The following is a 55,676-nucleotide window of genomic DNA, read 5'->3' on the forward strand; positions in this document are numbered from 1 at the left end:
CCCCCCTCTGCCCCCTTCTTCCCTCTCCCATCACTTGTTCAGGAGGGAGCTAGCTGCAACATTAGGAGCAGCCTTGCAGAGGGCAACTGAGGCCTCCTGCCAACAGCCACATGGGTGAGCTTAGAGGTTGGTCCTCCAGCCTCATCACCTTCCAGTCAACACCTTAACTCAGCTCGTAAAAGAGCCTGAGTAGAACCATCCAGTTAAACTGCTCCTGTATTTCTGACCTTCAGAAATTTTACAACAGCTGTGTGTTGCCTTATTAAGCATTGAGATACTTTGTTCCAGGGCAATAGATAATGAATACACCAGCTGTTTCCTATGACCTATACCCAGAATCCATCGATAATTGAGATCATGATGGTCTCAGGCACTGACCTTAGTGCCTTATACATGCACTTTCTTCCAATCCTCATAGTATCTCCTGGAGGAGGATGCCAACCCCAAATTACAGATGGAGAAACAGAAAGATCCACTAAGCCCTTCACAGCCACAGATCTGGTACGTGATGATAACACATTCATTTGTTTAAGACAGGAGAGAAGATGAAGAAACAAACAGTTTAAGAGCAGATGGCTACATTTTTACTTTTTTTTTTTTACAGTTGGCCAAGAGGCACATGAAAAGATGTTCAACATCGCTAATCATTAGAGAAATGCGAATCCAAACTACAATGAGGGGACCTCCCTGGCGGTCCAGTGGTTAAGACTCCGCACTTCCAATGCAGGGGGTGCGGATTTGAACCCTGGTCGGGGAGCTAAGATCCCACAAGCTGTGAGGCATAGCCAAAAATAAATAAATAAAAATTTAAAAAAAGCTGCAATGAGCTACCATCTCATACCAGTCAGAACGGCCATCATCAAAAAATCTAGAAACAATAAATGCTGGAGAGGCTGTGGAGAAAAGGGAACCCTCCTACATTGTTGGTGGCAGTATAAATTGGTACAGCCACTATGGAGAACAGTGTGGAGTTTCCTTAAGAAACTAAAAATAGAGCTACCATATGATCCAGCAATCCCATTCCTGGGCATATATCCAGAGAAAACCATAACCTGAAAGAATACATGCCCCCCAGTGTTCACTGTAGCACTGTTTCTGATAGCCAAGACATGAAGCAACTTAAATGTCCATCAACAGAGGAATGGGTAAAGAAGATGTGCTACATATATACAATGGAATATTAATTACTCAGCCATAAAAAAGAACGAAATAATGCAATTTGCAGTAACATGCATGGGCTGGAGATTATCATACTGAGTGAAGTAAGTCAGACAGAGAAAGACAAATACCATATGATATTGCTTATATGCGGAATCTAAAAGAAATGATACAAATGAACTGATTTACAAAACAGAAACAGACTCACAGACTTAGAGAATGAACTTATGGTTACGGGGTTGGGGGGAAGAGTGGGGAGGAGGGGTAGATTGGGAGTCTGGGATTGATATGTACACACTATACTTAAAATAGATAACCAACAAAGACCTACTGTAAAAAACAAACAAATATTTTTAAAATGCAAAAAAAAAAAAAAAAGAGCAGACAGTAGAATCCAGGTTTATTTTCTCATTTCACACGCAGGAGTCGTGGTTTGTCAGCCACATGAAGGAAACTATAAATCCCCAGGAGGGCTTCCCTGGTGGCGCAGTGGTTAAGAAGCCACCTGCCAATGCAAGGGACACGGGTTCGAGCCCTGGTCCGGGAAGATCCCACACGCCGCGGAGCAACCAAGCCCGTGCGCCACAACTACTGAGCCTGCGCTCTAGAGCCCGCGAGCCACAACTACCGAAGCCCACACGCCTAGAGCCCGTGCTCCGCAACAAGAGAAGCCACTGCAATGAGAAGCCCGCGCACCGCAGCGAAGAGTAGCCCCCGCTCGCAGCAACTAGAGAAAGCCCGTGCGCAGCGACGAAGACCCAATGCCGCCAAAAATAAATAAATAAAATAAAAAATTTATTAAAATAAAAATGCCCAGGAAAGGAACAAAGGTCGTTAGCAACATCTGCCGACAGCATTTGGGGTCCAGAATCTCACTGCTGCTGAGGAGGTTTCCTAGGGCTGTGCATCCCGCACAGGGAACCCAGCGGAGACTTACAGAGAGACCTCAGATCCCCACTTCCTCTTCCTGACGGCCTCACGCAGGTGGAGGATGCCCCCGAACCCGATGTCGTTCTTGCTCAAGTCCAGGTATCTCAGAGTTTGGTTGTTGAGGAGCACAGAAGCCATGGCCTGGCAGCAGCTGGAGGTGAACAGGCACTTGTCCAGCCTGTGGGAGAGAAACAGGCAGCAGAAAAGTCACCACATCCCTCCCCTGAGAGCTGAGCCAGCCTAGCTGCTCACAGCCTGGAAATCACACTCTGACCGGAATGAGTCATTTCATTCCAAGGAGCTTATTTTTCTTTTCAAAAATGTTATTTTATTTTGGAGTATAGTTGATTAACAATGTTGTGTTAGTTTCAGACATACAGCAAAGGGATTCAGTTGTACATACACATGTACCTATTCTTTTTCAAATTCTTTTCCCATTTAGGTTATTACAGAATATTAAGCAGAGTTCTCTGTGCTATACAGTAAGTCCTTGTTGATTATTTTAAATATAGTAGTAGGACTTCCCTGGTGGCACAGTGGTTAGGAACCCACCTGCCAATGCAGGGGACAGTGGTTCGATCCCTGGTCAGGGAAGATCCCACATGCTGTGGAGCAACAAAGCCCGTGCACCACAACTACTGAGCCTGCTCGCCTAGAGCCCATGCTCCGCAACAAGAAAAGCCACCACAATGAGAAGCCTGCACACTGGAACAAAGAGTAGCCCCCGCTTGCCGCAACTAGAGAAAGCCCGCGAGCAGCAATGAAGACCCAACACAGCCAAAAATAAATAATTTAAAAAAAAAAAACCCAAGACTAACTTTCTGGAGTAAAAGAATTGTGACCTCCAGAACTCCCTTCGAGTAATTATCAACAAAAATGAAATCCATTATCAGGACTAATCCTAGAAATTAAGGATGTAACATAATGTGATTTAAATGCTCTAGACTTATGTGATATCACTTATTTGTGCAATATTTATATATCACTTATATGTGCAATATTAAAAAGAACACAAATGAGTATATTATATATGCAAAATAAAAGTGAGGCAGGAGATAGATGGGTTCAAGGCTAGACATTTACAACTGGCCTCCTGTTTACACTTCCTTGGGTGAGAAGAAGGTGGGTTCCAGGCCAGACATTCATTACCAGCCCCCTGTTTACATTTCCTGAAGCAAGAGACAAATGGACTCCAGGACTACATATTTATGACCGGACTCCTGTCTATATTTCAAGATCTGCACCTCGATATAAAAACCAGTAACAGAAATAGGGTAAATAACTAGACACTGGACATTTTTATGGCAGGGACAGAGTGGGACAAGCCCTGTTGAAAGATCAAGAGGTTACGTATTTCCCATCCTTGGGGCAAGGGAGACATTGCACATGTGCAGAAAGGCTCCTTGGGGGTCAAAAAGGAGGGGCACCACCCCATAACATGTGATGCTAAGGCCCTCCCATAGGCCTCTGGGCTGAAATCCATCTTGGAAAAAAGTTGCACACGCAAGTTGGGGAAGGTCCTAGGGAAGGTCAGGTGTGGAAAAAGAAATCAGATAACTGGCCAAAGGTAAACAAAGACCCAGAAGAACTGCCGTTTATGAATGACTTAACCTCCTCATTGGGAAGGACACCCACACCCTTGCTCTCTGGGTGTGCGTCTCTGCCCTGCTTCTATCTTAACTAAGCAAACCGTTTCTGTGTGCTCTCCCACTTGTTGTTGTGCTATGTCTCTAATAATAAACTTTGTACCTGTTTTACAGGTTTCTTTTTTTGCCTCCGTGAGAAATGCATTTTTCACTGGGGCAAGAGCCAGCGGGTGTGGTGGCTGGGATTCCTGGTTTTCATCCAGGCTCCCCAGGTTCAATCCTTGGGCAGGGAATTAAGATCTCGCTTCACGCCACGCTCACTGCTGCCTCTCCTAGATCAGAAGCAGTCTCAGAGACATAGAAAACAAACTGGTGGTTACCAAAGGGGAGAGGGAAGAGAGGAGGGACAAATTAGGTGTACTGGATTAAGAGATACAAACTATTATGTATAAAATAGATAAGCAACAAGAACATATCGTACAGCATAGGGGATTGTAACCATTATCTTATAATAATGTTTAATGGGGGTATAATCTATCAAAATACAGAATCACTATGCTGTACACCTAAAACTAATATAATATTATAAATCAACTATACTTCAGTAAAGAATAAAAGCTAACATTTCTGAGTGAAAAAAGTGATCTAGACTTAGAACCCAGATCATACCAATAGTGAACAGAAAATGCAGGTAGGAAAGAGGCAAAAAAAAGTTGTACATGTATAACTGAATCACTTTGCTGTACATCTGAAACTAACACAACATTGTTAATCAACTATACGCCAATAAAAAAAAAACTCAAAAAAAAGTATCAACCTTTGTCATCAGAGATGTCTATAAATCTTTTCTAAATATTTAGGGTAACCACTAAAACAATTAAAAATAGGATGAATTCTTTCAAATCACTTGGCTAGTATGCATGTTAGCATAGAGACCTTTAGGAGAAGGAAAAAACATACACACAAAAAAGATTCCCTAAGAATAAACATTGATTTTGGAAGACTCACCATCTAAGGTATTAGTCTAAGATTAACAAATTCTTCTTTATCTTTCATTGAATGGAAGAATTTAACAATGGTCCTTAAACTCTAACATTCACAGGAATCATGGGAGGTGTTTGTGAAGCACAGACTGGGGTGTCCCCCACCCTCAGGGCACCACAAGATCCAGCAACCCCACTTCTGGGAATGGACCCAAAGGAATCGAAACCAGGGTATGGAAGAGATGCCTGCACCCTCATGTTCATAGCAGCACTATTCACAATAGCCAAGACACGGAAGCAACCTCTATTCCCATCGACAGATGAATGGATAAAGAAGATGTGGCACATACGTACAATGGAATACTACTCAGCCGATAAAAAGAATGAAATTCTGTTTGTGACAACATGGGTGGACCTTGAGGGCATTATGCTCAGTGACATAAACCAGACACAGAGAGACAAATGATGCAAGAATTTGCCTTTCTAACAACTTCCCTGATGAAAAGGTTCCTAGTCTGAGGACTGTACTTTGAGAACCACTGCTCTGAAGTTTCCAAGTCCTCCAACCAAATGGAGGGAACACCCCAGAAGTGCAAAACACACTCCCACATTCTACCCCAAGAGAATTTTACAGACACTCGGTCTCAAAGAAGGAAACGGGGACAACTTACTCAAGAATCTGTAGGCCAGAGTCAGGGTTCATCAGGGCCTGACAGAGTAGGATAAGCCCGTCGTCCTTCAGGCTGTTAAAACCAAGGTCCAGACTTCTCAGGTTTTTATTTTTATCAAGAGCAGAAGCCATATCCGGACAGCACTCAGAGGTCAAGGCACAATTTCTCAGCCTGCAGAGAAACACCAACCAAAACACCCTTAGCTTTCTTTCCCACCTTTTTTTTTTTTTTTGGTATAACAGCTTTATCAAGATATAATTAACGTGCCATATAGTTCACCCATTGGGAGTGTACACACCATTGGTTTTCAGTATATTTACAAAGTTGCACAACATTTACCATGATTCTAGACCATTTTCATCACCCCAAAAAGGAAAATGGTGTACCTTTTAGCAGTCATTCCCAATTTCTTCCCCCACCCACCCCAGCTCTAGCAACCACTAATCTGATTTCTCTTCCTGTCAATTTGCCTCTTCTAGACATTTATTATAAATAGAATCATACTATATGTGGTCTTTTGTGATTGGCTTCTTTCATTTAGCATAATATTTTTAAGATTCATCCACTTGGCATGTATTAATATATAGTTTGTTGCTTTTTATGGTTGAATAATATTCCATCATATGGAGAGACCACACTTTATCCATTCATCAGCTTTTGGACACTTGGATTGTTTCCCACTTTTTTGTTACTACAAATAATGCTGCTATGGAAATCCGTGTACAATTTTTTGTGCAGATTTTGTTTTTATTTCTCTTGCATGTATACCAAGGAGTAGAACTGCTGACTCATGTTACGTTTCTGTTTAACCTTTTGAGGAGATACCCGTCTGTCTTCCGAAGCAGCTGCACAATTTCCTGCTTCTTTTTGGGATCCTGAAAGCTTCAATGGGTTCAGGGGATATTGCGTGTCAGTTCGGCATTTCTGGTTTTACCAGCCAGCAAATTTCTTTACGGTTTAAGACAGTCTGAGTTTAATTTCTGTCAATGACAGCCAATGTGCCCTGATACCTAGGGGAAGTCATTTAAAGAATTCAGGATAGAGTGAGATAAACACCAAACAGGATATCACTTAGTATGTATGCTGGTCCATATCACTGAGGTTGATACACGACTCACGTCTGAGCAGAAAGCCAGGTCACATTACATTATTCTGATCTCAGAGGTATAACACTCACTCCCAAACTCTAGGAGTTAGAGGAATGCATTGGATCAGAGGTTCCCAAACTTTCTCCATTTATGCCCTCCTTAGCATCTCACTTTTTTCACATCATCCCTGTACTTCATTAAATTTTGCTCTGTGGAATTCCCTGGGGGTCCACGGGTTAGGACTCCAGGCTTTCACTGCCGCGGGCCTGGGGTTCAATCCCTGGTCAGGGAACTAAGATCCCACAAGCCGTACAGCATGGCCAAAAAAAAAAAAAATCTGTTAAAAAACATTCTTGCAATGCACTTGCTCTCGTGATCACAATTGCTAAAGACAGAACTTTGCAAAGATATGACATCATTGAAAGGAAAGTAGCACAACCTGATGTTAGAACAGAACTACCTCAAGCTAATAGTTCTTGCGGCGATGATGTCAGTATCTCTTACATTTAAAATATCCTGCAGCGCCTCTGTGAGTTCACCCCTGGGTACCTCGGCACACAGTTTGAGAACTCTGCCGCTAGATAATTTATCTCTGAAACTGAAATCATAACCACCTTCCTCTTCATTATGCTTTCTTCCAGTATCAGCACAATGCCTAATATGCAGTAGGCGCTTAAAAAGTATGTTGCATAAATGGACACACATATCACAGTTGCTCTCCATTGCCCTATTCTACTCCAGGAAGTTCCCAAAAGAGGACATTTGGGGACTTACACCAGCCTCTGCAGAGGATACTGAGAGCATTGCAAGGCATTCCAAAGCTGTTTCGCCCCATCGTCCTTCAAGGCATTTTTTGCCAAGCTCAAATGGGTCAGATTCTTGTTACTCGCAAGAGAAGAGATAAGACTTTTGCAGGAAAGTGACGTGAGGTCACAATTCTCCAACCTGTGGGACAGACACACACAGACAGGGTGCAATTTAAGTCATGCCTGTGACAGGATTTTCCTTGTCTCGTGCTGAGAGATGAAGATTTCAATCAGGGCTTTCCTTCTAAATGCAAACGCCTCATCCTACTCCTGTTACCAGCTCTTAGGGCTTCTCAGATTTAAGGGGGAGGATAGAACTTTGATGTGAGAAGCAATTGGGAATCAGGAAAACAGTTACAGAGCGGGATGAAGAGGGAAGAGAAAGGGACCAGCAATGACTAAACAGTAAATAACATATATGGAGGTGACCTGGGAAGAGACACCATCTCACAAGGTAAAGAAAGATAGAAACACGCACTGAAGACAGAAGCGGGCACTCGTATTAGAGAAACTAGGATGTATAGGAAGGTCCTGAAAACGTTTTCATGTGTGGTGAGGGAAGTGCAAACGTAAACAAGAAAGTATCTAATGTTGTAATAACTTTGTATGGTGACAGATGATAACTAGACTTATCATGGAGATCATTTTGTAACGTAGAAAAATATCAGGTCGTACACCTGAAACTCATATAATATTGTAAGTCAATTATACTTCAATTAAAAAATAATAAAGTGGTACTTGAGTCATAAATAAACAATAACATGTTATTTTCTGCTCAACAGATTGGCAAAAGCAGTAACAGTAACAAGAGTCGGATGAGAATTTGGAGTTGGGGGAACTTTCATACACACCGTTGGTGGGACTGCAAATTGGTACCAACTGTCTGGAAACAAGCCTGGTAGAACTGAAGATGAATGCTCTCCATGACGTGACAATTCTCCTAGCGTGTGTCGGTGTGTCAGTGCGTGTGTGTGTGTGTGTGTGTTAATAGCTCAACCCTCGGTGGCAAGTAAGATGGACACCTAAATTGTTGCACATTTATACAAATGTTATCATTCAGCACCAAAGAGGAACAGCCTACAGAAACTACAAAACACTGATGAAGACTAAAATGTCGGTTGATTGGAAAAAGCACACATGCTCAATGCGGCCACTTATGTGAAATTCAAAGCACTGCAAAACTGTGCTCTGTTTAAGGATCCATGTACAGTATTATCAGTGTAAATACAAATAAGGAGCCTGATCAACCCAATTCAAGACGGCTATGGGGGCGTGGGGGTCATGGACTTGGGGATCGATATGATCAGTGGGGAAGGAAAATAGTACGGTTAAGGTTCTATTTCAAAAACTGGATGATGGATACATCAGGCTCACTATAGTTATATATTCTAGGATATTAGGTGCAAATATGTACTTTTATGTAGTTCTGTCTCTCTGTCTCTGTCTGTCTCTCTCTCAGCTCAAGCCTTCATTGCCCCATCTATGTCATTAACGATCACGACTTAATTTTGCTCCATTATACACACATTCCCCCATTTCTGTTTTTCTCCTAGAAACACTCAATCTACCAAACAACTGGGCAACAGCATGACAACCACAAAAAGACTTACGACAGCTTCTCCAGTTGGGCCACTGGCAGGTGGTGACATGGCTCAAACCTCTCCAGGGAGCTACGTTTCAGCATTAGAGTCTTCAGGTGAACATTGTTTTTGAGATTCCTGGCGAGATCAGCCCAATTTCTCGGGCTGAAAGGGCAATCTTCCAACCTACAGAAGCCACGCAAAAACACTGAACCTTAGCTCCTGGGGAAAATGGTACCCACATGGCCACCTAGACCTCACCTACTATCTCACATCCTTGTTCTTCACCCAAGAGTGACTGGAGGGGTGATTTCCATCTTGCCTGAGTGAACCCGCATCAAATTCAGCGTCTGAATTGCAAATAATCAATAGAAAATAATACACACTCAGGGCCATGACAAATTGGCATGGGCTGTCAGGCTTTAATTCCAAACCAGGGACTTGATTCTGCCCCTGAAACACAACTTCTTTTAAACATTTATTGGCCAAACCATTTTCAGGATAAAGAATGAGATTCAGTTAAACTATGGCCCGTGGACCAAATTTGCATTACCACCTGGTCCTGTACGGCCCGTGAACTGAGTAATCTAAAATTTTTCTAAAATTTGGGCTTCTCTGGTGGCGCAGTGGTTGGGAGTCTGCCTGCTGATGCAGGGGACACAGGTTTGTGCCCCGGTCCGGGAAGATCCCACATGCCGCGGAGCGGCTGGGCCCGTGAGCCATGGCCGCTGAGCCTGCGCATCCGGAGCCTGTGCTCCGCAACGGGAGAGGCCACAACAGTGAGAGGCCCGCGTACCGCAAAAAAAAAAAAATTCAAATTTATTTTTGGCTGTGTTGGGTCTTTGTTGCTGCACATGGGCTTTCTCTAGCCGCAGCGAGAGGGGGTTACTCTTTGTTGCAGTGCGCGGGTTTCTCATTGCAGTGGCTTCTCTTGTTGTGGAGCATAGGTTCTAAGGTGCACGGGCTCAGTAGTTGTGGCGCACGGGCTTAGTTGCTCCGTGACATGTGGGATCTTCCCGGACCAGGGCTTGAACTCATGGCCCCTGCATTGGCAGGCGGATTCTTAAGCACTGCACCACCAGGGAAATCCCTAAAATTTTTTTTAATAGTTAAAGAATATTTTGTGACACATGAAAATTAAATGAAATTCAAATTGCAGTGTTCATACATAAAATCACTAGTAAATTATATAATTATTACAGTTATTAATAACACAATTGATACTTAATAAATCATTAAAGTTATTGATGAACTCTAGGAATACATAATTATTAATCATAATCAAGTTTTATTGGAACACGACCATGCCTATTCATTTGCATATTGGCAATGGATATTTTAGCTCTCTGTCACCACTATTTAATTCAGATGTTATAGCAGAGTTGAACAGTCGTGACAGAGACTGTACGTCTTGCAAAGTTGAAAATATTCCTTACCCGGCCCTTCATAGAGAAGGTTTGCTGAACACTGACACCGATAATAATATAGTAAGAAAAATTAGGAAGTAATGAGTTTTAACTATTACCTTTGTTTTTTAATATAATTTATTCGATACTAAGTTTATGTGAGTTAGTTTTTTAATAATGCTGTCTAACAACCTTCACCAAATTCCTGAACGTTTAACAATCAGCTCTTGCAAGCCAGGGTGGGCTGGCCCAAGCTCACCCCTAAGGCTAAGGTTTCTCTATCTCAGACACACATGGGACATCAAATTGTAGTTTTCAAGCTGAGTGAAACTTAGAACCAGAGGATAGAATGGTGGTTGCAGGGGCTGGGGTGGGGGAAATGATGGTCAAAGGGCACAAACTTCCAGTTATAAGATGAATAACTTCTGGAGACCTAATGTACATCATGGTGACGATGGTTAACAAGACTGTAGTGTATACTTGACGTTTGCTAAGAGAGTTGATCTCAAGTGTTCAGATGGTGGCTTTGTGAGGTGGCACATGGGTTATGTAGCCTGACTGTGGCAATCATTTCACAGTGCATACATACATGAAATTGTCACCTTAAAAAATATCTGAGTGAACAGCCATAAAAAATAATGAAATATTGCCATTCGCGGCAACATGGATAGACCCAGAGATTATCATACTGAGTGAAGTGATTTAACGACAAATATTTTGATATCACTTATATTGGAATCTAAAACATAACATAAATAAATGTATTTATGAAAGAGAAACAAACTCACAGACATAGAAAATAAACTTATGGTTACCAAAGGGGAAAGGGGTGGGGAGAGGGATAAATTAGGAGTTTGGGATTAACAGATATACACCATTATATATAAAATATATAAACAATAAGGGTTTACTGTATAGCACAGGGAACTATATTCAATATCTCACAATAACCTATAATGGATGAGCATCTGCAAAAATATATGTGTAACACAACAATGTAAAGCAATTATGCTCCAATAAAGATGTTAAAAATATATATATGTAGGGCTTCCCTGGTGGCCCAGCGCTTAAGAATCCTGCCTGCCAATGCAGGGGGCACAGGTTAGAGCCCTGGTCTGGGAAGATCCCACATGCCGCAGAGCAACTAAGCCTGTGAGCCACAACTACTGAGCCGGCGCTCTAGAGCCTGCGAGCCACAACTACTGAAGTTGTAGCCCGCACGCCTAGAGCCCGTGCTCTGCAACAAGAGCAGCCACCGCAATGAGAAGCCCGCGCACTGCAACAAACACCCAACTCAGCCAAAAATAAATAAATAAATTTATTAAAAAATATATATATATGTATAACTGAATCACTTTGCTGTACACCCGAAACTAACACAATATTGTAAATCAACTATGCTTTGATAAAAGAAAAAAGCTGAGTGAAACTGACAACTGATTACAGTAAGATGTCAGGCAGGCTGAGCATGTAACCCCCCACCTCTGAACGGACTGCCCGGGTACCAGGGTTCTCTCTCCATCCCTCCCAGTCTCACCTCAGACACTGTAGAAAACACTGGGGGTGTTTCAAGGCATTGCACAGAAACTCCATGACCTGGCATCTCACTTCCGTGTCTTGTATTTCCAAGTATCTCAGGTACTGGTTTTCCACCAAAACCCTGATTAAGTCTTCATTCAACACGAGGGGGCTCACGTGTCTAAAGCTGCAGAGGTAAGCAGTGTCCGGTTATCATAGGCTCGCATCAGCCCACCAGCTCTTTTTTCTTGAACAGCTTTATTGAGGTATAATCGACACACCAAAAAAAGTGCATCTATCATATACCTAATGCACCCAACTTCATGAGTTTGGATGTGTTCATACACCCATGAAACCATCACCACAATCAAGGTGGCTAATTAGTTTTTTTCCCCTCCAGCTTTGTTGAGATGATACAGATAACAGTGTATCGGTTTAGTGTACATCGCTTGTTGATTGGATGCACTTACATATTGCAAAATGACCACCACTTGAGCATCAGCTAACCGCCTCCATCTGGCCACATACTTACCATTTCTTTTTTGGGGTGAGAACATTGAAGATCTATTTTCTTAGCAGCTTTCAAGTATACCATACAGTATTGTTAACTATAGTCACCATGCTGTGCATTAGATCCCCACAAAGTATTCAATGTTTAACTGGGAGTTTATAGTACTTTTTTTTTTTTTTTTTTTTGCAGTACGCGGGCCTCTCACTGTTGTGGCCTCTCCCGTTGCGGAGCACAGGCTCCTGATGCGCAGGCTCAGAGGCCATGGTTCACGGGCCCAGCCGCTTTGCAGAATGTGGGATCTTCCTGGACCGGGGCACGAACCTGTGTCCCCTGCATCGGCAGGCGGACTCTCAACCACTGCGCCATCAGGGAAGCCCTATAGTACATTTTGACCAACATTTCTCCATTTGCTAGTTAGTTCTTCTTCGTTCAATCAGTCCATAAATGCGTGAGGCCCCTTTCTGTGCAGCCCAAGGCTCCAAACTGGATTCTCTTCTCAGCTCAGCCTCCTAGTTGGACGACCTTACGTGAGTCACTTAATCTCCCCAAGATTCATTTCACATCCTCGAGAGAGCTCATGACATTTTCCACTTAGGATGGTCGTGAGAATTAACACTAGTGATGCCTGTAAGAGGTTCTGCATAGGACTTGATGTAGAAAGGAAGGCACTCAAAAAAGGGGAGCTAGGGACTTCCCGGGTGGTCCAGGGATTAAGACTGCGCCTTCCAATGCAGCGGGTGTGGGTTCGACCTCTGGTCCGGGAGCTAAGATTCCCACATGGCTTGTGGCCAGAAAAGCAAAACATAAAACAAAAGCAATAGTGTAACAAATTGAATAAAAATTTTTTAAAAATTGGTCCACATCAAAAAAAAGTCTTTTTAAAACAATGGGAGTTAATGATAATCTTTATAATAACAGGAGAGAAAATAGGTCAGATACTGGTCAAGTGGGCTATTTCAAGGAATTTTGATGAAGTATTGAGTTTCTGGGTTTTAAAAAACATAGGGAGAGGGTGTATAAGGTAATAGCTAAGAGAACTGATTCCGGAGTTTAAATCTGTATTCCAATTACGTACCAGCTGTGTAACCTCATGCCCTAGCTTCCTCATGAAATACCTACTTCTTTAGGATGGCTGTGAGTTTTAAGAGCACTGAAATGTAATGCTGGACCTAAGACAGCCCAGCAGAGGGTGAGCGCTACATAAATGTCTGTACATTTTTTGCTATTGAAGGTAATGTTGCAGTGATGGTCTCAACCATTCCTCCGAGTACGTGCATATGTATTTACCTTGGGTGGATTTAAAAAAGTGGACCTTGGGGTCAAGGTGTACATGCATTTTTCATTTCGTAGAGCCTGCCAAACGGCAGCTGGATCTGGCTCACCTTCCCTCTTTCATGGAAATCTTGACCTGTGACACGCAGGGGCCTGCTAAGTGTGTGTGGTGTGGTGATGGAGGAGGAGAGCCTCAGACCACCTGAGATGGGGAGCGTTCCCCAAAGCTTACCAGCTGTGTGATCTCAGACAAGTCACTTAACCTCTCTGGTTCTCCCTTTAAAAAAATCAGGATAACAGTACTTACCCCAAAGGAATGCAGTGGTACACCATACTAAGTACCTACTTAGCACATCACCATTCAGGCAGTAAAAACAACTAGGAGTTTTAGTTTTTTGAGGAACCTCCATGCCGTTTTCCACAGTGGCCGCCAATTCATGTTTTCACCAACAGTGCACAGGGGTTCTCTTTTCTCTGCATCCTCACCAACACTTATTATCTCTCGTGTTTTCGACGACAGGTGTGAGGTGATATGTCATGGTGGTTTTCATCTGCATTCCTCTAATGTTTAGTGATGTTGAGCCTCTTTTCATGAGCCTGTTGGCCATCTGTACGTCTTCTTTAGAAAAACGACCTCACTTACAGGTGGAATCTAAAACATAACGAAACTCATAGAAAAAGAGATCAGATTTATGGTTGTCAGAGGCGGGGGTGGGGGAATTGAGCGAAGGTGGTCAGAAGGTACAAGCTTCCAATTATAAGACAAATAAGTGCTGGGGTGACTGTAGTTAACCATGCTGTGTGGTAGATTTGAAAGATGCTAAGAGAGTAGACCATTCAATCACTAGGAAAGAACATTTTGGTAACTGTACGAGGTGATGGATGGTAACTAAACTTACTGTGCTCGTCATTTTGCAATATATGTATGTCAAGTCATTAGGCTGTAACACTTGAACCTACAGTGTTATATGTCAGTTATATCTCAGTAAGACTAGGAAAAAAACCTATGGACGTGGATGCCTTGAGCACATCTAGCGTGAGCAGAGAGGGAAACAGACTGTTTCCATGGAATTCCTTCCAACTAGGATTTGTTTCATACTCACATCAGTTTTTGCAGTTTACAGTGTGGATGTTTCAGTGCTGTAGAAAGGACCTTCACTGAATCAGGGTCCATAGTACTGTTTGTCACAGCCAGGACTTCCAAACTCTCATGTGTCCTAAACACAGAGCAGAAGTCTTGCCACCAGAGATAACACCTATCACCGCCCTCTGGTCTGTGTGGGAGAAAAAGAGAAAAGGGCTCATCGTTAGAGATTAAGCTTGAGAAAACCTACTAGCAAACCCGGGGCTTCCTTATGATCACAGACCCCTTTGTGCCTTTCAAAAGATGCCCTCATTTAAGAAGATGCCCAGCAGAACTGTTACAGGATTTTTCATTTCATTCCAGGAAGACTCGTGGCCTCACTTATATGGTCCTAAGACTTAGGGAGAAAAGGAGTTGCTTTTTAATCACTTAGGATTTATATGAGGGCAGAGATTAGGATGCAAAATATAATCCATATTCTTACTCTGTGCTTATGAAATTGTTACTAAAAAGAAAAAACTCTATATAGGAACAGAATAAGGGAAAATTATTCTTTCTTTTTGGGGGGGTGGGGGAGGGGCACGGTGAACCAGAATCCAAAATCCAGAGAAAGATCTGCACGTAGTGTCTTTGGCTCTGGGAACACCTCGAATTTTCTCCTTCATTCTTCCCCATCATAGGAAGTCTCGTTGGACAGCACTTCCTTAGAGACTAAGAGGCTTATGATATACAGAATTGGGGTGATAGATGAAACAGAGTCCCCACATACATGGGAAGGAGGGTGTGCAGCATAGAGGCAAGGTAGGTGAACCACTCATCTTGTTTTTTTCCAGGATTCTCCCAGTTTTAGCATGGAAATCGGCACCCCAGGAACACCTTCTGTTTGTTTTTGTTTTTTTTTAAACATCTTTATTGGAGTATAATTGCTTTACAGTGGTGTGTTAGCTGCTGCTGTATAATAAAGTGAATCAGCTATTCATATACATATATCCCCATATCTCCTCCCTCTTGCGTCTCCCTCCCATTCTCCCTATCCCACCCCTCTAGGTGGTCACAAAGCACCGAGCTGATCTCTCTGTGCTATGCGGCTGCGTCCTACTTGCTACCTATTTTACGTTGTGTTCTGTTTTTAAGACTGAAAGTTCCATGTGCAAGGGATCCCCTCAAGACGGAGGTGGTCGCCCTAGATGCCCAGGAGATGGTAGGCAAGGTCCCCGATAGGACCGTGAATCTACCAAGGCAGAGATGGGCGCACTTACCCAGAGGCAGGAAGGGGATCCGGGCAGAGCCTGCTCGCTCTGGTGATGATCAGGGTGATCGTCAGCTCTAACTCCTGCAAACGTCGACAGAACTTGAGGCAAAAGGCAGACACTTGCACATCTTTACTTCTGCTGATGACCAAAGCAGCTTTACGATAGTTGTTTAGGATCTGACTCACAAATACCTCCTCCCGGATTTCATGCAGACAGTGGAACAGCTGTGGGACCCCGTGGTGCGGGGTTGGTGGGTCACATTCATGTGGCCCGGCTGCGACTTTCAGCAATTTCTTCTTGTTGCCCAAGGACACCTTGCATCCGAACACCCGCTCCACGGCTAGAGCGCACGTGTCATTTAAAAGGCCAAATAAAAAAAGAGCCATCTGGGCGAGATGGTTTCTCTTTATTCCGGGATGTGCTATCAGACGTAGGACATGGAACCGGTCCAACACATGGAAATTTCTGAGTCTTCGTGGGAAGCAGAGAACATACAACAAGGCAGCAAAAAATTCCTGGAAGCTCAAGTGGGCAAAGGCGTAAAGGTCTCTGTTGCCCACCACCCTTCGAAAAATATTCGCGCTGAGAAAAGTCTCGACGTCTGTTTCATCCAGTCTGGCCAGGTTGAGATCTCTCTTATTAAACACCCATCTCCTTTCCCACATACCCTCTGCGGCCAAGGAGCACAGACCTTTCAATTGTTCTTGGTGAGTCGTATTGAAAAGGTCTCTAACCCTGGTTGGAAACAAGCTGGAAAGAAAGTAGACGAATACAGCTGTGGCGTTTGGAAATGTGTGCAGGAGATTTGCTCCTCTCTCCATCTGCTGTTTCAGACAAGAACATACCATCCAGCAGATGACAGGGACCTGGCACATGGAGAAGAGAATCGTGTTTCCCATGACAAAACTCAAGGCTTCATCAGCTTCGCTCTTGTTTCTGAAGTATGTCCTGAAATACCTGGATCTCTCAGGCACACTAAACCCTGTAAGGGTAATCAGAGACGGGCATTTCAGAAAGGGATTCAAGTTCTTCCAAGAGGTGAACCTCAGGAAGATGATTAGCGTGGCCCCGGGGAGCATTCTTTTGCTCAGCAAACTGGTCAGGAGGACAGACCAGGGCACCTTCTGGCTCCAGTCTTCACTCAGGTCCTCTGGTCTATCTATGAGGGTTGAGGTTAGTTCCTCAAAACCATCAAAGAAGAGCAGAAGCTGGTCTGCTTTGGATATGATCTTGGACGCCAGAGCCCGAGACCCGGACAACTTGCGTGCAATGAGCTCAGCGAAGCTCTGCTCGTCCAACTGGTCCATCTCCTGGCAATGGAAGTAGAAAGCGTTCCAGAGCTTGTGGGCATAGAACTTGTTTTCTGCCCATTCTAACATCACTTTTTTGGCCAGGCTTGTTTTTCCAACCCCGGCGACCCCCTGAAGAACCACAGTCTTGGGCTGTCTTCCTTGAGGTTTTCTGGGAAGAAGTAGACAGGGTAAGAATGTCTCTTCTCTGTGTAGGTCTTGGTAAAAGAAGTCCATGTGGTTCCCAGGCCAAGCGGTGCTGTTCCGTAGGGTCGAATATTCATTCATCAAGTGTAGTCTGTACTCCCGTAATTTATCTGGATGAATGAGAAGGGAGAGATACGGGGTACAGCATCAGTTGTTTGTGAGAACTAACTGAACAACCAGAAAACGAGGCTTGACGTCTACATCCAGCTCCAGGACACAGTGCATCAATCACGCACGTTTCCGGAGAGCAGTGCATCAATTAAGAAGCTGCAAGGAACAGAACAGACAACTTGAAGTGGCTTAGACAAAGCAAGAGCTGCTCTTTACATAAGAAGTGGGGGGCGGTTATAAAGTTCTTGAAATTGGTTCAGTGACCCCATAGCTTCTATTGGCACCGCAGTTCTTTTGGTCCCTTCTTCCTATTTCTTAATTCTCAGAAGATGGCTGGGGTAGCTTTACCTATGTTATTTGTATTTTTTAAATTAAAAAATATATTTTTAAAATTTTATTTTGGCTGCGTCACACGGCTTGTGGGATCTTAGCTTCCCCAACCAGGGATGGAACCTGGGCCCTCAGCAGTGAAAGCGCTGAGTCCTAATCACTGGACCCCCAGGGAGTTCCCTAGAATCGATGGTCCAGGATAATGGAGTAGGGGAAGGAGGGATGGATTAAGATAGCTGCTGTGTTTGCCTATCTACTGACCATTCCTAGCCTGGCAACAGCACCCTAAATTTTTTGGAGAACTGCCCCCTTCGCACTCTCCGACCGTTACTTTGGACTGTGGCTGGACTTACCATCAAGCTGTCTCATAAGCACATAAGCCAGTGTCCACCCGCCAGAGCATTTCACCACATTATTCATCGAGGAGCTCATGGTCTCAGTTCATTCAGGGGAGTGAGCTCCAGGACTTGTGTTGGAAAAATGAGAAATAAGCACTCTGTTTTCCTGCTGGTGTTGCTAAGGGCAGCTGGTGGCAGAAACGGCCAGTGTGCAGAGGAGGGACCACTCAAGACTGAATCCAATGGAAGGAGGGAGAGAAGTGATGTCTCAAGGATGTAGCCTGAGCCCCTGCATCCAGCTGGGTCAGTGGCTGGACTTCCCGCTTAGGTGAGTGCACAGCAGCTCTCTTTTCTGAAGTTCTGATTCACAGAAGGGACACTAGACATACGCATTTACAACCTGCCTTGCCTTGGGGACTGGGCTTCTCATCCCCACCCATAGCCTGTTTTCCACCAGAATCTGCACAGGGCCAGCACGTACCAGCCTCATCTTCCTCCAAGTTCATTTGTGTTTCTCTTGGGTTCAAGGCCTCTGGTTCCAAGTTAGGTAAAATGTCTGGAACAGACAAACAAAGAGCCCCTCATTGGAATGATAAGGTGGACAGAACAGGGAGAGCAGCAGGAGGTGACGGGACCTTTTAAGATAGCAGCAGCCACGTCATTCACGAGTCTCATTCTCTCACCACCTTAGTTCAGGGAGAAGAAGATGACCTAGACCTCCCATCTCGGTGTTAGGAAGTGTGAAAAGGGTGGTGTGTCAGAAGATCCTGAGGAGGGTGTTTAATAACATATAAATGTACAGCCCAGCCAAACACTGCACTCACACACACACACATATGTAAAACACATAAACACTTTAATATACATGCATGTGCATTTAGGAAGCAACCTAAATGTCCATCGACAGATGAATGGGTAAAAAAGATGTGGTACATACATACAATGGAATAGTACTCAGCTCTAAGAAAGAATGAAATAATGCCATTTGCAGCAACATGGATGGAATTAGAGATATGTGGAAACCAGAAAATGATACAAATGAACTTATTTACAAAACAGGAATAGACCCACACACACAGAAAGCAAACTTATGGTTACCAAAGGGAAAAGGTATGAGGACGGATAAATTGGGAGATTGGGATCAACATACACACACTACTATATATAAAATAGATAACTAATAAGGACCTACTGTATAGCACAGGGAACTCTATTCAGTACTCTGTAATGGTCTATATGGGAAAAGAATCTAAAAGAGAGTGGATATATGTATATGTATAACTGATTCACTTTGCTGTACTAACACCTGAAACTGAAACTAACACTACACGGTAAATCAACTATACTCCAATAAAAATTTAAAAAATAATAAAATAAACAACAATATCCTACTGTATAGCACAGGGAACTCTACTCAATATTTTGTAATAAGCTATAATGGAAAAGAATCTGAAAAAGAATATATATATACATATATATACATATATACGAATCACTGTGCTGTACACCTGAAACTAACCCAACAGTGTAAATCAACTATACTTCAATGAAAAAGGGAGCCAATTTCCAAATTAAAAAATAAAACCAAATTAAAAAATAAACGCTTTAATATCCATGTATGTATTGCTATATGTGTATATAGCTATGTATATGCATATTTAGATGTATAAGAAAATAGAGTGTACCTACATAGGAGAGGCTAGTGAAGCGCTTAGGTCTGCAGCACCCAAGCCCAACCACATCTTGTATACCAGATTCTCACTCACCATTCAGCTCCATCTGTACCCGAAGGCACAGTTCTGCCTGGTCCATCTTGGCGAAGATGTCGTGAGTCACCTCCCAAGCGAGGCGTCCAGGGAAGGACTCGATTAGGAGGTGAACCACCTCCGCCCACCGGGCTGTCTTCAGCTGGTCCCAGCTGATCTGGAGAGAGCCAGGTCTGGGGCTCTCTTCCACTAAAAGCTGCTTGAACCTCTGGAGATTCTCCTTGCTTAAATAGACCATGTACAGCATGACTCCGTCTTAGAAAGGGAAGGCGGAGGAGGAAGAGGATGGGAAGAAAGAAGGCGAGTGAGCGGAGGAAGGGGGGGGAGAAGGAGGTGAGGAAGAGCGGGAGGAAGAGTCAGAATCCCAGCTCACGTCACTCATCTTTACCCGAGGCCGAGAGCCTCAGCGCCAGCGATAAAGAGGACCGGTTGGAAGAGAGAAGAGACGCGACCTGGGGAGACATGAAGTTATAGGAACGTGAGAACACCACCCCAGGGGACAGATTTATGTAATCCATACCTGATGGAGCATACCATGTGCTGGATATCCTCTTCCCCTCCCTTCCTCCAAGATTCTCTGGCCTGCGGAAAGACCTGGGAGCCCCTCCACTATTGGGGCTCAGTGTTTAGACTCAAAACCACTTTGTAGTTTTTAATTCTCTATGCCACTTATTAGCAAGGTGACTTTGGGGAAATTGCAGAGCCTCTTTGCGCCTCTTTTCTCATCTCTGGTACCAGGATCTTATCCTATGTGCTCTTGGGGTTGTGAGGATTCTCAAAGAGATACACCCACAAGTACATTTAAGACAGTGCCTGGTTGATCATAGCTAACAATGACTCGGGGCTTCCTTCTATTGTGTGTAAAAAGTGGAATGTGGAGGAGAAAAGAATGAATTCACTAGGGGGGGTGGGGCTTTCGCCTTGGTCTACCTACTACTCCTATCCTATTGCTTCTCTGAGTTATCTTTTTTATTATTATCATCTGTTAATTCTCATCTCCATCACCCGAGAACTTCCTGGATACTTAAGTCATCATGTATTGGGCACTGACTCAAAGTTTTATCTCCTTCAATTCACTGCAGTGAATTTGGAGAATTGCAAGCTCCCTGTGGATGACGACCACCTCTGAAGTAGCCTCGCTACTTAACCTTCACCTCCACTCTTGATTCTGTTATTCTGATATTGGAGCAAAAAGAAAAAGTCTACCTTAAGAGAAAAGAAAGGTCTCAAATAAACAACCTAACTTTACACCTCAAAGAACTGGAAAAAGAACGAACTTAGCTCAACTGGACCTGGTGACTCAAGTATCTGGTGTAGTAACTGTAAGAAAGTGATGTGGAAAAATAGGAGGTAGAAGAGAGGAAAACAACACCACCACTCACCGCTGAAGGGAATGAGGCTTCCTGTCTCCTTCCTGTCACAAACATCTCCCAAGGCAGAAAGAAAAAGCACTTGGTCTGCCCCACTTTCCACCTTAATAGGCCCTGGGGTTCTGGGCAACGTGCATCCTCCCTTCCCATTGGCTGGGGCTGCTGCGTTATCGTTCTTCTTCATGGCACAGATTTGAAAGCATTTAGCATCCTCGGTCAGAGGAATTGGGCTACAAGGCTTATTCTCACAGGTGCTTCCAGTTTGTGAAGGAGCTGGTCTCCTACCTCTTAGATTCAGAAGAACAAACAACTTTAGAAAATTACAGGATTGGAGTGTTCCCCAAACTCACAGAGGGCTAACACTGCTGTCAGCCCAAAGGTGCTGCATCCAACGGAAAACATCTAGAGCAATTAATTGGATGATCTCGTTCACATGAGCATCTTCCCTATTTGGAATGTAATCTTACTAAGCAAAAGGAGGGTTTCTGTATCACGGGGACCTAATGTGGGTCCCAAAGCAATAGACCCTGTCGAAGGAGACTCAGAGACAGAGCAGGTAGGAAAATGACACACACACACACACACACACACACACAGAGACATATATATAAACACATATATTGGTAGTAGATTTCCTTGCCGTCTTTTGGGTTTTCTGAAATGTAATCAAGTCATCTGCACATATAGTTTTACCTGTTCCTTTCCAATTCTTATGCCTTTCTCTAATTGCTGATTTAAATTTAAAATTAGTTACAATTGTCAACTTCCTGGATCCCCAGAGCTTATTAAGTTGGAAGGTGGGGCAGACCAAGTGCATTTTCCTTCTGCTTTGGGAGATGTTTCTGACAGGAGCCAGGAAGCCTAATTCCCTCCAGGGGTGAGTTAAATTAGTTAAAATTGTAGTTAAAATTGCTAATTTAATTGGCTAAAACCTCTAACAGGACGTTAGTTAGTGGTGGCCATGAGACCATCTGTCTCGTTCCTGACTTCAGTATAAAAGCCTCCGTGTTATGATGGAACGGTTTCACAGGTGGTTTTCCTGGCATTGGGAGAAGAAATGGTCCCTAGATGCGGTTGCCTCTGTGGTTTTCAGGCCTCAAGGACACTTTTTAAAATTTTTATTGTAGTTGATGTACAATGCTGTGTTAATTTCCACTGTATGGCAAAGTGATTCAGTTATACATATATATACATTCTTTTTAATATTCTTTTCCATGATGGTTTATCCCAGGAAATTGAATATAGTTCCCTGTGCTATACAGTAGGACCTTGTTGTTTATCCATTCAATATATAATAGTCTGCATCTGCTAACCCCAAACGCCCAATCCTTCCCTCCCCCACCTCACCTCCCCATTGGCAACCACTAGTCTGTTCTCTGTATCTGAGGCCTCAGGCACTCTTGATTCCTCTAGTCGTTCATTGTTCTACAAGATGGTAGGAGAGGTATTCACATCCGTGGCCTTCGGCTGAAGTGGAAGATTCCATTTACATCAGATGGGTTTTTAATTAGAAACCCATCGCTGCCTCTCCTCTCCCAGGTGGGGATGATTTACACCTAAAAGAGAAGGACTCAGCAATTACCTGTAGCAGCTGAGTTTTGACCTATGCGGGGATAGGCTGCAATGGAGGGGGCGGGACGCCCAGAGACAGATCTGATAGGAGCTGAAGGGACCCGAGGGCCAATCACAGGCTGGGGAGGGCGTGGAGTTGACTTCATCTTTGAGGTTCCCTGCAAAGGGCATCTGGAAACTTGTATGAGATTAGAGGCCTGATGGGTAAGTGATGTCTCCTTTCTCTGGGGCTTCAAACTTTCCTGTCCTTTGGTTTTTTTTTCTTTTTTAAAAGAACAGCTTTATTGTGATTGATTTAAAGTAGTGGGGTGGGTAGAAACAACCAGCTTTTTTGAGGTATAATTAATATATGAAAAAAACACTGCTCGTATTTAACACACGTAACTTGATGAGTTTGGACACAGGCATACACCACAATCAAGGAAATAGACATAGCCAGCACCTCCAAAATTTCTTTGTGTCGTGTGTGTGTGTGTGTGTGTGTGTGTGTGTGTGTAGCAGAAACATTTAACATGACACCCATCCTCGTAAAATTTTCAGGGTACAATAGAGTATTGATGACTATGGGCACTTTGCTGTAGGGCAGATCCCCAGAACTGATTCATCTCGCATAACTGACACTTTACACCGTGGGAGATACATACAATAGGACTTTATTCAGCCTTAAAAAAGAAGGAAATTCTGCCATTTGTGTGAGGACGCTGGAGAACATTATCCTAGGTGAAGTAAACCAGTGCCGGAAGGAAACTACAGCAAGATTCCACATCTGTGAGGTACCGAAAAGACTCCAACTTTTAGAAGCAGAGACTAAAACGGTGGTTACCCGGAGCTTGGGGTGGGGGAGCGGAAGGTGGGGAGCTGTTGCTGGCGTTTTCTTAATCAGCAGGAATCTGTTGCACCTCTGTCCTCCCATTTGAAGCTTCCTGCTTTCTAGACCCAGGAGATTCTACACAGGTCTTTGAGAAATTGCAGATGAATTTCTTTCTCCCTTCTTGTTTTTTCTCCCTCCCACCTGTTTTCACTGACCACTGCTCTGTAAGCCTTTCCACCCTCCTTGCCTCAAGATGATGCATCCTTCGAGTCTCTTATAATTCCCTTTCCTAAGCTCGCTTGTTCTACACGGTATCATCTCATGGCTCCTGTTGGGGGGAAAATCCCGTCTCACACTCAACACACGTGATACTAATTACAGTTGATCCTCCTTATTGTTGGCTTCCATGTTTGTGAATTCAGCTGCTTGCTAAAATTTATTAATAACTCCCCAAATCAATACTTGGGGTACTCTCCCTGGTCATTCTTGAGCATGCCCAGAAAGATGAAAAATTTGAGTCCCCTGACACACACTCCCAGCCCAGGTTGGACCAGGCAGTTCTTTACCTTCTTGGTTAAGTTCAGCTCTCATCCTCTATACGAGTGTCGTTTATGTGGATCTATTTGGTGGCAATTTTGGGGTGTGACATTGCTGTTTAACAAACCCAAGTATAGTCCTGAAGTGTGGTCTAATGTTCCTGAGCACCTGAAGGCTGTCATGTGTCTTCCGGAGAAACAGGCATGTTATATAAGCTTCCTTCAGGCATGAGTTACAGTGCTGTAGGCTGTGAGTTCAACATGAGTGAAGCAACAATATATTTTGAGTAAGGTGTCTTTAAACAGAGACACACATAAAATAAGGTTACCTATTGATTTGTTGACCAAAATGTTGTAACCAGAGGCTCGAAGGTACTTAATCCTGTATTTCCCATAGAAGCAGTGGTTCTGTTATCATGTGCGCCTCGTGTACCTGGGAATGGAGGATTGAACGAGGCAGACAAGGATTTCCTAAACAATGATCTTCATCACCAACACGTAAGTTTGTGAGATGTGCTCACTCACATCCGTGTCACCAGTTCCTAGTGCAGCTCTGAGGAACTAATGTAAAACGTGCAGACTCTAGCTGCTAACACTGTCTTATATAATGGAAATTTGATCAGGGAGCAGAACTTCAATTTTCTCACCCCAAAATACGTGTGTATATATATGTTATCACATATAGTGATGGATGTATTAACCAGATGGGGACAGTCCTTTTACAATGTGTACATACATCGAATCACTACGATGCACACTTTAAGTATCCTACAATTTTGTCAATTATACCCCAATAAAACTGATTTTTTTTTAAAGGGGGAAGAGGAAAGTCTCTGTGCCTGTTTACATGAGTGAGAATTAAAGTTAAAAAATGTTGACTTGTATTTGTCCTCACAATGGCTTCATGCATTTTTTTTTTTTTGCGGTACGCGGGCCTCTCACTATTGTGGCCTCTCCCGCTGCAGAGCACAGGCTCCGCATGCGCAGCCTCAGCGGCCATGGCTCACGGGCCCAGCCGCTTCGCGGCATGTGGGCACGAACCCGTGTCCCCTGCATCGGCAGGCGGACTCTCAACCACTGCGCCACCAGGGAGGCCCGCTTAATGTATTTTATGTCGACACCCACAGGCCATCTCCCTGCTCAAGCTACAGAACATTTCTGGTGCCCGAGAATGCCTCCAAATGCCCCCCTCAGCACTGACCACTATTCTCAACACATGGTAGAGTTGGTTCCTTTTTGCCCATTTTTGAACTCATAAAGGTATTATGCAGTGGGAGCCTTTGGTTATCTTTTCTGCTCAACATGATTGTGAGGTTCGTGTGTCCTGTTGCCTGTATCAATTAGTTATTTGTATTACTCTGTAGAATTCCATCATACGAAGGTAACACATTCTCCTTGGTGGACATTTTATTTGTTCCAAATGTTTATCATTGAATAGAGCTGCTGTAAACATCCTTGCACATGTCTTTGGAGTGGAATTACAGGGTGTATGTACATATATGCTGCAAACAATTTTAGAAATTGGACGTATCTTTTAAAATTCTCACAAGTAATGTATGGGCATTCCAGTTGCTGCGCATTTTTGATAACACTTGGTGAGGTCAACTCTTATCGTTTTAGTCACATGGAGGGCAATATTATTTCCTTGTGGTTTTAATGGAAATTTTCTGAGGCATGCTTATTGGTCATTTGGTTAACCTCATTTGTGAGGTTCCTGTTGAAGTGTTCTGACCACCTAAATATTTTTATTGCAGTTGTTGGGTGTAGTTGTATCTATATCAATTAGGTCAGGTTGATTAATGATGCGATTCAAATAATCTAGATCCTTACATGATTTTCCTGCTTGTTCACTTTGCTATTGAGATGTATTTAAATCTCCAATGTATTGTCCTTTTAGTTCTGTTTTTGCTTTATATATTTTGAAGTTATACTATCTGGTACATAAAATTTTAGACTTGCTATATCTTCCTGCTGTACTCAACAATATATAGTGTGCTATGTATTAGTAGTAATTTTGCTTTAAAATCTACATGACAATGATATAGGTATGCACATTTATTTCTGGTTAGGGTGTACATACTGCATTACTCCCCATTAATTTAAATGGTTTATGCTCTGATACTTGAAGTGTATCTTCTTTATCTTTATTTTTTTAACATCTCTATTGGAGTATAATTGCTTTACAATGGTGTGTTAGTTTCTGCTGTATAACTAAGTGAACCAGCTATACATATACATATATCCCCATATCCTTCCCTCTTGCATCTTCTTCCCACCCTCCCTATCCCATCCCTCTAGATGGACACAAAGCACCGAGCTGACCTCCCTGTGCTATGCAGCTGCTTCTCACTAGCTATCTAGTTTACATTTGGTAGTGTATATATGTCCATGCCACTCTCTCACTTCATCCCAGCTTACCCTTCCCTCCCCGTGTCCTCAAGTCCATTCTATATGTCTGTGTCTTTATTCCTGTCCTGCCCCTTAGGTTCATCTGAACCATTTTTTTTTAGATTCCATATATATGTGTTAGCATACGGTATTTGTTTTTCTGACTTACTTCACTCTGTATGACAGACTCTAGGTCCATCCACCTCACTACAAATAACTCAATTTTGTTTTGTTTTGTTTTTGCGGTACGCGGGCCTCTCACTGTTGTGGCCTCTCCCGTTGTGGAGCACAGGCTCCGGACGCGCAGGCTCAGCGGCCATGGCTCACGGGCCCAGCCGCTCCGCGGCATGTGGGATCCTCCCGGACCGGGGCACAAACCCACGTCCCCTGCATCGGCAGGCGGACTCCCAATCACTGCGCCACCAGAGAAGCCCCAAATAACTCAATTTTGTTTCTTTTTATGACTGAGTAATATTCCATTGTATATATGTGCCACATCTTCTGTATCCAGTCGTCTGTTGATGGACACTTAGGTTGCTTCCATGTCCTGGCTATTGTAAATAGAGCTGCAATGAACATTGTTGTACATGACTGTTTTTGAATTATGGTTTTCTCAGGGTATATGCCCAGTAGTGGGATTGCTGGGTTGTATGGTAGTTCTATTTGTAGTTTTTTAAGGAATCTCCATACTGTTCTCCATAGCGGCTGTATCAATTTACATTCCCACCAACAGTGCAAGAGGGTTCCCTTTTCTCCACACCCTCTCCAGCATTTATTGTTCGTAGATTTTTTGATGATGGCCATTCTGACTGGTGTGAGGTGACACCTCATTTTACTTTGGATTTGCATTTCTCTAATGATCAGTGATGTTGAGCATCCTTTCCTGTGTTTGTTGGCAATCTGTATATCTTCTTTGGAGAAATGTCTATTTAGGTCTTCTGCCCATTTTTGGATTGCGTTGTTTGCTTTTTTTGATATTGAGCTGCATGAGCTGCTTGTATATTTTGGAGATTAATCCTTTGTCAGTTGCTTCATTTACAAATATTTTCTCCCATCCTGAGGGTTGTCTTTTCGTCTTGTGGTTTCCTTTGCTGTGCAAAAGCTTTGAAGTTTCCTAAGGTCCCATTTGTTTATTTTTGTTTTTATTTCCATTTCTCTAGGAGGTGGGTCAAAAAGGATCTTGCTGTGATTTATGTCATGGAGTGTTCGGCCTATGTTTTCCTCAAAGAGTTTTATAGTGTCTGGCCTTAAGTTTAGGTCTTTAATCCATTTTGAGTTTATTTTTGTGTATGGTGTTAGGAAGTGTTCTACTTTCATTCTTTTACATGTAGCTGTCCAGTTTTCCAACCACCACTTATTGAAGAGGCTATCTTTTCTCCATTGTATATTCTTGCCTCCTTTATCAAAGATAGGTGACCATATGTGCATGGGTTTATCTCTGGGCTTTCTATCCTGTTCCATTGATCTTTATTTCTGTTTTTGTGTCGGTACCATACTGTCTTTTTTTTTTTTTATTGCGGTATGGGGGCCTCTCACTGTTGTGGCCTCTCCCGTTGCAGAGCACAGGCTCTGGACGCACAGGCTCAGCGGTCATGGCTCCCAGGCCTAGCCGCTCCACGGCATGTGGGATCTTCCCAGACCGGGGCACGAACCCGTGTCCCCTGCATTAGCAGGCGGACTCTCAACCACTGCACCACTAGGGAAGCCCTGTGAAGTTTTTTTGTTCTAGTTGTGTGAAAACTGCCATTTGATAGGGATTGAATTGAATCTGTAGATTGCTTTGGGTAGTATAGTCATTTTCACAATGTTGATTCTTCCAATCCAAGAACATGGTATATCTCTCCATCTGTTTGTATCATCTTTAATTTCTTTAATAAATGTCTTACAGTTTTCTGCATACAGGTAGGTCTTTTGTCTCCTTAGGTAGGTTTATTCCTAGGTATTTTATTCTTTTTGTTGCAATGGTAAATGGGAGTGTTTCTTTAATTTTTCTTTCAGATATTTCATCTTTAGTATATAGGAATGCAAGAGATTTCTGTGCATTAATTTTGTGCCCTGTTACTTTAACATATTCATTGATTACCTCTAGTAGTTTTCTGGTAGCATCTTTAGGATTCTCTATGTATAGTATCATGTCATCTGCAAACAATGACAGCTTTACTTCTTCTTTTCCAATTTGGATTCCTTTTATTTATTTCTCTTCTCTGATTGCTGTGGCTAAAAGTTCCAAAACTATGTTGAATAATAGTGGTGAGAGTGGGCAACCTTGTCTTGTTCCTGATTTTAGAGGAAATGGTTTCAGTTTTTCACCATTGAGAATGATATTGGCTGTGTGTTTGTCATATATGGCCTTTATTATGTTGAGGCAAGTTCCCTCTATGCCTACTTTCTGGAAAGTTTTTATCATAAATGGGTGTTGAACTTTGTCAAAATCTTTTTCTGCATCTATTGAGAGGGTCATATGGTTTTTCTCCTTCAATTTGTTAATATAGTGTAACACATTGATTGATTTGCTTATATTGAAGAATCATTGCATTCCTGGGATAAACCCCACTTGATCATGGTGTATGATCCTTTTAATATGCTGTTGGATTCTGTTTGCTAGTATTTTGTTTAGGATTTTTGCATCTATGTTCATCAGTGATATTGGTCTGTGGTTTTCTTTTTTTGTGACATCTTTGTCTGGCTTTGGTATCAGGGTGATGGTAGCCTCATAGAATGCTTTTGGGAGTGTTCCTCCCTCTGCTATGTTTTGGAAGAATTTGAGAAGGATAGGTGTTAGCTTTTCTCTCAGTGCCTTGATGAGTCTGGCTAATGATTTATCAATTTTGTTTACCTTCTCACAGAACCAGCTTTTAGTTTTATTGATCTTTGCTATTGTTTCCTTCATTTCTTTTTCATTTATTTCTGATATGATCTTTATGATTTCTTCTGCTCACTTTGGGTTTTTTTTTTTGTTCTTTCTCTAATTGCTTTAGGTGTAAGGTTAGGTTGTTTGAGATATTTCTTGTTTCTTGTTTTGCTATAAATTTCCTTCTTAGAACTGCTTTTGCTGCATCCCATAGATTTTGGGTCATCGTGTTTTCATTGTCATTTGTTTCTATGTATTTTTGAGTTCCTCTTTAATTTCGTCAGTGATCTCTTGGATATTTAGTGGCATACTGTTTAGCCTCCATGTGTTTGTATTTTTTACAGTTTTTTTCCTGTAATTGATAACTAGTCTCATAGTGTTGTGGTTGGAAAAGATACTTGATACAATTTCAATTTTCTTAAATTTACCAAGGCTTGATTTGTGACCCAAGATATGATCTATCCTGGAGAATGTTCCATGAACACTTGAGAAGAAAGTGTATTTTGTTGTTTTTGGATGGAGTGTCCTATAAATATCAATTAAGTCCATCTTGTTTAATGTGTCGTTTAAAGCTTGTGTTTCATTATTTATTTTCATTTTGGATGAGCCATCCATTGGTGAAAGTGGGGTGTTAAAGTCCCCTACTATTGTGTTACTGTCGAGTTCCCCTCTTAGCTGTTAGCATTTGCCTTATGTATTGAGGTGCTCCTATGTTGGGTGCATAAATATTTACAATTGTTATATCTTCTTCTTGGGTTGATCCCTTGTTCATTATGTAGTGTCCTTCTTTGTCTCCTGTAATAGTCTTTATTTTAAAGTCTATTTTGTCTGATATGAGAATTGCTACTCCAGCTTTCTTTTGGTTTCCATTTGCATGGAATATCTTTTTCCATCCCCTCATTTCAGTCTGTATGTGTCCCTAGGTCTGAAGTCAGTCTCTTGTAGACAGCATATATACAGGTTTTGTTTTTGTATCCATTCAAGCCAGTCTGTGTCTTTTGGTTGGAGCATTTAATCCATTTACACTTTAGGTAATTATTGATATATATGTTCCTATTACCATTTTCTTAATTGTTTTCGGTTTGTTTTTGTAGGTCTTTTCCTTCTCTTGTGTTTCCTGCCTAGAGAAGTTCCTTTAGCATTTGTTGTAAAGCTGGTTTGGTGGTGCTGAATTCTCTTAACTTCTCTCGTCTGTGAAGGTTTTAATTTCTGTGTCAAATTTGAATGAGATCCTTGCTGGGTAGAGTAATCTTAGTTTTAGGTTTTTCCCTTTCATCACTTTAAATATGTCCTGCCACTCCCTTCTGGCTTGCAGAGTTTCTGCTGAAAGATCAGCTGTTACCCTTATGGGGATTCCCTTCTATGTTATTTGTTGCTTTTCCCTTACCGCTTTTAATATTTTTCTTTTTATTTAATTTTTGATAGTTTGACTAGTATGTGTCTTGGCATGTTTCTCCTTGGATTTATCCTGTATGGGACTCTCTGCACTTCCTGGACTTGACTGTTTCCTTTCCCTTATTAGGGAAGTTTTCAAGTATAATCTCTTCAGATATTTTCTCTGTCCCTTTTTTTTCTCTTCTTCTTCTGGGACCCCTATAATTCTAATGTTGGGGCATTTAATGTTGTCCCAAAGGTCTCTGAGACTGTCCTCAATTCTTTTTCTTTATTCTGCTCTGTGGTAGTTATTTCCACTATTTTATCTTCCTGGTCACTTATCCGTTCTTCTGCCTCAGTTATTCTCCTCTTGATTCCTTCTAGAGAATTTTTAATTTCATTTATTGTGTCGTTCATCATTGTTTGTTTCATCTTTAGTTCTTCTAAGTCCTTGTTAAACGTTTCGTGTATTTTCTCCGTTCTGTTGCCAAGATTTTGGATCATCTTTACTATCATTACTCTGAATTCTTTTTCAGGTGGACTGCCTATTCCCTCTTCATTTGTTTGGTCTGGTGGGTTTTTACCTTGCTCTTTCATCTGCTGTGTATTTCTCTGTGTTCTCATTTTGCTTAACTTACTGTGTTTGGGGTCTCCTTTCCACAAGCTGCAGGTTCATAGTTCCCATTGTTTTTGGTGTCTGCCCCCAGTGGGTAAGCTTGGTTCAGTGGGTTGTGTAGGCTTCCTGGTGGAGGGGACTGGTGCCTATGTTCTGGTGGCTGAGGCTGGATCTTGTCTTTCTGGTGGGCAGGGCTGTGTCTGGTGGTGTGTTTTGGGGTGTCTGTGAACTTAGTATGATTTTAGGCAGCCTCTCTGCTGATGGGTGGGGTTGTGCTCCTGTCTTGCTAGTTGTTTGGCATAGGGTGTCCAGCCCTGTAGCTTGCTGGCCATTGGGTGCAGCTGGGTCTTAGCGTTGAGACGGAGATCTCTGGGAGAGCTCTCGCCGATTGATATTACATGGGATCGGGAGGTCTCTGCTGGTCCAATGTCCTGAACTCGGCTCTCCCACTTCAGAGGCTCAGGCCTGACACCCAGCCGGAGCACCAAGACCCTGACAGCCACACGGCTCAGAAGAAAAGGGAGAAGAAAAGAAAGAAAAATAATAATTAAAATAAATGAAATAAAATAATTAAAATGAAAAAGTAATTAAAAAAGAAAAGAGCAACCAAACCAATAAACAAATCCACCAATGATAACAAGCACTAAAAACTATACTAAGATAAGCATAAAAATCAGAAAAAAGTCAGTCGCAGACAGCAAACCCCAAGTCTACAGTTGCTCCCAAAGTCCACCACCTCAGTTTTGGGATGATTCGTTGTCTATTCAGATATTCCACAGATGCAGGTACATCAAGTTGATTGTGGAGATTTAATCCGCTGCTCCTGAGGCTGCTGGGAGAGATTTCCCTTTCTCTTCTTTGTTCACACAGCTCCTGTGGTTCAGCTTTGGATTTGGCCCCGCCTCTGCATGTAGGTCGTCTGAGGGCGTCTGTTCTTTGGTCAGACAGGACGCGGTTAAAGGAGCCGCTGATTCGGGGCCTCTGGCTCACTCAGGCTGGGGGGAGGGAGGGGTACGGATGTGGGGCGAGCCTGCAGCGGCAGAGGCCGGCGGGACCTTACACCAGCCTGAGGCATGCCGTGCGTCCTCCCGGGGAAGTTGTCCCTGGATCACGTGACCCTGGCAGTGGCGGGCTGCACAGGCTCCCAGGAGGGGAGGTGTGGATAGTAACCTGTGCTCGCACACAGGCTTCTTGGTGGCGGCAGCAGCAGCCTTAGCATCTCATGCCCGTCTCTGGGGTCTGCGCTGTTAGCCACGGCTCGCGCCCGTCTCTGGAGCTCATTTAGGGGGCGCTCTGAATACCCTCTCCTCGCGCACCCAAAACAATGGTCTCTTGCCTCTTAGGCAGGTCTAGACTTTTTCCTGGACTCCCTCCTGGCTAGCCGTGGCGCACTAACCCTCTGCAGGCTGTGCTCACGGCGGCAACCCCAGTCCTCTCCCTGCGCTCCGACCGAAGCCCGAGCCCCAGCTCCCAGCCCCGCCCGCCGGGTGAGCAGACAAGCCTCTCGGGCTGGTGAGTGCCGGTCGGCACCGATCCTCTGTGCGGGAATCTCTCCGCTTTGTCCTCCGCACCCCTGTTGCTGCGCTCTCCACTGCGGCTCCGAAGCTCCCACCTCCGCCACCCGCAGTCTCTGCCCACGAAGGGGCTTCCTAGTGTGTGGAAACTTTTCCTCCTTCACAGCTCCCTCCCGGAGGTGCAGGTCCCGTCCCTACTCTTTTGTCTCTGTTTTTTCTCTTTTCTTCTGCCCTACCCAAGTACGTGGGGAGTTTCTTGCCTTTTGGGAAGTCTTAGGTCTTCTGCCAGCATTCAGAGGTATTCTGTAGGAGCTGTTCCACATGTAGATGTAATTCTGATGTATTTGTGCGGAGGAAGGTGATCTCCACGTCTTACTCCTCCGCCATCTTGAAGGTTGATCTTTTTTATTTTTAATCTAGTTTTCCAGATAGTCTGTAAATAGTGTTCAGTCCACTTATGTTTATTAATTTATTTTTTGAGGTCAAAAGTTTTTATTGAAGCAGAGCTGATTTACAGTGTGTTAATTTCTACTGTACAGCAAAGTGACTTTTATACATATATATGCATTCTTTTTAATTAATTAATTAATTAATTAATTTATGGCTGTGTTGGGTCTTTGTTTCTGTGCGAGGGCTTTCTCTAGTTGTGGTAAGCGGGGGCCACTCTTCATTGCGGTGCACGGGCCTCTCACTATCGCGGCCCCTCTTGTTGTGGAGCACAGGCTCCAGACGCACAGGCTCAGTAATTGTGGCTCACGGGCCCAGTTGCTCCGTGGCATGTGGGATCTTCCCAGACCAGGGCTCGAACCCGTGTCCCCTGCGTTGGCAGGCAGATTCTCAACCACAGCGCCACCAGGGAAGCCCTGCATTCTTTTTAAATATCCTTTTTATTATGGTTTATCCCAAGATGTTAAATATAGTTCCCTGTGCTATACAGTAGGACTTTTTGATCCATTTGATATATAATAGTTTGCTTCTGCTAAAACGCAAACTCCCAGCCCTTCACCCTACCCACCCACCCACCCACCTACCTACCTACCTACCTCACCTCCCCCTTGGCAGTCAGTAGTCTGTTCTCTGTATCGAGGCCTCACAGATTCTTGATTCCTATCATCTTTCATTGTCCTACAAGACCCTACAGATGGTAGGATACTATCAGTGGCCTTTGGCTGAAGTGGAAGATTCCGTTTACATCAGATGGGTTTTTAATTAGAAACCCATCTCTGCTTCCCCTCTCCCAGGTGGGGATGATTAACACCTAAAAGAAGAGGACTCTGCAATTACCTGTAGCAGCTGGGTCTTGGTGGCTTCTTGCCCTATCCCGAGACACGCTGCAACAAAGGGGGTGGGATGCCCGGAGACAGACCTGATAGGAGCTAGAGGGACCCAAGGGCCAATCACAGGCTGCGGTCCACCATCCTTTGGGTGCACTAGTCTTGCTTTAGCTGTAGGGCCCCCCCCCGGATCTGAAGATTGTGGGCCAATGCAGAGGGGACCAGGCACTCCAGTTCCAAGGGGTTCCTTTGCTGTCACATTGTCCCCAGCTCGCTCAGCACCGCGACGGTCCAGCTTTGGGACCAAAGCTTGCTCCGCGTCCATGGATGAGACTCCAGCCCAGGTCCCAGAGGCCGTAGGGGAATGGGGTCGGCATTATTTTTTTAATTGCAATGTGTATTTTGTACTGGAGTATAATTGATATAGTCAGGTGAGTGGGGTTTTTTTTTTTTTTGAGGAACAGCAAGTGATTCAGTTATACATAGATGTATATATGTTCCTTTTTGATTTCTCTTCCAGTGTAGGTTATTACAGAGGGTTGAGTCGAGTTCCTTGTCCTATCCAGTGGGTCCTTCTGGATTACCTGTGTTTTCAATATTAGCCTGTATACATGCATCTGAACCTGTCAATGTGTCCCTCACCCCACCCTTCCCGTTTGGTAAGCATTACTTGGTTTTCCCTATCTGTGAGGCCGTCTCTGTTGTGCAAATTAATTCCTCTCGATCCGTATTTATATGCCACCTCTAAGTGATATCATATGACACTTGTTTTTGTGTGTCTCCCTCGTTGACTAAGTATGATCATCTCTCCTTGCATCCCTGTGGGTGGAAATGGAATGATTTCATCCCTTGTTTATGGCTGAGTACTATTCCATTGGGAACAGGGGCCGCACCTGCTGGACCCATTCTTCTGTCCTTCTACACTTTGGTGGCTTCCGTGTCTTGCCGGTTGTAAGCAGTCCTGCCGTGAACGCTGGGGTGCAGGTGTATGTTGAAATTTTGGTTTCCCTGGTTCTCTGCCCAGGAGAGGGATTGCTGGGTCCCATGGTATTTATAGTTTCAGTTTTTACCAGGAGCCTTCCTATCGTTCTCCGCAGTGGATGTACCGATTTACATTCCCACCAAGAGTGTAGGAGGGTTCCATTTTCCGCACACCCTGTGCAGCAGTTATTGCTTGTAGATATCATGATGATGGCCCTTTTGAACTCTGTGAGGTGATACGTCATGGTGCTTTTGATTTGCATTTTTCTGAGAATTATTGATCCTGAGCACCTCTTCCTATGCTTTTCGGCCATCTGTAAGTCTTCTTTAAAGAACTGTCTGTTTCGTACTTTTGTCTATTTAGTGTGGTTTTTTTAAATGTTATTCAGCTGCATGAGCTGCCTGTATGTTTTGTACAGTAATTTCTTGCAGGTAGCTTCGGTTGCAACCTGTTTTTCCATTCTGCAGGCTGTCTTTCTGTGTTGTTACGGTTCCCTTTCCTATGCAAATGCTGTTAGGTTTAATCAGGTCCCATTTGCACATTATTATTTTTCATTTCTTTGCGTTGTAGTTAAGAAAAACCCTTGCTGTGATTTATGTTGAACGTTTTCAAAAGCGTACATTTTCCTCAAGGATTTTATAGTATCCGTCCTTACCTTTGAGTCTTTCCTAGAGTTGAGGTTTATTTTTCTGTAAGGATTTGGGGAGCGTTCCATTATCATTCTCTATTTTGTAAGGCACCCCCTCAGTGCTCTCCATAGAGGCTTCTACCGTTTTACGTTCCCACCAACAGTGTAGGAGGGTTACCCCCGCTCCACGCCCTCTCCAGCCTTTCTTATTTGTACATTAAGTTGACAATGGCCATGTGACTGGTGGCAAGATATATCTTGCTGTAGTTCTGATTTGTAGCTCTCTAACGTTCAGCGAGGTTGAAACATGTCAGGTCCTGTTATTAAATATTGTTTTGATCATAGTGTGAGCAAAGTAACCTGTTGAATTTGGCTTCTTGAACCTCTGCCCTGTTGTGAGTTCCTTTTCAGTCGCCTACCTCAGCACATTTCTTGAGGGCAGGCGTGCTTTTCCGCCCCGCAGGGGTTGTGAATATGAAGCGCCCAGCAGCACCGGTTTTAGTAAAGTTTAGTTAAGGGAAACGGCCCCAAGGCACGTGTCGTTCCAAATTATGATCATATCGGGATGCAAGGCCAGGAGTGCGATTGCCAGGTCACCTATTGGTTCTCTGTTTAGCTATGTTACAGGAAGGTCCATGCAGATCTCCATAGTGGCTGCAACAGTTGACATTCCCAGGAAGAGTGTAGGACAGTTCCCTTTTCCCACGTGCTCTGCAGCCTTTGTTCCTTGTAGATTTTTTTGGCGGTGGCCAGTCTGAGTGGTGTGCGGTGATACCTGATTGTAGTTTTACTCTGCATTTCTCTAATAATGAGTGATGTTGAGCGCCTTTGCATGGGCTTTTTTTTTCTACAGTGTGAGAAAAATTGGCATCTTCAACTCGGCCTCTTGAATGGCTGCCCTGTTTTGCATTCTTTTTCCAGGAAGTAGCCCCGGGTTTTTCTGGAGGGCAGGTGTTATTGAATTACAGCCTCACAGGCCTTGCGATGATTCAGGGCCCGTCAGCAGCATTTTCCACGTTGTAATTACAGGAACGGTCCACAAGGCGGCAGCATTTCCTCTTGCTCAGGTTTCTCTGTTTTTTTTTCCTTTGCTTTTTTCCGTTTCAACTTAATTTTTATATATATGGGAGTAGAGTTGATTTGCACTGACGTATTTTGGGTTTATCTGTTCAGCAACGTCATTCCCTCGTACAGAGAGGTCTATCTAGTCTTTTTCGGGTTGGTTTTCCACAAGGTGATCGTAGTGTGTTGAGTAGAGCTCCTTGAGCTATTCAGAAGGTCCTTTTGGATGATCTACGATCCATAATAGTGCTTATACGCCAATCCCAACCTCAAAATATATCCCTCACCCACCTTTCCTGTATGGTCATCGTAAGTTACTTGTCTATCTGTGAGAGTCTGTTTCTGTTTTTTCAATTAGATCATTTGCATGAATTGTTAGGTTTCACCTATAAAGGCTTCACCAGTTGATATTCACAGCAAGTGTGTAGGACGAATCCCTTTTGCACACATCCTCTGCAGCCTGATTCCCTGTAGATTTTTTGGAGATGGCCAGTGTGAGTGGTGTGCGGTGATACCTGACTGTAAAACTACAAAACTACTCTCAATTTTTCTAATAATGAGTGATGCTGAGCGTCTTTCCATGTCATTTTTTTTCCTACAGTGTTAGTAAAATTGACACTTTAAATTGGCTTCGTGAACGGTTGCCCTGCTTTGCATTCATTTTCGAGGAAGTAGCCCCGTGTTTTTCTGGAGGGCAGGTGTTGTTTATTCACAGCCCTACAGGCCTTGCGATTATTCAGGGCCCGGCAGCAGCGTTTTCCACGTTGTTACAGTAAACGTCCACAAGGCGGCAGCATTTCTTCAGGCCCAACTATGATTACTCGGGCCGAGCCTGAGGGAAAGTCCTGTGCCTGGGTCCTCATTTTGACTGGAATGTGGCAAAAGAAACACCGAAGGGGTTGTGTCTCGTTGCTTCCTCACCCTTGCCCTTCACCCCCGAGGGAAATCCCAATGCCTGGGAAACTGCTCTGATGACGGAGCTGTCGTCCGTAGGTGGGGCAACTGCATGGAAAGAGGCTGGAGGAGGGAACCCCACCCTCAGGAGACGTGGGGCTCCGGGGATCTTTGAAAGCTCTCCTTCCCGCCCAGAATGCAGCATCGTTTCTGGTGCCCGAGGCTTGGTGTAGCTTTAGGGGAGCCCCCCTTGATGTGGAGATTGTGGGCCCATGCAGACGGGACCAGGCACTGCAGGTCAAGGGGGTCCTTTGCTGTCACATCGTCCCCAGCTCGCTCAGCACCACGACGGTCCAGCCTTGGGCCCCAAGCATGCTCCGCGTCCATGGATGAGACTCCAGCCCAGGTCCCAGAGGCCGTAGGGGAGTGGGGTTGGCATTATTTCTTTAATTGCAATGTGTATTTTGTACTGGAGTATAGTTGATATAGTCAGGAGTGTGGTTTTTTGTGGGGTTTTTTTTTGGTGTACACCAAGTGATTCAGTTATACATACGTGTATATATGTTCCTTTTCGGGTTCTCTTCCAGTATAGGTTATTACAGAGGGTTGAGTCGAGTTCCTTGTCCTATACAGTATGTCCTTCTGGATTACCTGTGTGTTAAATATTAGCCTGTATACATGCATCTGCACCTGTCAGTGTGTCCCTCACCTCACCTGTCCCGTTTGGTCAGCATTACTTGCTCTTCCCTGTCTGTGAGGCATTCTCTGTTGTGCAAATTAATTCCTCTTGCTCCGTATTCAGATGCCACCTCTAAGTGATATCATGTGATACTTGCTTTTGTGTGTCTCACTTGTTGACTATGTATGATCATCTCTCATTCCATCCCCGTGGCTGGAAATGGAATGATTTCATCCTTTGTTTATGGCTGAGTAATTCCATGGGGAACAGGGGCCGCACGTGCTGGACCGATTCATCTGTCCTCTACACTTTGGTGACTTCCATGTCTTGTCGGTTGTTAGCAGTGCTGCCGTGAATGCCGGGGTGCAGGCCTATGTCAAAATTTTGGTTTTCCCTTGATCTCTGCCTGCAGTGGACCAGCCGGAGAAAGAGTATCTCACCGCCCAGGGTCAGAAGGGAAGGGGTAAAGAACTGAAGTAGCACCGACGAATGGGTTCAGAGGACCAAGACAACTGACGGTTGTAAGGCCAATTTTATTATGCTACAGTTGCAGATTATATAGACTAGAAAAAGGGAGGTTGCCAGCTGGTGGTTTACATTATCTACAGACTGTCTCGGCTTCAAGGTTAACTTCCCTGGGAGAAAACTCATAAACCCAGAATCATCAAAAATAACCTGCACGTGCAGGGGGGAGACAGCTTTGCTTGTCTCAGTTTACATTCTTTCTGATCTCTGGGCCCTGGTGACTTATCTCCCATGGAATGGAACAAGGAGGGGAACAAGTAGGCACAGTCCCTTCGAGCAGCGGCGGAATGCCTGGCATGTCTGCAGCTTGTTCTCAAAGCTGACCTTTTCCCACATCTGCCCAGGAGAGGCATTGCTGGGTCCCGTGGTATTTGTACTTTTAGTTTTTACCAGGAGCCTTCCTATCGTTCTCCACAGTGGATGTACCGATTTACACTCCCACCAAGAGTGTAGGAGGGTTCCATTTTCCGCACACCCTGTGCAGCAATTATTGTTTGTAGATATCATGATGATGGCCCTTTTGAACTCTGTGAGGTGATACGTCGTGGTGCTTTTGATTTGCATTTTCTTGAGAATTATTGATCCTGAGCACCTCTTCCTGTGCTTTTCGGCCATCTGTAAGTCGTCTTTTTTGTACTTTCACATATTTAGTGGAGTTTTTTAATGTTGTTCAGCTGCGTGAGCTGCTTGTATGTTTTGGACATTAATTTCTTGTGGGTAGCTTCGATTGCAAGCCTGTTTTTCCATTCTGCAGGTCATCTGTGTTGTTACGGTTTCCTTTGCTGTGCAAATGCCGTAAGGTTTAATCAGGTCCCATTTGCATATTGTTATTTTTCGTTTCTTTGCGTCGTGGTTCAGAAAAACCCTTGCTGTGATTTATGTTGAACGTTTTCAAAAGCGTACATTTTCCTCAAGGGTTTTATAGTATCCGTCCTTACCTTGAAGTCTTTGTTCAAGTTGGAGTTTATTTTTGTGTAAGGATTTAGGGAGCGTTCCATTATCATTTTCTTTTTTGTAAGGCACCCCCTCAGTGCTCTCCATAGAGGCTTCTACAATTTTACGCTCCCACCAACAGTGTAGGAAGGTTACCTCTGCTCCACGCCCTCTCTAGCATTTCTTATTTGTAGGTTAAGTTGACAATGGCCATGTGACTGCTGGCAGGACATATCTTGTTGTAGTACTGATTTGTAGCTCTCTAACGTTCAGCGAGGTTGAAACATGGTCAGGTCCTGTTATTAAATATTGTTTTGATCATAGTGTGAGCAAAGTTAACCTGTTGAATTTGGCTTCTTGACTCTGCCCTGTTGTGAGTTCCTTTTCAGTCGCCTACCTCAGCACGTTTCTTGAGGGCAGGCGTGCTTTTCCGCCCCGCAGGGGTTGTGAATATGAAGCGCCCAGCAGCACCGGTTTTAGTAAAGTTTAGTTAAGGGAAACGGCCCCAAGGCACGTGTCGTTCCGAATTATGATCATATCGGGATGCAAGGCCAGGAGTGCGATTGCCAGGTCACCTATTGGTTCTCTGTTTAGCTATGTTACAGGAAGGTCCATGCAGATCTCCATAGTGGCTGCAACAGTTGACATTCCCAGGAAGAGTGTAGGACATTTCCCTTTTTCCACGTGCTCTGCAGCCTTTGTTCCTTGTAGATTTTTTTGGCGGTGGCCAGTCTGAGTGTTGTGCGGTGATACCTGATTGTAGTTTTACTCTGCATTTCTCTAATAATGAGTGATGTTGAGCGCCTTTGCATGGGCTTTTTTTTTCCTACAGTGTGAGTAAAATTGACATCTTCAACTCGGCCTCTTGAATGGCTGCCCTGTTTTGCATTCTTTTTCCAGGAAGTAGCCCCGGGTTTTTCTGGAGGGCAGGTGTTATTGAGTAACAGCCTCACAGGCCTTGCAATTATTCAGGGCCCGTCAGCAGCGTTTTCCACGTTGTAGTTACAGGAACGGTCCCAAGGAGGGAGCATTTCCTCTTGCCCAAGTTTCTCTGTCTGTTATTTTTTTTTTTTTGCTTTTTTCCATTTCAACTTAATTTTTATATTATATGGGAGTAGAGTTGATTTGCACTGACATCTTTTGGGTTTACCTGTTCAGCAACGTCATTCCCTCGTACAGAGAGGTCTATCTAGTCTTTTTCGGGTTGGTTTTCCACAAGGTGATTGTAGTGTGTTGAGTAGAGCTCCTTGAGCTATTCACAAGGTCCTTTTGGATCATCTGCGATCCATAATAGTGCTTATACGCCAATCCCAACCTCAAAATATATCCCTCACCCCACCTTTCCTGTATGGTCATCGTAAGTTACTTGTCTATCTGTGAGAGTCTCTTTCTGTTTTTTCAATTAGATCATTTGCATGAATTGATAGGTTTCACCTATAAGGGCTCTCTTGTGCTATTTGTCCTTCTCTCTCTGACCTCATTCACCTAGTATGATCATAGGTTAGTCCATCCTTGCTGCTGCAGAGGGTATGTTTTCATTCTTCTTGTCTGCTGAGTAGTATTATTTTGTATGTATGTAGCCCATAATGTTCATTTTTCTGTTGATGGACTTTGGAATGTATGTCTGCACTGGTCCTAATCGCGCTGCTGTGAACATACAGGTGGCACGTGTTCCGAATTATGATTATATCGGGATGCAAGGCCAGGAGTGGGATTGACGCATCACATATGGTTCTCTGTTTAGTTATGTTACAGGAAGCTCCATACATTTCTCCATAGTGGCTGCACCAGTTGATATTCCCAACAAGTGTGTAGGACGATTCCCTTTTGCACGCATCCTCTGCAGCCTTGATTCCCTGTAGATGTTTTTGGAGATGGCCCGTGTGAGTGGTGTGAGGTGATACCTGACTGTAGTTTTACTCTGCATTTCTCTAATAATGAGTGATGCTGAGCGTCTCTCCATGTGCTTTTTTTTCTACAGTGTGAGTAAAATTGACACCTTCAAGTTGGCTTATGAACGGCTGCCCTGTTTTGCATTCATTTTCGAGGAAGTAGCCCCGGGTTTTTCTGGAGGGCAGGTGTTATTTATTCACAGCCCCACTGGCCTTGCGATTTTTCAGGGCCCGGCAGCGGCGTTTTCCACGTTGTTGTTACAGTAAACGTCCACAAGGCGGCAGCATTTCTTCAGGCCCAACTGTGCTCACTCGGGGAAGCCCTGTCCCTGGGTCCTCAGTGTGAGTGGAATGTGCCCGAAGAAACACCGAAGGGGTTGTGTCTCATCGCTTCCTGACCCTTGCCCTTCAGCCCCGAGGGAAATCCCAATGCCCGGGAAACTGCTCTGATGACGGAGGTGTAGTGCGTATGTGGGGCGACTCCATGGAGGGAGGCTGGCGGAGGGAACCCCACCCCCAGGAGACGTGGGCCCCCGGGGATCTTTGAGAGCTCTCCTTCCCGCCCAGAATGCAGCATCACTTCTGGTGCCTGAGGCTTGGTGTAGCTATAGGGGAGCCCCCTTTGATATGGAGATTGTGGGCCAATTAAGACGGGACCAGGCATCCAGGTCCAAGGGGGCTCTTTGCTGTCACATCGTCCCCAGCTCGCTCAGCACCGCGACGGTCCAGCCTTGGGACCCAAGCCTGCTCCGCGTCCATGGATGAGACTCCAGCCCAGGTTCCAGAGGCCGTAGGGGAATGGGGTCGGCAGTACTTTTTTTTTTTTTCTTTTTTTGCGGTATGTGGGCCTCTCACTGTTGTGGCCTCTCCCGTTGCGGAGCACAGGCTCCGGACGCGCAGGCTCAGCGGACATGGCTCACGCGCCTAGCCCCTCCGCGGCAGGTGGGATCATCCCGGACCGGGCCACGAACCCGCGTATCCTGCATCGACAGGCGGACTCTCAACCACTGCGCCACCAGGGAAGGCCTCGGCATTACTTTTTAATTGCACTGTGTATTTTGTACTGGGTATCGTTGATATAGTCAGGAGAGTGGGTTTTATTTTTTTTGGTGTACAGCAAGTGATTCAGTTATTTGGGGAGCGTTCCATTATCATTCTCTATTGTGTAAGGCACCCCCTCAGTGCTCTCCATAGAGGCTTCTACCATTTTACGCTCCCACCAACAGTGTAGGAGGGTTACCTCTGCTCCACGCCCTTCCAGCATTTCTTATTTGTAGATTAACTTGACAATGGCCATGTGACTGGTGGCAGGAGATATCTTGTTGTAGTTCTGATTTGTAGCTCTCTAACGTTCAGCGAGGTTGAAACATGTCCGGTCCTGTTTTTAAATATTGTTTTGATCATAGTGTGAGCAAAGTTAACCTGTTGAATTTGGCTTCTTGAACCTCTGCCCTGTTGTGAGTTACTTTTCAGTCGCCTACCTCAGCACGTTTCTTGAGGGCAGGCGTGCTTGTCCGCCCCGCAGGGGTTGTGAATATGAAGTGCCCAGCAGCACCGGTTTTAGTAAAGTTTAGTTAAGGGAAACGGCCCCAAGGCACGTGTCGTTCCGAATTATGATCATATCGGGATGCAAGGCCAGGAGTGCGATTGCCAGGTAACATATTGGTTCTCTGTTTAGCTATGTTACAGGAAGGTCCATACAGATCGCCATAGTGGCTGCAACAGTTGACATTCCGAGGAAAAGTGTAGGACAACTGCCTTTTACCCACGTGCTCTGCAGCCTTTGTTCCTTGTAGATTTTTTTGGCGGTGGCCAGTGTGAGTGGTGTGCGGTGATACCTGATTGTAGTTTTACTCTGCATTTCTCTAATAATGAGTGATGTTGAGCGCCTTTGCATGGGCTGTTTTTTTCTACAGTGTGAGTAAAATTGACATCTTCGAATTGGCTTCTTGAATGGCTGCCCTGTTTTGCATTCTTTTTCCAGGAAGTAGCCCCGGATTTTTCTGGAGGGCAGGTGTTATTGAATAACAGACTCACAGTCCTTGCGATCATTCAGGGCCTGTCAATGGCTTTTTCCACGTTGTAGTTACAGGAGAAGGCCACAAGGAGGCAGCATTTCTTCTAGCCCAGGTTTGTCTGTCTGTTTTTGTTTTCTTTTCTTTTTTCCATTTCAACTTAATTTTTATGTTATATGGGAGTAGAGTTGATTTGCACTGACGTCTTTTGGGTTTACCTGTTCAGCAACGTCATTCCCTCGTACAGAGAGGTCTATCTAGTCTTTTTCGGGTTGGTTTTCCACAAGGTGATTGTAGTGTGTTGAGCAGAGCTCCTTGAGCTATTCACAAGGTCTTTTTGGATGATCTACGATCCATAATAGTGCTTATACGCCAATCCCAACCTCAAAATATATCCCTAACCCCACCTTTCCTGTATGGTCATCGTAAGTTACTTGTCTATCTGTGAGAGTCTCTTTCTGTTTTTTCAATTAGATCATTTGCATGAATTGATAGGTTTCACCTATAAGGGCTCTCTTGTGCTATTTGTCCTTCTCTCTCTGACCTCATTCACCTAGTATGATCATAGGTTAGTCCATCCTTGCTGCTGCAGAGGGTATGTTTTCATTCTTCTTGTCTGCTGAGTAGTATTATTTTGTATGTATGTAGCCCATAATGTTCATTTTTCTGTTGATGGACTTTGGAATGTATGTCTGCACTGGTCCTAATCGCGCTGCTGTGAACATACAGGTGGCACGTGTTCCGAATTATGATTATATCGGGATGCAAGGCCAGGAGTGGGATTGACGCATCACATATGGTTCTCTGTTTAGTTATGTTACAGGAAGCTCCATACATTTCTCCATAGTGGCTGCACCAGTTGATATTCCCAACAAGTGTGTAGGACGATTCCCTTTTGCACGCATCCTCTGCAGCCTTGATTCCCTGTAGATGTTTTTGGAGATGGCCCGTGTGAGTGGTGTGAGGTGATACCTGACTGTAGTTTTACTCTGCATTTCTCTAATAATGAGTGATGCTGAGCGTCTCTCCATGTGCTTTTTTTTCTACAGTGTGAGTAAAATTGACACCTTCAAGTTGGCTTATGAACGGCTGCCCTGTTTTGCATTCATTTTCGAGGAAGTAGCCCCGGGTTTTTCTGGAGGGCAGGTGTTATTTATTCACAGCCCCACTGGCCTTGCGATTTTTCAGGGCCCGGCAGCGGCGTTTTCCACGTTGTTGTTACAGTAAACGTCCACAAGGCGGCAGCATTTCTTCAGGCCCAACTGTGCTCACTCGGGGAAGCCCTGTCCCTGGGTCCTCAGTGTGAGTGGAATGTGCCCGAAGAAACACCGAAGGGGTTGTGTCTCATCGCTTCCTGACCCTTGCCCTTCAGCCCCGAGGGAAATCCCAATGCCCGGGAAACTGCTCTGATGACGGAGGTGTAGTGCGTATGTGGGGCGACTCCATGGAGGGAGGCTGGCGGAGGGAACCCCACCCCCAGGAGACGTGGGCCCCCGGGGATCTTTGAGAGCTCTCCTTCCCGCCCAGAATGCAGCATCACTTCTGGTGCCTGAGGCTTGGTGTAGCTATAGGGGAGCCCCCTTTGATATGGAGATTGTGGGCCAATTAAGACGGGACCAGGCATCCAGGTCCAAGGGGGCTCTTTGCTGTCACATCGTCCCCAGCTCGCTCAGCACCGCGACGGTCCAGCCTTGGGACCCAAGCCTGCTCCGCGTCCATGGATGAGACTCCAGCCCAGGTTCCAGAGGCCGTAGGGGAATGGGGTCGGCAGTACTTTTTTTTTTTTTCTTTTTTTGCGGTATGTGGGCCTCTCACTGTTGTGGCCTCTCCCGTTGCGGAGCACAGGCTCCGGACGCGCAGGCTCAGCGGACATGGCTCACGCGCCTAGCCCCTCCGCGGCAGGTGGGATCATCCCGGACCGGGCCACGAACCCGCGTATCCTGCATCGACAGGCGGACTCTCAACCACTGCGCCACCAGGGAAGGCCTCGGCATTACTTTTTAATTGCACTGTGTATTTTGTACTGGGTATCGTTGATATAGTCAGGAGAGTGGGTTTTATTTTTTTTGGTGTACAGCAAGTGATTCAGTTATTTGGGGAGCGTTCCATTATCATTCTCTATTGTGTAAGGCACCCCCTCAGTGCTCTCCATAGAGGCTTCTACCATTTTACGCTCCCACCAACAGTGTAGGAGGGTTACCTCTGCTCCACGCCCTTCCAGCATTTCTTATTTGTAGATTAACTTGACAATGGCCATGTGACTGGTGGCAGGAGATATCTTGTTGTAGTTCTGATTTGTAGCTCTCTAACGTTCAGCGAGGTTGAAACATGTCCGGTCCTGTTTTTAAATATTGTTTTGATCATAGTGTGAGCAAAGTTAACCTGTTGAATTTGGCTTCTTGAACCTCTGCCCTGTTGTGAGTTACTTTTCAGTCGCCTACCTCAGCACGTTTCTTGAGGGCAGGCGTGCTTGTCCGCCCCGCAGGGGTTGTGAATATGAAGTGCCCAGCAGCACCGGTTTTAGTAAAGTTTAGTTAAGGGAAACGGCCCCAAGGCACGTGTCGTTCCGAATTATGATCATATCGGGATGCAAGGCCAGGAGTGCGATTGCCAGGTAACATATTGGTTCTCTGTTTAGCTATGTTACAGGAAGGTCCATACAGATCGCCATAGTGGCTGCAACAGTTGACATTCCGAGGAAAAGTGTAGGACAACTGCCTTTTACCCACGTGCTCTGCAGCCTTTGTTCCTTGTAGATTTTTTTGGCGGTGGCCAGTGTGAGTGGTGTGCGGTGATACCTGATTGTAGTTTTACTCTGCATTTCTCTAATAATGAGTGATGTTGAGCGCCTTTGCATGGGCTGTTTTTTTCTACAGTGTGAGTAAAATTGACATCTTCGAATTGGCTTCTTGAATGGCTGCCCTGTTTTGCATTCTTTTTCCAGGAAGTAGCCCCGGATTTTTCTGGAGGGCAGGTGTTATTGAATAACAGACTCACAGTCCTTGCGATCATTCAGGGCCTGTCAATGGCTTTTTCCACGTTGTAGTTACAGGAGAAGGCCACAAGGAGGCAGCATTTCTTCTAGCCCAGGTTTGTCTGTCTGTTTTTGTTTTCTTTTCTTTTTTCCATTTCAACTTAATTTTTATGTTATATGGGAGTAGAGTTGATTTGCACTGACGTCTTTTGGGTTTACCTGTTCAGCAACGTCATTCCCTCGTACAGAGAGGTCTATCTAGTCTTTTTCGGGTTGGTTTTCCACAAGGTGATTGTAGTGTGTTGAGCAGAGCTCCTTGAGCTATTCACAAGGTCTTTTTGGATGATCTACGATCCATAATAGTGCTTATACGCCAATCCCAACCTCAAAATATATCCCTAACCCCACCTTTCCTGTATGGTCATCGTAAGTTACTTGTCTGTTTCTGTTTATTCAATTAGATCATTTGCATGAATTGATAGGTTTCACCTATAAGGCCTATCATATGCTATTTGTCCTTCTCTCTCTGACCTCATTCACCTAGTATGATCATATGTTAGTCCATCCTTGCTGCTGCAGATGGTATGTTTTCATTCTTCTTGTCGGCTGAGTAGTATTTCTTTGTACGTATGTAGCCCATAATGTTCATTTTTCTGTTGATGGACATTTGGGTGGAATGTATGTCTGCACTGGTCCTAATCGTGCTGCTGTGAAAATACAGGTGGTTGTGTTCCGAATTATGATTATATCGGGATGCAAGGCCAGGAGTGGGATTGACGCATCGCCTATGGTTCCCTGTTTAGTTATGTTACAGGAAGCTCCATACATTTCTCCATAGTAGCTGCACCAGTTGATATTCACAGCAAGTGTGTAGGACGATTCCCTTTTGCACACGTCCTCTGCAGCCTTGATTCCCTGTACAATTTTTGGAGATGGCCAGTGTGAGTGGTGTGAGGTGATACCTGACTGTAGTTTTACTCTGCATTTCTCTAATAATGAGTGACGCTGAGCGTCTTTCCATGTGCTTTTTTTCCTACAGTGTGAGTAAAATTGTCACCTTCAAGTTGGCTTATGAACGGCTGCCCTGTTTTGCATTCATTTTCGAGGAACTAGCCCCGGGTTTTTCTGGAGGGCAGGTGTTATTGAATAACAGCCTCACAGGCCTTGCGATTATTGAGGGCCCGTCAGCAGCGTTTTCCACGTTGTAATTACAGGAACGGTCCACAAGGCGGCAGCATTTCCTCTTGCCCAGGTTTCTCTGTGGTTTTTTTCTTTCCTTTTTTCCGTTTCAAATTAGTTTTTATGTTATATGGGAGTAGAGTTGATTTGCACTGACGTAATTCGGGTTTACCTGTTCAGCAACGTCATTCCCTCGTACAGAGAGGTCTATCTAGTCTTTTTCGGGTTGGTTTTCCACAAGGTGATCGTAGTGTGTTGAGTAGACCTCCTGGAGCTATTCCCAAGGTCCTTTTGGATGATCTACGATCCATAATAGTGCTTATACGCCAATCCCAACCTCAAAATATATCCCTCACCCACCTTTCCTGTATGGTCATCATAAGTTACTTGTCTATCTGTGAGAGTCTCTTTCTGTTTTTTCAATTAGATCATTTGCATGAATTGATAGGTTTCACCTATAAGGGCTCTCTTGTGCTATTTGTCCTTCTCTCTCTGACCTCATTCACCTAGTATGATCATATGTTAGTCCATCCTTGCTGCTGCAGAGGGTATGTTTTCATTCTTCTTGTCGGCTGAGTAGTATTTCTTTGTATGTATGTAGCCCATAATGTTCATTTTTCTGTTGATGGACATTTGGGTGGAATGTATGTCTGCACTGGTCCTAATCGCGCTGCTGTGAACATACAGGTGGCACGTGTTCCGAATTATGATTATATCGGGATGCAAGGCCAGGAGTGGGATTGACGCATCACCTGTGGTTCCCTGTTTAGTTTTGTTACAGGAAGCTCCATACATTTCTCCATAGTGGCTGCACCAGTTGATATTCACAGCAAGTGTGTAGGACGATTCCCTTTGGCACACGTCCTCTGCAGCCTTGATTCCCTGTAGATTTTTTTGGAGATGGCCAGTGTGAGTGGTATGAGGTGATACCTGACTGTAGTTTTACTCTGCATTTCTCTAATAATGAGTGATGCTGAGCGTCTTTCCATGTGCTTTTTTTGTCTACAGTGTGAGTAAAATTGACACCTTCAAATTGGCTACTTGAACGGCAGCCCCTTTTGCATTCATTTTCGAGGAACTAGCCCCGGGTTTTTCTGGAGGGCAGGTGTTATTTATTCACAGGCCCACAGGCCTTGTGATTTTTCAGGGCCCGGCAGCAGCGTTTTCCACGTTGTTGTTACAGGAAACGTCCACAAGACGGCAGCATTTACTCAGGCCCAACTGCGGTTACTCGAGGAAGCCGAGCCTGAGTGAAAGTCCTGTCCCTGCGTCCTCAGTGTGAGTGGAATGTACCAGAAGAAACACCGAAGGGGTTGTGTCTCATCGCTTCCTCACCCTTGCCCTGCACCCCCGAGGCAAATCCCAGTGCCCGGGAAACTGCTCTGATGACGGAGGTGTAGTGCGTAGGTGGGGCGACTCCATGGAAAGAGGCTGGAGGAGGGAACCCCACCCCCAGGAGACGTGGGGCCCCGGGTATCTTTGAAAGCTCTCCTTACTGCCCAGAATGCAGCATCGTTTCTGGTGCCCGACGCTTTGTGCGGCTGTAGGGGAACCCCCTTTGATGTGGAGATTGTGGGCCCATCCAGACGGGACCAGGCACTCCACGTCCAAGTGGGTCCTTTGATGTCACATCATCCCCAGCTTGCTCAGCACAGCAACGGTCCAGCCTTGGGACCCAAGCCTGCTCTGCGTCCATGAATGAGACTTCAGCTCAGGTCCCAGAGGCCATAGGGGAGTCGGGTCGGCATTATTTTTTAATTGCGATGTGTATTTTCTACTGGACTGTAGTTGATATAGTCAGGAGCGTGTTTTTTTTTTTTTGGTGCACAGCAAGTGATTCAGTTATACATAGATGTATATGTGTTCCTTTTCGGGTTCTCTTCCAGTATAGGTTATTACAGCGGGTTGAGTCTAGTTCCTTGTCCTATCCAGTGGGTCCTTCTGGATTACCTGTGTGTTAAATATTAGCCTGTATACATGCATCTGAACGTGTCAATGTGTCCCTCACCTCACCTGTCCCGTTTGGTCAGCATTACTTGGTTCTCCCTATCTGTGAGGCCTTCTCTGTTGTGCAAATTAATTCCTCTCGATCCGTATTTAGATGCCACCTCTAAGTGATATCATATGACACTTGCTTTTGTGTGTCTCACTTCCTGACTAAGTATGATCATCTCTCGTTCCATCCCTGTGGCTGGAAATGGAATGATTTCATCCTTTGTTTATGGCTGAGTAATTCCATTGGGAACAGGGGCCGCACGTGCTGGACCGATTCATCTGTCCTCTACACTTTGGTGACTTCGTGTCTTGTCGGTCGTTAGCAGTGCTGCCGTGAATGCCGGGGTGCAGGCCTATGTCAAAATTTTGGTTTTCCCTTGATCTCTGCCTGCAGTGGACCAGCCGGAGAAAGAGTATCTCACCGCCCAGGGTCAGAAGGGAAGGGGTAAAGAACTGAAGTAGCACCGACGAATGGGTTCAGAGGACCAAGACAACTGACGGTTGCAAGGCCAATTTTATTATGCTACAGTTGCAGATTATATAGACTAGAAAAAGGGAGGTTTCCAGATGGTGGTTTACATTATCTACAACTGTCTCGGCTTCAAGGTTAACTTCCCTGGGGGAAAACCCATAAACCCAGAATCATCAAAAATAACCTGCACGTGCAGGGGGGAGACAGCTTTGCTTGTCTCATTTCACATTCTTTCTGGTCTCTGGGCGCTGGTGATTTATCTCCCATGGAATGGAACAAGGAGGGGAACAAGTAGGCACAGTCCCTTCGAGCAGTGGCGGAATGCCTGGCATGTCCTTACCTGCTCTCAAGGCTGACCCTTTCCCACATCTGCCCAGGAGAGGCATTGCTGGGTCCCGTGGTATTTATACTTTTAGTTTTTACCAGGAGCCTTCCTATCGTTCTCCACAGTGGATGTACCGATTTACACTCCCACCAAGAGTGTAGGAGGGTTCCATTTTCCGCACACCCTGTGCAGCAATTATTGTTTGTAGATATCATGATGATGGCCCTTTTGAACTCTGTGAGGTGATACGTCGTGGTGCTTTTGATTTGCATTTCCTGAGAATTATTGATCCTGAGCACCTCTTCCTGTGCTTTTCAGCCATCTGTAAGTCGTCTTTAAAGAACTGTCTTTTTTGTACTTTCACATATTTAGTGGAGTTTTTTAATGTTCAGCTGCATGAGCTGCTTGTATGTTTTGGACATTAATTTCTTGTGGGTAGCTTCGATTGCAAGCCTGTTTTTCCATTCTGCAGGTCATCTGTGTTGTTACGGTTTCCTTTGCTGTGCAAATGCCGTAAGGTTTAATCAGGTCCCATTTGCATATTGTTATTTTTCATTTCTTTGCATCGTGGTTCAGAAAAACCCTTGCTGTGATTTATGTTGAAGGTTTTCAAAAGCGTACATTTTCCTCAAGGGTTTTATAGTATCCGTCCTTACCTTGAAGTCTTTGTTCGAGTTGGAGTTTATTTTTGTGTAAGGATTTAGGGAGCGTTCCATTATCATTCTCTATTGTGTAAGGCACCCCCTCAGTGCTCTCCATAGAGGCTTCTACGCGTTTTACGTAGCGTTTTACGCTTTACGTAGCGTTTTACGTAGCGTTACGTAGCGTTTTACGCTCCCACCAACAGTGTAGGAGGGTTACCTCTGCTCCACGCCCTCTCCAGCATTTCTTATTTTTAGATTAAGTTGACAATGGCCATGTGACTGGTGGCAGGAGATATCTTGTTGTAGTTCTGATTTGTAGCTCTCTAACGTTCAGCGAGGTTGAAACGTGTCAGGTGCTGTTTTTAAATATTGTTTTTTTCATAGGATGAGCAAAGTAACCTGTTGAATTTGGCTTCTTGAACCTCTGCCCTGTCGTGAATTCCTTTTCAGTCGCCTACCTCAGCACATTTCTTGAGGACAGGCGTGCTTTTCCGCCCCGCAGGGGTTGTGAATATGAAGCGCCCAGCAGCACCGGTTTTAGTAAAGTTTAGTTAAGGGAAACGGCCGCAAGGCACGAGTCGTTCCGAATTATGATCATATCGGGATGCAAGGCCAGGAGTGCGATTGCCAGGTAACATATTGGTTCTCTGTTTAGCTATGTTACAGGAAGATCCATACAGATCTCCATAGTGGCTGCAACAGTTGACATTCCCAGGAAGAGTGTAGGACAGTTCCCTTTTCCCACGTGCTCTGCAGCCTTTGTTCCTTGTAGATTTTTTTGGCGGTGGCCAGTGTGAGTGGTGTGCGGTGATACCTGATTGTGTTTTTCTGTGCGTTTCTGTGATTATGAGTGATGCTGAGCATCTTTCCATGGGCTTTTTTTTCTACAGTGTGAGTAAAATTGGCATCTTCAACTCGGCTTCTTGAATGGCTGCCCTGTTTTGCATCCTTTTTCCAGGAAGTAGCCCCGGGTTTTTCTGGAGGGCAGGTGTTATTGAATAACAGCCTCACAGGCCTTGCGATGATTCAGTGCAGTCAGCAGCTTCTTCCACGTTGTAGTTACAGGAAAAGGCCACAAGGCGGCAGCATTTCTTCTTGCCCAGGTTTGTCCGTCTTTTTTTTTCTTTTCTTTTTTCCGTTTCAACTTAATTTTTATGTTATATGGGAGTAGAGTTGATTTGCACTGACGTATTTTGGGTTTACCTGTTCAGCAACGTCATTCCCTCGTACAGAGAGGTCTATCTAGTCTTTTTCGGGTTGGTTTTCCGGAAGGTGATTGTAGTGTGTTGAGTAGAGCTCCTTGCGCTATTCACAAGGTCTTTTTCGATGATCTATGATCCATTTTAGTGTTTATATACAGCCAATTCCAACCTCCAAATGTATCCCTCACCCCACGTTTCCTGTATGGTCATCGTAAGTTTTTTGTCTGCCTCTGAGAGTCTGTTTCTGTTTTGTCAATTAGATCATTTGAATGAATTGATAGGTTTCACCTATAAGGGCTATCCTGTGCTATTTGTCCTTCTCTCTCTGACCTCATTCACCTAGTATGATCATAGGTTAGTCCATCCTTGCTGCTGCAGATGGTACGTTTTCATTCTTCTTGTCGGCTGAGTATTTCTTTGTATGTATGTAGCCCATAATGTTCATTTTTCTGTTGATGGACATTTGGGTGGAATGTATGTCTGCACTGGTCCTAATCGTGCTGCTATGAAAATACAGGTGGCACGTGTTCCGAATTATGATTATATCGGGATGCAAGGCCAGGAATGGGATTGACGCATCACCTGTGGTTCTCTGTTTAGTTTTGTTACAGGAAGCTCCATACATTTCTCCATAGTAGCTGCACCAGTTGATACTCACAGCAAGTGTGTAGGACGATTCCCTTTTGTGCACGTCCTCTGCAGCCTTGATTCCCTGTAGATTTTTTTGTAGATGGCCAGTGTGAGTGGTGTGAGGTGATACCTGACTGTAGTTTTACTCTGCATTTCTCTAATGAGTGATGCTGAGCGTCTTTCCATGTGATTTTTTTTTCTACAGTGTGAGTAAAATTGACACCTTCAAATTGGCTTCTTGATCGGATGCCCTGCTTTGCATTCATTTTCCAGGAGTAGCCCCGGGTTTTTCTGGAGGGCAGGTGTTATTTATTCACAGCCCCACAGGCCTTGCGATTTTTCAGGGCCCGGCAGCAGCGTTTTCCACGTTGTTGTTACAGGAAACGTCCACAAGGCGGCAGTATTTCCTCAGGCCCAACTGCGGTTACTTGGGGAAGCCCAGCCTGAGAGAAACTCCTGTCCCTGGGTCCTCAGTGTGCGTGGAATGTGCCCGAAGAAACACCGAAGGGGTTGTGTCTCATTGCTTCCTCACCCTTGCCCTTCACCCCCGAGGGAAATCCCAATGCCTGGGAAACTGCTCTGATGACGGAACTGTCGTCCTTAGGTGGGGCGACTGCATAGAAAGAGGCTGGAGGAGGGAACCCCACCGCCAGGAGACGTGGGCCCCCGGGGATCTTTGAAAGCTCTCCTTCCCGCCCAGAATGCAGCATCACTTCTGGAGCCCGAGGCTTGGTGTAGCTGTAGGGGAGCCCCCCTTGATGTGGAGATTGTAGGCCCATCCAGACGGGACCAGGCACTCCAGGTCCAAGAGGGTTCTTCGCTGTCACATCGACCCCAGCTTGTGCAGCACAAGGACAGTCCAGCCTTGGGACAAAGCCTGCTCTGCGTCCATGAATGAGATTCAGCTCAGGTCCCAGAGGCTATAGGGGAATGGGGTCGGCATTACTTTTTAATTGCAATGTGTATTTTGTACTGGAGTATAGTTGATATAGTCAGGAGAGTGGGTTTTTGTTTTTTTTTTGGTGCACAGCAAGTGATTCAGTTATTTGGGGAGCGTTCCATTATCATTCTCTATTGTGTAAGGCACCCCCTCAGTGCTCTCCATAGAGGCTTCTACCGTTTTACGTTCCCACCAACAGTGTAGGAGGGTTACCTCTGCCCCACACCCTCTCCAAATTTCTTATTTGTAGATTAAGTTGACAATGGCCGTGTGACTGATGGCAGAAGATATCTTGTTGTAGTTCTGATTTGTAGCTCTCTAACGTTCAGCGAGGTTGAAACATGTCAGGTCCTGTTATTAAATATTGTTTTGATCATAGCGTGAGCAAAGTAACCTGTTGAATTTGGCTTCTTGAACCTCTGCCCTGTTGTGAGTTCCTTTTCAGTCGCCTACCTCAGCACATTTCTTGAGGGCAGGCGTGCTTTTCCGCCCCTCAGGGGTTGTGAATATGAAGCGCCCAGCAGCACCGGTTTTAGTAAAGTTTAGTTAAGGGAAACGGCCCCAAGGCACGTGTGTTCCGAATTATGATCATATCGGGATGCAAGGCCAGGAGTGCGACTGCCAGGTCACCTATTGGTTCTCTGTTTAGCTATGTTACAGGAAGGTCCATACAGATCTCCATAGTGACTGCAACAGTTGACATTCCCAGGAAGAGTGTAGGACAGTTCCCTTTTCCCACGTGCTCTGCAGCCTTTGTTCCTTGTAGATTTTTTTGGCGGTGGCCAGTCTGAGTGGTGTGCGGTGATACCTGATTGTAGTTTTACACTGCATTTCTCTGATAATGAGTGATGTTGAGCGCCTTTGCATGGGCTTTTTTTTTCTACAGTGTGAGAAAAATTGGCATCTTCAACTCGGCCTCTTGAATGGCTGCCCTGTTTTGCATTCTTTTTCCAGGAAGTAGCCCCGGGTTTTTCTGGAGGGCAGGTGTTATTGAATTACAGCCTCATAGGCCTTGCGATTATTCAGGGCCCGTCAGCAGCGTTTTCCACGTTGTATTTACAGGAACGGTCCACAAGGCGGCAGCATTTCCTCTGCCCAGGTTTCTCTGTCTGTTTTTTTTTTCTTTGCTTTTTTCCGTTTCAAATTAATTTTTATGTTATATGGGAGTAGAGTTGATTTGCACTGACGTATTTTGGGTTTACCTGTTCAGCCACGTCATTCCCTCCTACAGAGAGGTCTATCTAGTCTTTTTCGGGTTGGTTTTCCACAAGGTGATTGTAGTGTGTTGAGTAGAGCTCCTTGAGCTATTCCCAAGGTCCTTTTGGATGATCTACGATCCATAATAGTGCTTATACACCAATGCCAACGTCAAAATATATCCCTCACCCACCTTTCCTGTATGGTCATCGTAAGTTACTTGTCTACCTGTGAGAGTCTGTTTCTGCTTTTTCAATTAGATCATTTGCATGCATTGATAGGTTTAACCTATAAGGGCTCTCTTATGCTATTTGT

At 44.6% G+C, this 55,676-nt stretch overlaps 1 protein-coding gene across 1 annotated transcript; it reads right to left on the reverse strand.

Moving 5' to 3' along the window:
* Positions 1-2,091: 2,091 nt before the first annotated feature.
* On the reverse strand, positions 2,092-54,003 carry NLRP8 (NLR family pyrin domain containing 8). Its single transcript, XM_060131980.1, has 10 exons — positions 53,757-54,003; positions 19,888-20,142; positions 18,603-18,677; positions 15,853-17,452; positions 14,613-14,783; positions 11,746-11,913; positions 8,833-8,988; positions 7,191-7,361; positions 5,329-5,499; positions 2,092-2,266 (listed from the first exon to the last, which is right to left on the reverse strand). Exons 1-10 carry the CDS (start codon positions 54,001-54,003, stop codon positions 2,092-2,094), a joined length of 3,189 nt encoding a protein of 1,062 aa, XP_059987963.1.
* Between the last annotated feature and the right edge of the window lie 1,673 nt (positions 54,004-55,676).

This window comes from Lagenorhynchus albirostris, chromosome 19 (genome assembly GCF_949774975.1).
Source record: "Lagenorhynchus albirostris chromosome 19, mLagAlb1.1, whole genome shotgun sequence".
NCBI classification, from domain to species: domain Eukaryota; kingdom Metazoa; phylum Chordata; class Mammalia; order Artiodactyla; family Delphinidae; genus Lagenorhynchus; species Lagenorhynchus albirostris.

Bases quoted from the DNA above. Each gene is read 5' to 3' on its own strand.
- NLRP8 (XM_060131980.1), bottom strand. From the start codon at position 54,003: ATGGGCCTACAATCTCCACATCAAGGGGGGCTCCCCTACAGCTACACC. The intron at 5,500-7,190 runs GTAAGTCCCCAA...GTTTCTCTGCAG, and splicing joins TATCCTCTGCAGAGGCTGGT to GCTGAGAAATTGTGCCTTGA. The intron at 2,267-5,328 runs GTAAGTTGTCCC...TCTCTCCCACAG, and splicing joins TCTGGCCTACAGATTCTTGA to GCTGGACAAGTGCCTGTTCA.